The 72,089-nt window shown below is 36.4% G+C and overlaps 1 protein-coding gene and 1 long non-coding RNA gene across 3 annotated transcripts; both read left to right on the top strand.

Annotated features, from left to right (window-relative positions):
• The first annotated feature begins 32,054 nt into the window (after positions 1-32,054).
• On the top strand, positions 32,055-55,013 carry LOC130228969 (uncharacterized). Of its 2 annotated transcripts, none has more exons than XR_008837820.1 (4): positions 32,055-32,389; positions 45,387-45,541; positions 53,597-53,775; positions 54,845-55,013. It is a non-coding gene; the product is annotated as an uncharacterized LOC130228969 (long non-coding RNA). The 2 variants fall into 2 exon arrangements; XR_008837821.1 differs by lacking the exon at positions 32,055-32,389 and adding an exon at positions 44,919-44,980.
• A 1,783-nt stretch (positions 55,014-56,796) lies between these two features.
• On the top strand, positions 56,797-70,406 carry LOC130228968 (atos homolog protein B). Its single transcript, XM_056457495.1, has 7 exons — positions 56,797-58,055; positions 61,222-61,280; positions 61,360-61,459; positions 65,874-66,032; positions 68,292-68,360; positions 68,565-68,755; positions 69,322-70,406. The coding sequence occupies exons 1-7, from the start codon at positions 56,985-56,987 to the stop codon at positions 69,473-69,475; spliced, it is 1,803 nt and encodes a 600-aa protein (XP_056313470.1). The 5' UTR covers positions 56,797-56,984; the 3' UTR covers positions 69,476-70,406.
• The last annotated feature ends 1,683 nt before the right edge of the window (positions 70,407-72,089 follow it).

Below are 72,089 nucleotides of genomic sequence, written 5' to 3'. Positions count from 1 at the left end.
AGGGCATCCGCTGTGTAAAACATATGACGGATAAGTTGGTGGTTTATTCCGTTGTGGTGACCCCTAATGAATAAAGGGACTAAGCCGAAGGAAAATGAATGAATGAATGAATGAATGAATGAATGAATGAATGAATGAGTTGATATTAACAATTCACTTATTGAGTAAAACTGTATTGTAATTCAAGTTTTTGGTCATGATCAATGAATTGTCGCTTTAATAGCACGTTAGCAGCACTGCAAAAATAGACCTTCTGCTCATGTCCGGTGTGAAAGAGGCATAACCATGGCTGACTCTCAGAATCCTTTCAGAGGATTGGCAAAATTTTCTGCAACAATCTACAAATTGGGGATAATTTCTGGGACACACAAACCTGCCTGAAAAACCATCAAAGTCCTATTTAATATTTGTTATTACAAAAGGGTCAAAGATAAGAGACACTGAAGTGTGTGTCTATACATTGCGCTTTTATTTTACATTACATATGACTGTTTTTATATTTAAAAAATAACTACAGTGTTTCTGCACACAGAACACAGAGCATATTATAAACACAGTCATCCATTTTCCAAAGTAAAGTAATTTTGAGTGCAATTTTAAAGTCCTTCAGTGAATAGGTGGCTTGCATCAGGCCTAAATTTGAGTGAACATTTACAGAAATGCGTGACAAAAAAACAGCAGTACTCACAACATGAAGTCCTGTTCCCAGCAGGGCTGATCTCCTCGCACCGTGATGGTTGTGCTTTTAACATTCTGGACCTTCACCGTGACATACACATTAAACTTATCTGCAAAACAACAAGCAAACAGGTTAAAACAGCATCAGTTGGTTCAATCATTGACTCATTTTTACATTCCTCAAAACTTTATCTCCTCAACAACAGTACTACTCCATATTAACTTTTTGTTCAGGGGCTAACCAAATCCTTTACAGCAATAGAATACAGAACCCTTCAGCTCAGGAATCTGTATTGTAATGCATTGAATAGAGCAACTCGCGTGACATCACAGCAATCTGACAAGTATTGTAATGGAAAATTGAGATGTGACATCTTCCTCTAAGTGTGTGTGATAAATATTCATGGTTTTATGTAAATGCAATAGTTATTATGTGCCGCAACACAGACAGGTTGAAATAGGCTGTCAGAGGTCAAAACAAGCAGGCATAATTAAACCTAGATATAAAGTGCCACAAGAGCACCACGAGAGCAGCAAGTACAGAGAAACAAAAAAGACAAATGCAAGAGCTTCTATTATCTCTCCATAACCAGTTGTACAAAAGCACTTTTTCGAATAACAGATTTATTTTACTAATCTTCTAAACTTTAGACTGTGCAATGCTACCATGCTGTGACTTGAAAAGCCATTCCATGAAGATCCCTTTTAAAGTCCTTGTGAAATCAAAATTTACAATGTTTTTTTTTTTGTTTAAAGCCAATGACATAAAACTTCACTGTCACTCACAGTACCAAAGGCTGTCATGCTCAACAATTTTTTTCTGATCAAAACTACAATAAAAAGTAGTTTGAATAATAATAAAACAATTCTGCAAATATGTATATGTATATATGTATTTAATGTACTATATAATTCTTTTAAAATGATGTATTCCTCTTATTTATTATTTATAAATACTAAAATGATTTATTCTTTCTTTTGGAATGTGTTATGCTGATTAGCTAAATAAGTGTTAATTATCAATGTTGTAAATGATTGTCCTGTTTAATATTTAGTGAAACCTAAAATTTTATTTGCAAATACAAATTTAAAAGAAGTATATTTATTTAGTTACTCTTCATAAAGTTACATAAAAAAAAATGACTTACTGACTTAAGACTTTTTGGACTGTACATGATACATTGCAAAAAAAATTAAAATAAAAAAATAAATAAAATAAAATTATAATAATAATAATAATAATAATAATAATAATATGGGCCGCACAGTGGGGCAGTGGGTAGCACAATCGCTTCACAGCAAGAAGGTTCGAGTCCCGGTTGGGTCATTTCTGTGTGGTGTTTGCATGTTCTCCCTGTGTTTGCATGGGTTTCCTCCAGGTGCTCCAGTTTTCCCCACCTCCAAAGACATGCAGTACAGGTGAATTGAATACGCTAGTGTTGGGTTGTGGCTGGAAGGGCATCCGCTGCTAAAAAAATTTGCTGGATAAGTTGGCGGTTCATTCTGCTGTGGCAACCACTGATTAATAAAGGGATTTATCTGAAAAAAACTGAATGAATGAATGAAAAACAACAATAATAATAATAATAATAATAATAATATCTATCTTTTCATCAAGCTATCTAACTATCCATCTATCTACTGTATGTCTTTGAATGAATACATAATTATGCAATAAATATTAAAACCCTATGCACCTGGCTTCTTAGAACTGAGTATATTAATTTTGACCCAGGACTCGATGTACTGAGTTACACAATCTTATGACACCAAAGCGATTACCAGACTAAATCATACAGCAAGTCTCATTTCACAGGTGATATTTTTTTAATGGCAAAAAAATCAAAGAGAAAAAAAGAACTCAATGGAGACTGTGTAACGAATGTGGCAGATTACCATTCATCCGTCCACCAGAGGGAGCTCTCTCCCGAATATTGACTGGGTACTTCCTCGGTGGTACTTCCTGGTAGCCACCATATATAAGCACACTGTTTATGTCTGTTCTTTGCGAAGTATTGCCAGTTCCACTGCCTTACCAAGCGTTTTCCTACTGTTGTGTTTGCTATAGTGTTATGACCTTTTTGCCTGCTTTTTGACTACTGCTTTTTGGATTTTGGACTCTGCCTTGTTTGCTATTTTCGGACTGCCTCTTTGTTTGCTTGACTCAGCCTGGTTAGGATTACGATTCTGCCTTTGTTTGATGTTTGCTGTTTACTTAATAAACCTCCAGCGTTTGGATTCAATCAGCCTCCATGTCTTCACCTACGGCTCCCTCACAGAATACTTCGCCTAACATCAATCCAGCGGAGGTTTCTCAGATACAAGCAGCTTTCAACTATCAAAGCGAAGTTCTATCTGGATATCAGGAACAGCTGATGCATCTAAGGGATGCCAACGACCGTCTCACCCAGTACATCCATTCTCTCCCTGCTCCTCAAAGCTCACCGGTAAGACTGGCATTACCTGATAAATTTGATGGTTCACCAGAACTTTGTCGTGGCTTCATTCGTCAGTGTAAAGTCTTTTTCACTAGTCAGCCTGAAACATATACTCATGATACAAAGAAATGCGCTGTAATGATGTCCTTATTAACCGGACGAGCTTTAGACTGGGCATCAGCTGTTTGGGAGAATGATTTCCTTGTACAGTCTTCGTTTGACCATTTTATTTCCCAACTCAATGAAGTTTTTGGTTATCCTGAAGGAGGACAAGACATTTCTGAACAATTGCTAGATCTCAAACAAGGAAATCGCACTGCTGCAGATTATGCTATTGACTTCCGAACACTAGCTGCACAAAGCGGTTGGAATGATGTGGCTCTCAAGGCTGTATTCAAACGAGGACTGAATGCACAATTACAAGCTGAATTAGCATGCAAAGCAGTTGATTTGTCTTTTAATGAGTTAATCACTCTAGCCATTAAAATCGACAATTTGATGCGCAACACTCCGCGCTCACGCCGGGTTTTACCGATCAAGTCTGAACCTGCCATGACAAGTCATGATGCCCCTGAGCCTATGCAGATAGCATCTACCCGCCTTTCCTCAAATGAGAGAGAACGACGGCAGCGGGAAAATCTATGTTACTATTGTGGAGGTGAAAATCACCAAAATGCTACCTGCCCTCTCAAGACCAAGAAGAGCCATGTTCCTCAATATCATGTGAGTACCATTGAAGTTCCCCATCGCCGTAATTTTCTTTTGGAGTGCAGAATTGAACTTGATACTGCTGTTCAATATATTTCAGCATTAGTCGACTCAGGATCGGTGGTTAACATCATCAGTCAAGAACTCACGGACAAACTCAAGATTCCCACAACTCCCTGTGTCCCAGTAATCAACATAACAACGATAGACAATGGCCCTATCGGTTCTGGAATTACTGCTACCACTGCACCCATGTCTCTCCATATTGGACTGTTTCACAAAGAAACTATCACCTTCTATGTGGTCCCTTCATGCAAGTACCAAATGATATTGGGTCACCCTTGGTTGGCTGTTCATGATCCAGTCATTTCATGGACCCACGGTGAACTCACTCAGTGGTCAACTTATTGTATTAACAATTGCCTTACAAAAACGCTGTCATTTCCCTGCCTTTCCACCAGCATTGAAAGCTCTGAAACTGAAGCATGTCCGACTCTCCCAGCTATCTATCACCAATTTGCAGATGTCTTCAGCAAGTCCAAGGCCACACAACTTCCCCCTCATCGACCCGGTGACTGCGCTATTGAACTACTTCCTAACATGTCCCCTCCAAAGAGCAAAGTGTACCCTCTCTCTCGTCCTGAGACCCAAGCTATGGAAAATTACATAGAGGAGGCGCTAGCATCTGGTTTTATTCGACCCTCTACATCACCAGCAGCTGCTGGATTCTTCTTTGTAGAAAAGAAGGATGGTGGGCTCCGCCCTTGCATCGATTATCGGGGGCTAAACAGTGTCACAGTTAAGTACAGATATCCATTACCTTTAGTTCCATCTGCATTGGAACAGCTAAGAGAGGCACACATCTACTCCAAACTTGACCTCAGGAGTGCATATAACTTAATTCGAATCCGAGAAGGGGATGAGTGGAAAACAGCCTTCCTGACCACTAGGGGGCACTACGAATATCTTGTTATGCCGTATGGACTAGCTAACTCACCAGCGGTATTCCAATCATTTATTAATGAGATTTTCCATGATCTGTTGAATAAATGCGTCATCACCTATATTGATGACATCCTGATCTACTCTCCCAATCTGGATCAACACATCAAGGATGTCAAGACAGTCCTCACACGCCTACAACTTCATCAACTCTACGCCAAGCTTGAGAAATGCGAGTTCCACGTCTATAAAACATCGTTTCTGGGTTACATTGTTAGTCATAAGGGAGTGGAGATGGACAAATCGAAAATCCAAGCAGTCACAGAATGGCCTCTTCCAAAGACAGTAAAGGAACTCCAACGATTTCTTGGATTTGCCAACTTTTATCGCCGGTTCATTCGTAATTATAGTTCCATTGCCGCTCCCCTTACTTCCCTCCTTAAAGGCAAACCTGGTAAACTTGTGTGGAATCCATCCGCTGTTAAGGCTTTTGAAAACCTAAAAACTAGCTTTACCACAGCACCTATCCTAAAACATCCGGACCCTGAATTACCCTTTGTTGTAGAAGTGGATGCTTCTGACTGTGGAATAGGGGCCATACTCTCTCAACGACATGGCAGTCCTGGCAAATTACACCCATGTGCATTCTTCTCACGAAAACTGACAACAGCAGAAAGGAATTATGATGTGGGTAACAAAGAACTTCTTTCAATGAAGGCAGCATTGGAAGAGTGGCGCCACTGGCTCGAGGGAGCCGTCCACCCATTCCAGATCATTACTGATCATAAGAATCTGGAATATATCAAGGGAGCCAAAAGAATTAATCCCAGGCAGGCCCGTTGGTCATTGTTTTTTACACGCTTCAATTTCTCTGTCACTTACCGTCCAGGCAGTAAAAATCTCAAAGCAGATGCTCTCTCTCGCAGATATGAAACTGATTCAACCCATCAACCCAACGTTCCCATCCTTCCATCAACAGTAGTTATTGCTCAAATAAGTTGGGACCTCATGGAGGAAATACAACGAGCACAACAAAATGAACCAACCCCACCTGAATGCCCACCTAACCGTCAATATGTTCCTCTAACCCTCAGGAATCGCACTCTCCAATGGGTACATACCTCAATAGGCTCAGGACACCCAGGAATTCATCGAACCATGACTCTAGTAAGGAATGCATTCTGGTGGCCTTCCGTGAACAAGGATGTTACCAACTTTGTCAAATCTTGTACTATTTGTGCCCAAACCAAGACCCCTCGTGAACTTCCCACCGGCCTATTACAACCCCTTCCCATTCCACACCGTCCATGGTCGCATCTGTCTATTGACTTTATTACAGACTTGCCTCCATCCAATGGTTTCACGACTATTGTGGTTATTGTAGACAGATTCTCAAAAGCATGCAGATTGATTCCATTGAAAGGACTACCCACTGCCATGGAAACAGCAATAGAACTCTTTCAACATGTCTTCCGAACCTTTGGAATCCCGGAGGACATAGTATCTGACCGGGGTCCCCAATTCACATCAAAGGTGTGGAAAGCCTTTTGTAAACACCTGGACATTAATGTCAGTTTAACTTCGGGCTACCATCCAGAGTCAAATGGTCAAGTAGAAAGAGTCAATCAGGAAATTGGTCGTTACCTCAGGTCTTACTGCAGCAGAGAACAGAATAAATGGAGTGAATTCCTCCCTTGGGCGGAATATGCTCAGAATTCCCTCACCCACTCATCCACAGGTCTCACCCCTTTTCAGTGTGTATTAGGCTACCAACCTCCCATGTTCCCATGGTCAGGAGAACCTTCAATGGTGCCATCGGTGGATGACTGGATTAAGCGTAGTGAACAGGTGTGGGACAGCGCTCATGTGAGGCTTCAGAGAGCAATCCGTGCTCAGCGGATTCAAGCAGATCGCAGGAGACATCCCCACCCCAACTATCAACCTGGCCAGAGAGTCTGGCTTGCCACCCGAGATCTCCGTCTACGCCTACCATGCAGGAAGCTCACGCCAAGGTATGTTGGACCTTTTAAAATTCTTAAACGAATTAATGAAGTTACATACCGTTTAGAGCTTCCTGCTAACTATCGTATATCTCCTTCCTTTCATGTCTCCCTCCTGAAACCGGTCCACCCTGCATCTGACCCCGGCCCCTCGAGTCCTGAGCCTCCTCCACCTTTGGAGATTGATGGCACACCTGCTTACTCAGTTAATGAGATCCTAGACTCCCGCCGTAGAAGGGGACAGTTGCAATATCTGGTGGACTGGGAGGGCTATGGACCTGAGGAGAGATCTTGGGTGGTCTCCAAGGATATACTGGACCCGTCATTGATACAAGAATTTCACCAACAACATCCTGATCGCCCTGCACCACGTCCAAGGGGTAGACCTATGAGAAGAACACCAGGAGGTGTTCGTAGAGGGGGGGATTCTGTAACGAATGTGGCAGATTACCATTCATCCGTCCACCAGAGGGAGCTCTCTCCCGAATATTGACTGGGTACTTCCTCGGTGGTACTTCCTGGTAGCCACCATATATAAGCACACTGTTTATGTCTGTTCTTTGCGAAGTATTGCCAGTTCCACTGCCTTACCAAGCGTTTTCCTACTGTTGTGTTTGCTATAGTGTTATGACCTTTTTGCCTGCTTTTTGACTACTGCTTTTTGGATTTTGGACTCTGCCTTGTTTGCTATTTTCGGACTGCCTCTTTGTTTGCTTGACTCAGCCTGGTTAGGATTACGATTCTGCCTTTGTTTGATGTTTGCTGTTTACTTAATAAACCTCCAGCGTTTGGATTCAATCAGCCTCCATGTCTTCACCTACGGCTCCCTCACAGACTGTTATCAAAATTGAATTATTCTAAACTATATTTATTATAGACAAGGAAATCTTTTCCAGAATACGTTTTGTTTCCAGATAACGTAATTTCCATAAAACAATGTGTTAATGAGATTACTCTAAATTTAGTTCATAAATATCAGCATAGGCTGAACTTATGCTCATCTGCGGAAATTAATCAGCAGTAAATTGCTCAATGACATTTCTATTTACAGTGGCATTATTCATCCAACAAGACCGTTGGCCTGAGAAGCCCTCGCAGTAATGGAGCCTGCATTTTGTGCACTCTAACAAGAAGAATACTCTTAAAACATTCAGTTAAACCATCGGAATAAAAGGTGTCCACTGAACATCTCTTGAAAGGCTTTCTGTCCTTTACTCTTGATTTATTTCATCACAGTCCAGTGTCTAATGAATTCTGCAAAAAAGCACCAGAGAAAACGTATCCTTCATTGAAGAAAGTGACTCAATCTTCTCACCAAAGATTATCTGGCAGAGCTAAAAAAAAAAATAGTACAGTCTTGATCTTAACCATCCAATTCTCCTTGCCTAAACTTCCTCATTTCCACTCGTTCTCTTCACTCTCACAGCCCTAAGAGATCCCTAGCGGAAAGTAAAATACTGTATCTCTGTCTGTCAAATTCAATTACAGTATATCTCCAAGCCAGAAGTGAGATCACATTTTCTTTAAAAAGAATAGTTCACCGTAAACTGTATTTCTTTTACGCATGTACTCAGCATACATTTTTTTGAATACGTTTATGATGCATATACCTGCAAATATTGAAAACGATAACACAATATAAAATAAATAATATTTGAATAAATTAATTGACACATAAATTAAATTAATTTACACATTTACAAATGTATTAATAATTTGAATGAAATTGTATTTTAAAATGTATATTTGTATAAAATAAATCTGTTCATGTGTCAAAGATGTCCCATTATGATGCCTGCATCAAAGCACATTTCATGTATTTATATAAAAGCAACACACTGGTCCTTAACCTATTATACTATATTAAAATAAATAAAAGACTATAAGCAATCAAGCTAAATATATTTATATTATTTCAAATAAACAATAACTAGCTGACAAATGGGAAAAGTAAAACCTATTGATTTGAAGGATAGTGGGATAGTACAGTTATAATGGGTATATGACAGTAAAGTTTTTCTCAATTGTTTTGGCTCAATTCTCGATTGAAATATTTATTTTTCAAACCAATAAGTTTAGATCTCTGAACAATTGGCTTATTGTTCACATCAGATTGGCATTTCTTATTGATGAAAGCAAATTGCAAATGCTTTGGCACAAGTTTTGTAAACAGTAAGTACAATTATCTGTAGTGTGAACAAAAACTAATTGCATATGGCTTGTTGATCAAAACTAATCAGTCGATTTTCATTTAAACTGTCAAACTCTTTACAACTTCTCAATCACTCAAAACCATCCATTCAGTTATCAAACATTTGTATACACACGTTTACACCATAAATATCTGATATTGACATTGTTTGTAATGTCTGCTAAACTGGTAAATTACCTATAATTGCAATACAATTTTTATAATCTATTTAACCAATTATGTTTGGGAGCATATACATGTAGATTGTGTATAGCACGATTTTTTTTGAGAATGGAGAACAATCCTGAACTGAAGCAAACCTGCTTGTGGAAGAGCAATTTGAAGAGGTGTAATCTCCGGCAAGGCCAAAAAAGATAATTTTTTTATGGATGCTATTTATTTTGTAGTATTTTTTGTTTATTTGTGGTAACATAAGAAATATAAAACTTACAATACAGTAAATGGACTATTGACTTCTCATGATTGTCATGGTGAAAAAACAATTAATCATTTTGAGCAGTGTGCTCACACAATGACAAATACATTTGCATTGGCCAAATTTCTGACACAATAACTAGGTTTTGAAGCATGCATGAAATGATTTGAGTGAGTAACTATATTTTGGGTGACATGGTGGCACAGTGGGTAGCAATGTCACCTCACAGCAAGAAGGTCGCTGGTTTGAGCCTCGGCTGGGTCAGTTGGCATTTCTGTGTACAGTTTGCATGTTCTCCCCGTGTTGGCGTGCGTTTCATCCGGGTGCTCCGGTTTCCTCCACAAGTCCTGAGACATGCACTATAGGTAAATTGGGTAAGCTAAATTGTCCGTAGTGTATGTGTGTGAATGAGTGTGTATGGATGTTTCTACATAAAAAATATGCTACATAAAAAATATGCTGGATAAGTTGGCGGTTCGTTCCGCTTTGGCGACCCCTGATTAATAAAGGGACTAAGCAGAAAAAAAAATGAATAAATGAACTACATTTTACTGGGTGAGTAACTACATTTGTAACTACAAGTTCCAGCAAACCATTTTGACATTTGCACTCACAGTTTAGAGAATGTTAAGACTGCTTTGAAAAATGTGCCAGAGCAATTGAGAAAAACTGTGTGTGTATATATATATATATATATATATATATATATATATATATATATATATATATATATATATATATATATATATATATATATATATATATATATATATATATTCATTCATTTTCTTTTCGGCTTAGTCCCTATATTAATCTGGGGTCGCCACAGTGGAATGAACCGCCAACTTATCCAGCATTTGTTTTACGCAGCGGATGCCCTTCCAGCTGCAACCCATATCTGGGAAAATATATGGATGGATGGATGGATGGATGGATGGATGGATGGATGGATGGATGGATGGATAGATGGTTCATGAGATGGACCTTTATTACAAACAAAGATCAAGAGCAATTTATCAAATCAGGACAGATTTAGAAAAATGTATTATGACAAAATTTGACTTGTTCAAGCATTTAGCATGTAAAGACTTAAGCTATGAACAAATGCCTAAATGTTGTGGCGGGTGAAACTATTCAAACAGAAACCAGATTATTGCATTTTGATCAACATGACATAAGCAACTGAAAATGTAGGAAATAGCAGAGAATTCATAATCATTTGCATACATAAGCATAACAAGCATTTGCAACTTATTCAAAGAAATGAGAAACAGTTTTTTTGGTGTGCACATGTGACAATGATGTGAAGATTGAAGAGGTAATTTTAAGAATTCTAATCTGACAAATGTACCAAAGTGACTGAGAAACTGTAACAGTCATTTTTACTTTAGCCTTTAAATAAGCCATCAGATGGTTCCCTAATTAAAAAAAAAATAAATAAAATATATATATATATATATATATATATATATATATATACACATATATATATATATATATACATATATATATATATATACATATATATATATATATATATATATATATATATATATATATATATATATATATATATATATATATATATATATATATATATATGTGTATGATAAATAAAGTGTCACCCTGATTTAATTCTTAGTAATATTCTCTAACTTATAGGGGACAAAAATTATATCCATTTTAATGCTTAAAAACACTTTGTATTTTCTGTATTTTTTTCTTCCTGGTCAAATTGGAGCTACCTCCATCTGTATTCATTTTACTGTGCTATATCCTTACAACATATCAACATTCATTTTTATATTCTTCCTCTTTACTGTAGCATTTCGGAAGTAGTGTCTCAGACAACTGATAGATACAGTAGTGTCTTTGAGCAATAAAACTGTCCTCTGGGAGGGTATGCATACATTAGTCCTAATGTAATCCATGAGGGTCAAGTGTCTTGTTTGTCTATATAAGAACAAGACAGCTTTTCCCAAGACGTATCGCTAGTGTAATGAGAATTCCTCCAACTTCTCTCCCTCTGCAGACAGACTCCAAGACCCTCAGTGTAATCTCTGTCCCCATGGATTTGTCTTCATCCGAGAGCCAGCAGAAAGGGACAGTGCATTTGCAGACCCGCTTTTGATATGACCACCATAATGAAGAGCAGAATTGGGGCCGAATGAGAGAGAGATAGAGGGATAGAGCTGGAGAGGATAGAAAAAGTCGGTGAAGGACAATTGATTCTTTGCAAGAGCAAGGCTGGATTTCTCTCTCTCTCTCCGTGTGCGTGTGCGTGTGCGTGTGTGCGTGTGTGCGTGTGTGTGTTTAAAGGGTTAGAAGGGATTCATATGAAATGGTAGAGCAAATATTACTCAATCAAGTATCTTCTCATAACAATACATCCCTGACCTTCCCAAGTTAAGTACTACAAGGTACACAAAGTACAGAAAAAAAGCAATGGCTGGTTTAAAGTGCAATGTCTGACATAATTACATTCAGAAAAGAGATTTGTTTGTTTTTTCATGCTGGTGTCACCACTGCCTTGGTTATCGTGGTTGCACCAGCTCTGAGCAAGTTATATCCCATGTGGATAACTGCATAACCTATGGTGCTATTTCACTATATAGTAAGAATGGCTTAGAAATACTTGTCTTTTATCAGTTACATTGTACACTGTAGTCAAGTACTGCTGCAGATTGGCTGGGATAAAAGCAACACGGGTTCATTGGAAATACGTGCTTCAGTCTATATATTTTTTTAATTGTAAATACATACTTCAACATACGTTTGATTGCAGTCTCTAGGTAAAATTAACTCTACTGTGCAGTATGACGCCAAAAACTTTTCCTTTTCACACTAATGATATTTAAGCATATTATCGACGAATAAAAGATTGTTTTTGTCCAGGTTTTTGCACAACACCAAATTAATACCACTAAATATCTTAATGATGTCAATAGCCACTTTCACACAGTGATACTGGTAAATATTCAGAGACTTTCTGAAACAACTTTACCTGCAAATTAAAAAAGTATTTGTATTCATTATTTTTGTTGACGGTTTCTCTTTTATTTAAAACTTTAGCATTTATGCAGTTGCTTTCGTCTATTTTTTTCCACATTTGGCACTAAGAAGAAACATGGAAATGTTATCTGACTAACAAGGAGCAGCTAAATGTGTCTTTATGAATGCAATTATGAATGCATAATTTTTATTAGAATGTTCTTATTGGCCAGAGTAGATGTCCCACGTCAGCACGTTCTAAATGTGTACATGCTGTTTCCGCCAATTTTCCTTCTGCGTTCACACACTGCAGCATTCTAGGATATTACCAGTAATGTTACAACTTCTATTTCCCCAAAAATTCGGTTGGAATCAGCTTACCAGTCAATTTTCCTGAAAAGTCTGTACACTACCTGACAAAGGTCTTATCGTCAATCCCAGTAGTAAGAGCAACAAATAATAACATTACTTCTAGTTGATCATCACTTCTGATTGATTTCAGACGAATCGTCAGCTTAACTGCATCCCAATCATCACAAATACTGAAGAAGACCTCTTGGAACCCAAATGGATCTTACAGAGATCAGTCAAGTTTGGTGAAGGAAAATCGTAGTTTGGGGTTACATTTAGTATGGGGGCTTGCGAGAGATCTGCAGAGAGGATGGCAACATCAGCAGCCTGAGGTATCAAGACGTTTGAGCTGCCCATTACATTACAAACCATAGGAGAGGGCAAATTCCTTAGCAGGATAATGCTGCTTCTCATACTTCAGCCTCCACATCAAAGTTCCTGAAAGGAAGGAAGATTAAGATGCTTCTGGATTGGCCAGCCCAGTCACCAGACATGAACATTATTGAGCATGTCTGGGGTAAGATGAAGGAGGAGGCATTAAAAATGAATCCAAAGAGTCTTGATGAACTCTGGGAGTCCTGCAAGAACGCTTTCTTTGCCATTCCAGATGACTTCATTAATAAGTTATTTGAGTGATTGCAGACATAGGCAGAGCGTGTGTAAGGCTGGGGAAGGCTTAGCCTCCCCCTGGCCAGAGAACACGGTGATAGCAGCAAAGAAAAAACCTGCATTGAAAACATGTAACGGGTGTAAGGCGGAATATGAATGTAATTTAATGTTAATGATTAACAGAACACTTTAGTTATTGTAAGTTTGTCAATCAAATTCAAAGTCCCCCTCGGCACAATAATGGAACTGTCCAACTTTGCACTGATGAGCGCTGTTTTTGACTGGAGTTCGCAGCAGCTCTGAAAACGAAACAGAGAGTGCTGGCCAGCGGGCTTTTCTCATTTGCTTGTCAAGGACGTAAGAAATAAAATGACAAATGAGTATTACGGGAGAGGTATAATAATATATTATTCTAGTTTAACTGGTTTTCAGAATTAAATGAAATGCCTTATTTTGGTTGTTTCATTGTAACGTAGTATTCTAGCCTAGTGTAGTAATCTTGTTTTGCATTTTAATTCTGCTGTGTTTTCTACAGGGGTGATGGGAAGTCAAGATTTTAAATTATGTTTTCATTTGTACTTTGAATAATATGAATCTAGTTTAAACAAACAATTACTCACGCTAGCTAATGGCTACTGGATCACCTTTACTCAGCAATGGTTGCCTCTAACTTATAAGAGCCTATAAGTTTACCTCAGCCTGTGATAACGCAAATAAACAGCTAGTTTATGTTGTTATATTTTCATCGGTTTTTTTTGTTGTTTCTAGCTTAATAAAGAAAAATAAGTTCAGTATTCTAATCACAGTTTAAAAATGCTTATTTTTATATATTTATTGCTGAATTAAAAGTTCAGTTTTCGATTGGCCTTGTGGCAAAGTGAATGATTTCGGATTCTTCACACATTTTTGCAATTTATTTATTTTTGCAAAAGGGTTGGATATTCCAAAATGTCACTTGTTAAATCAATTAGTATATTACCAGAGATCATACATTTAAGAAACAAGCTATTATACACTTAGTTTAAGAGTCCACCCTATTTAGGTCCACTCATTTTAAAAGTTCTGGCCCCTGGCTGCATATCGAAAGTGACTATAATAATTGAATGAATAATTTAATGTGCGTGTTGAATATAAGACGTTTGTTGATAGGCGATGCTTTTGTGGAAACCTCTTCTTGGTCGGTCGCAAATCTTTTTAAATGCATTAAAGGGCAGCGCATATCTTAGCCTTACCCTGGAGTTTGTTCACACTCCGCCTATGATTGCAGAGATGTATGGATGCAGTCCACCAAGCTCATGGGAGTCATACACAATATTCATTTTTTTTCCTCTGCACCATGACTTTATATTCTATACTGTACATTATTTCTGTTAAGTGACAAGACTTTTGTCTAAACAAAGTCAGACCCTACTGTCCTAATTAAACAATTAAAAATCAAGGCATAATCATATTAAATTTGCGTACAATAAGCGTAATCTAGAGACCTTTGCCTTATAAGCCACTTCTGATACCAAATGATCAACTAGAAATCAAGTTATTATTTGTTCTTCCTAAAACTTTGTCAGGTAGTCTATGTGTGAAAAGGGATTCAGATTTGTAACCAGATACGTTTACATCACCCGTCTATACATCTTTTCTGATGTGGAAAGTTTGCTCAATAGCTCACTTTGTACGGTGTTGTGATGCATATCGCTCAGGTTCGAGTCATGAAGCACGGTTCCACAAAAGAGTTAAAAGCAATGTAAAATCATGGTTAAACTACGTAGCCATGATGCACTTCTCTCTTTTGTTTGTTTTTGATAACAGTCACTATTAGTTTACGGTTTACGTCAAATCGTTCTATAAAACAAGCCCTCCTTCTTATGGACATGTACATGAAGGATGTGTATATAACAAAACGTACCCCAAGTAACGAATTTTAAAATTGCAAAAATGTAGAAAGCGCTCTCTAGTTGATTCTTCATTTGAAATGGGCAACAAAACGTCCCCGGAGTAATGTATTATATGTTTTGCAAAAATATAAGCTGAGGCACAGATATCCCATGTACTTGGGTTGGATAAGAGACATATTGTTAGGTGTGTCACCTCTACTAATGTAAAAAATTCTGGGTTGCCCCATCAAGCTCCTGCTGGATCTATGGATATAATGAGACAGGGAGCTTGTGTAGATGAGACATGAGAAAATGCTGCTTTAAACTTTCTATTATTATTTAATTTGTAAGGTTTATAAGACTGTTTCCTTTTATACCCTGCTTTTGTATTTTTAGTCTGAAACAAACCAGGTATGATGATGTGTTGACTCAGTTAAGTGCTTCAAGTCTTCTTGCATCTTACATTTAACCTCACTAGTGCAGATTATAAATAAATGGACAGATATTCAGAGAAAAGAGAAACATCTCTACCTCCTCTACTGATTACAAACCATGTTAAGTTGCACACAACAGTTGTTTAAAATAATCCTACTGTGGCTGTTGCTGACTATTATTTGAATGTAGCAGGCTTCAGCTCAAATCTTTTTTTGCATGAAAGGAAAGATTCATCTTTAACTGTAGTTCATCCTATTGGCTCCAGAAGAACTGATACATGTTTGAAGGAAGATCAGCCGTCATTAATACAGAAATGAGGTGTGAATTGTGTGATTAATGATCTAATCTGGGCCTAGGTGAAGCAGATGAAGATCAAATATTCATATCATTCTGAATCTCTAATATATACACACTCACATATACGTGACTTTTTGCTTCCTCTCACTCAATAACGAATAACAAAAATGCCATGTTCACTAAAAGAAAACCCTTTCTTGCACCTAACACTAAACTCTGCCTTGCATTGTTACACTTCTATCAACTTCACAAGATTCCTTTCCTCTCTCTCTCTTTGTCCCAGAGTGCAAAGGGGCTCCCAGGGAAGCATAAGCTGATGAATATTTAATTTTTGATGACTTAGGAAAATAAATAAGTCATATTCAAACACGCCTGGACCTGCACCACTGACATTTAAGAGCTATTTGGAGATATTCACCCACATGTGATGATAAAAATAAGAATTTACACAATTACGCAAAAGAAGCAATACATCTTGCACTCAAACAATTAATAAAGTCCACATCAAACCACTCATCTCTTACCTAATTTTAAAAATTAACGTCTTAAGATTATTTACAACACATACATTTGATTAAAAAAAGGCTGCAAAACATCTATGATGTTACGTAAAATGTACATTTCCACTGACAATTGTATTCATCAAAGAATCCTGGAAAAAGTATTTAAGTTTTAAGTATTTTTTGCACCAGGGCAGCATGGTGGCTTAGTGGTTAGCACTGTCGCCTCAAGAAGGTCACTGGTTCGAGTCTCAGCTGGGTCAGTTGGCTTTTCTGTGTGAAATTTGCATGTTCTCCCCATGTTGGCATGGGTTTCCTCTCGGTTTTCTCCTCACAGTCCAAAGACATGCGGTATAGGTAAATTGAATAAGCTAAATTGACAGTAGTGTACTGTATGTGTGTGATTGTGTAAGTGTATGGGTGTTTCCCAGTTCTGGATTGCAGCTGGAAGGGCATCAGCAGAGTAAAACATATGCTGGATAAGTTCGCAGTTCATTCCGCTGTGGCGACGATCCCTGATAAATAAAGGGACTAAGCTGAAGAAAAATTAATAAATGACTATTTTTTGCACCAATTATAAATGTGTTATGTGAAGGACGCTTAAAACTGGAATTGAGGATCCAAATGTAAGTTTATTGTAAGAATGGTCATGCAGTAAACGGTCAACAGAGTCAAATCCAGAAAAGTGGTCAAATAACAGGTGAATGGTCAGTAAAGGCACCAAGCAACACAAACAAACAGAACAAAGCAAGGGTCAAACACGACAAGGCAAGGCAAAAGGAAATGCATCGTAATGTCACAAAAAAGTCAAACAAGACTCAGCAATAGGTGTGTGTGTGTCTGTGCTGCTTTTAAAGTCCATGCAATCAGTTCTAAAAGCTTCAGCTGTGCATGTAAGCAATCAGCACAAGACCGGAACAGGTGTGAGTGTGTGGTGCATGACAGGATTTGTAGTCCTGAGTAAAAGTGAATGATTCCCAGTGATCTACAAGTCTGTATTGCTGGTGATTGTGACAGAATGTTACTTATACAGCATATTGTAACGATTTATGAATGTAACCCTGAAAACTCATGTTGTTAAATAAGTAATGATGTTAAATTCAGCTTTGATAAATAGATTTTTCAATGAAGAAAACTGCTAGAAAATTTTGCATTGTAAAAATATTGAAGGATTTAATTATTTTACAATACTCGTGTTTTAAAGAGCATTTCAACTTTTTTCAAAACATTTTTCTAAGGTTTTGAAAAGTAGTGTCAATTTTGACACACTATACATTATACAGGCAGCAAAGAAAGAGAATACTACATATTTGCAGACCAAAAATTAATTGGTGTTTAGGGTAGGTTAGCAGCCCAGAAACAGTAATTTACACACCCTGTCTCAATAATAGGCCTCCTCATTTGATGCAATTAAGCATCACCAGCTGTTCAACTAAAGTGAGCCACTTTCACTTTTCAATAAGAATCCCTCTGCGCCACAGATAATAGAATCTTATTAGGAGTCAAACTGTATTTGATTCTGGCACAGTATTGGATTCTCTGCTGTGTGTGTGTGACACTCTGAGAAGAGGCTAAGAGGGCTTTTTCTGTTATAAGCAATAGATTAGATTTCTATGGGCTTCTCTGTCACTCAGACAGACCTCTGTTCATTTGGGAGTCAGACACAGACTGATGCTTCGCTGCTGCTGGAACTCTCTCTATCTCTGTCCCTCTCCCATTCACTCTACATGGGGTCAATCAAAAGTTCATGAATTATGCAGTTATGAGATGCTTCGTCGGGTAATGAAAACATGCCATATATGCATACATATATAATTATATAAAATGAATGGAGTGTGCATTTTCTTTTTTCTACCAGAGCAGTTCAAAAGATAAGTGGAAATATAATGATATACGGTGTCTAAAATTGTACAATGAATACTAGGTACTGTGTTATTGTTGAACATTTATTAGTTGCCACCATTAAAATCGTACACAGAATGAGCAAAAACATTGATCCCTTTAAATATGCTGTTGAGAGCTGCTAAAACTGAACTGACCCACCAAGACAAGTTCAAAACCCCCGAAGAAGTGGCATCTAGCTGAGAGATGGTTGAGAGCTGATGTGAGCAAAGATCAAACATTTTTGTCCAGTACATCCCACAGATTCTCAATTGAATTTATATCAGGGGAATTAGAAGGCCAGGACAACACCATGAACTCTTTGTTAGTTACCAGTGAACACCATTGTGGCAGACCACGTACACCCCTTCAGTCTTTAGATGGGCAGCATGTGTCCCATGTTTCCACATGAAAGACCACAGCCAGGGTTTTCCAACAGAACATTACCCAAAGCATCACACTCACTCCATCAGCCCATCATCTTCCCACAGTGCATCCTGGTGCCACCACCTCCCCATGTAAAAGGCATAACAAACATGGCCATCCATGATATTTACGAGAAAGAAGGACTCACTTGGTGAGGCAACCTTCTTGCAATGTATAGCCAGTGAACAATCTAGTTGCATTTTATTATTACAGTAAACTTGACTGATCCACAGTCCAATGCAAAGCTCTGTGCAAATCACCATATGTTGTGAGACATTCCTCTCATAACCATCAATAAAATTTGGTGTGACTTGTGTTGGCTTGGAATGGACAGGATACTCTTCGTTGCCTTTGAAGATCAATGAACCTTAAGTATCCAAAACAGTTTGTAGTATGCCTGTCCTCAGATCCCCTTACCTGATTTCACCAAGTAGGACATGTTCCTGCATTAACATCTATGTTGATCCTGGAATAACATTCCAATCAGCCAATCAGAATTAAGGGATGCGTTTACCGTTGATGTTAAGTTTAGTCTTACGGTTAGGTTTATGCATTTCTAAATGATTGTAATCCAACTATTATTGCCCTCTGATTTTGGGAATAATTTACAGTTATGGTTGGGTTTAGGGGTATGGAATAGGTATGGATTACATTATTTAACAAAAATGATGTTCCAGGATCAACTTAGATGTTAATTCAGGATCGCATTGTACTTGGCAAAATCATGACGTGTCCTCGGATCACTGATGCTAAATTCTCACCACTGCTGTCCAGAGCAAATCAATGGATGTTTACTGCATCCATTGCCTCACTGCAATTCACATTTCCCATGCTTTCAGATAGCACCATTTACAACAAAGGGGAAGTTCACTGAGAAGCTACACCGGCAGCTGTCATTATAACAGAATGACTATCTACATAAATACCACAAATTCAGACATACTACTTGTTTCAAATGCTGTCAAGGAGGCACATATTGAGGCAGGGACTGTCCTAAAAAAAATGTAAACATTTTTCCCCACTGGCAGACATGCCAAACTTGTGCCTTTGGTTGAGCTGAGGTTAATTTCAGCCTATTTAGTCTGCACAGACAAATAGATTGCAATTCTGTTTGATGCTACTGGCGGTGAAGAAATTACACACTTCACCTTTAAGGAATTAGGCAGATGGATGGAAGAATGGATGATTGAGAGTGGAGAAGAAACAGACATTCATTGTGTGGGTGGCACAGGGAGAATGAGACAAACCAGACAGTCAATAAGAATGGGAAAGTCAGACAAAGACAGAAACACCAAAAAACAATATAATTAGATTTTCAAACTAATTAATTGGTTAGACTGAAAGATACTCATGTACCCGCAAAGATTCAGATGCCATCTTTTCTTACTCTAAAAGACTTTTAGAATCCATAACATCATCTTCAATGCATTCAGCGAAACCAAACTTTATATATTCTAAATATTGGATAACGACTCATTCAGTACATTTTGCCTCATAAGTAGGCTCACACAAAATCTGCGCGCAGTCCGCGCACAGAATTTCGCAGATTTTCTGCAAATTTCTGCAGATTTTTAGCCCATCATTAATTCTGTTTATTTACTTGAGTAAATGTGTGTAAATTTATATTTATTCAGTTTTTTAATTAATTTCAGTAGTATTATTGACTAATATGAAAATGTTCATCTTTTAGTAGATATATTATATAAGAGACTTGCTTTGTTTACCAAATAAAGTGAATCTAATTGGATTTGCATTTTAAACATCAAATAAAAGTTTAAAAAAATAAATTTTTCACATATTAAGGTTTTAGTTATGATACTCCCAAAATAATTCCACAGAAATCCGCAGATTTTACCAAAATTCTCTGCAGAAATAGCAAAAAATATCTGCAGATTCCGTCTGGCCCTACTCATAAGCAATACAGTACAGAATGGCTAGGTACGTAAATTTTCCCTAGTACAGTGCTATAAACATCTCACCCATTCCTTCAAAATTTACATCAGACTGTATGGATTTATTGTATCCTAATTATTTTATCTATTATTGTAAACCAATTCAGAAATAACTAAATCACATACACTCACCTGCTGCTTTAATAGGTTCACCTTACTAGTATCGGGTTGGACCCCCGTTTGCCTTCAGAACTGCCTTAATCCTTCGTGGTATAGATTCAACAAGGTACTGAAAATATTCCTTAGAGATTTTGGTCCATTTTGACATGATAGCATCACACAGTTGCTGCAGATTTGTTGGCTGCACATCCATGATGCTAATCTCCCGTTCCAACACAACCTAAAGGTGCTCTATTGGATTGAGATCTGCTGACTGTGGAGGCCATTTGAGAACAGTGAACACATGTCATGTTCAAGAAACCAGTCTGAGATGATTTGTGCTTTATGACATGGCACATTATCCTGCTGGAGGTAGCCATCAGAAGATGGGTACACTGTGGTCATAAAGGAATAGACATAGTCAGCAACAATACTCAGGTAGGCTGTAGCATTGACACAATGCTTAATTGGTACTAATGGGCCCAAAGTGTGGTGAGAAAATATCCGCCCCACCATTACACCACCACCACCACCAGCCTGAACTGTTGATACAAAGCAGGGTGGATCCATGCTTTCATGTTGTTGATGCCAAATTCTGACCCTGCCATCCGAATGTCACAGCAGAAATTGAGAGTCATCAGACCAGGCAACATTTTTCCAATCCTCTATTGCCCTATTTTGGTCAGTCTGTGCAAATTGTAGCCTCAGTTTCGTGTTCTTAGCTGACAGCAGTGGCCCCCGGTGTTGTCTTCTGTGGCTTTAACCTATCCACATTTAAGGTTCCCTGTATTGTGCGTTCAGAGATGCTCTTCTGTATACCTTGTTTGTAATTAGTGGTTATTTGAGTTATAGTTGCCTTTCTATCGGCTGGAACCAGTCTGGCCATTCGCCTCTGGCATCAACAAGGCATTTGCGCCCACATAACTGACGCTCATTGGACATTTTCTCTTTTTCGGACCATTCTCTGTTAACCCTAGAGATGGTTGTGCATGAAAATCCCAGTAGATCAACAGTTTCTAAAATACTCAGAGTCCGTCTGGCGCAAACAACCATGCCACTCAAAGTCACTTAAATAACCTTTCTTCCCCATTCTGATGCTCGGTTTGAACTGCAGCAGATCATCTTGACAATGTCTACATGCCTAAATGCATTAACTTGCTGCCATTTGATTAGAAATTTGCGTTAACAAGCAGTTACAGGTGTACCTAATAGAGTGGCTGGTGAGTGTATGTAATTTTAAACGGTACTCTGACCAATAACAAAAAAAATGTATCAAAAATCTACCCTTTAATCTGATCAAAACAATAACCTAAAACTAAAAACTCAATGTATATTTTGATATAGATTGCTAAAGATACCAAGAGAACCTAATAGGGTAATTAACATGCACAATTGCACAAATATCTAATATGAACTCTTACTCATAAATAAATAATAAAAATAAGCCGTTTTGTATAGATTTCCTTTTGAGTTCTCTGTTAAAAGGATAGTTCATGCAGAAATGAAAATTCTGACATCATTTACTCATCCTCAACATTGTCAAGAAAAGAAGATATATTGAAAAATTTTGGAAACTGGTAGTAGAAAAATTTACCATAGTAAATTTTCCTACTATGGAAGTCAATGCTTACAGGTTTCCATCATTCTTCAAAATGTCTTCTTTTTTGTTTAATAGAACTAAAAAAATCTAACTGTAATAGAACAAGTAAAGGATGAGTAAATAATGACAGAACTCTCATTTTTGGGTGAACTATCCCTTTAAGCCTATTCAATCATTAAAATGCATACACTTGCATGTGTGTGTGTGTGTGTTTGCATTTCTCATGGGTAAAGGGTGTAATATGTGTTATAGTAGAATGAAAATCCCCAAACAGTCTAGTGCCTGCCTGCTGGCTAACAAGTAAACCAGTTCACTTTGTCTTTGTGGCAAACTGGGCCACAGCATGAGTCTGATTCAAGCACCTTATTTTAGCAGCAAACACTCAGCCAAATGTTTTGATTTTTCGTTCTGAGTCTACGGTAATTGTGGAGCCACAACTGTTTCATGTATGACGCAAACAGCCCATTACCTGGAGGTCCTTGTAGTTTGGCCTTTTTCACTGAAAAGAAAAGGAAAGAAAGACCATGTAAGTGAAAACGGCAAATAGCAAGAAAGTGAGATATTTTTGCAGTAATAAAAATAGATGATGAAAGCGACAAAATATAGACATGGACAAAAACAGCTCAATGGAGGATTTAACCACGTATTTCTACAGCAAGTTCAATCAAAGGACAGGGTCAAATCCCAACAACCAACCTGTTATTTGCTGGTGCATATAGCCAGTATGACTTTTTAACACTTTCCCAAGTGACTTCCATGGAGGCCTGCCTGAATTGTTAACATTCACAGTGCAACTGCATTTTAATTGCAGCTGTTCAACTGACAAAATACTCCAATATTTAAAGCAATATTTATCCAGTGGACACACATTTTGGAGGAAACTACCTAAAGCTCAATGGCACTTTTTCATTCATTCATTCATTTATTCATTTTCCTTGGGCGGAGGTCAAAGGTTGCCACAGCGGAATGTAAGGCTGCACGATTAATCGAAAAAAGATCACAATCTCAATTCGACCCTACACAAAATCTTAACTCAGCTTTTCTATGATTCAGCCAATTATATTTGCAAAGTCAGGAGAGAAGCATAAAGGCAGTCGCACAAGTCTTGACAGGAACATGAACACCTTCCAATGGCGTTAAAAGTGCCACATACTGTATATTTAAGGTATAATTCACCCAGAAATGTAATTTCTGTCTTCATGTAAGGATGTATTTGCGGCCACGAAATACGGCTACTTTAGTGAACAGAACCTGCACAGGCTGTGAATAACAAGTTGTAAATAACGTTCAGATTGTTGCACAGAGGGATCGTTTGAGAGCGCGCTGAAAGAATGGTTTGCATGTGTGTGTTTTTATCATAGTGACGGCAGCCATGAGCCGCACTTGGAAGTGAAAATGAAACTGGCTGCACATCATTTAAACGATCATAACGCATTTTACGGTTATGATTACGACAAGCATTTGATACGTTTTTTCTTTCATAGCTAACACAGTGTCATGCATGAAAATAAATGTTTTACAGTGTCAGTATAGCTACTCTAGCTTATATAATGTTGAATATAATGCAAGAAGAAATCTGATAATGACAAATGTCTGATTTTACCAGTGAAAACAAATGGTCTAATAATGCTGTCAGTGACAAATGACAAGCACATGTCTCAAACATAATAATTCAATTTTATGATTATGAATAGTTAAATTCTGATGTCATCATTTTAATGTGAATTAACAAACAGGACATATTGAAAGTCTGTTCACCATAATGACTGTACAAAATTTGGCATTTTAAGCAACAGTAGACCTACACATAGGCCTAATATTATTATTGTTGTTGTTTTACCATATCGTCACTTTAGAATTATAAGGTTCTATTTGACATTTTTATCAAAATTTAGTTATTGACATATTCTTATTAAATGACTAAACTTATTGTTTACATAAGTCTTACATCTTAGCTTTTTTTAAATGTGACTAAAATTCTGCTAAAGACAGAGTGAGAGAGTATAAATAACATTTAAGTTGTCAGAAAGTCCTTTACCAGAATAATAAGATGATGGCATGGAGTTTCTGCTGGATGTCCTCTCCGTGATGGAGTAACACATATCCTTTCTTATGTCTTTATGACTATTAATTAAGTTGAATGTTTAAGAGCCTAAATTACATGATAACCTTAGAGTCATCCCACTTCAGAGTAAAACCGGAATAACGTGTGTGATTGCTTTTTCGGTATGCCAAATGATTTGTTTCCTCGGGATCTACACAGCCAGGTCAGAAATCATGGAGACCTCTTGAGTGGACCAGAACTCTTGAATTTGTTTATGTGTGTGTGTGTGTGTGTGTGTGTGTGTGTGTGTGTGTGTGTGTGTGTGTGTGTGTGTGTGTGTGCGTGCGTGCGTGCGTGCGTGTGTAAAAAACGTAAAATAATATGGTCTTCATCATTATACAAATCATTTTTTAAGTAATATTTTATACCTTTATCTTTTAATCTTTAATAAACAATCTCATCCTGCGATGTGACTATTGTGGATACACACATTGCAATGCTCAAACGATAAATTGTTCAGCCCTACTATAGACATTATTTTTGCCTTTAGAAAAATATTATAGTATTGTCAAAATATAAAGCAATGTGAAAAAACCAGAGTGAATTACCACTCTAGTGGTAATGACGTAAATGTATTGACTATCACAATCCTTCAGTGCAAGATATTAGATTTTAGATAAGATTTTTGCGATATGGCAAAAATGATAATTATTTCCCATATTGAACGGTAATGATATATTTCGATATGAGTTGTTAATGCTACCAGATTTAAAAGAGTACCCTAACAATGACTGAAGCCACAAAAATTAGAGGGTCCATTAAATGGAATAACATTTTCGGCCAATAAATTTACGGTAGCGAAAATTCTGGACATTTCTAATATCAGCAAACATTTAGATTCGCATTGTTGCAAATTTCTGCTGTGTGATTGGCTCTCAGATCAATATAGAGTAAAAAAGTCCAGAGGATATCATTATTATTGATTCAATATAATATTGTTTATTGGCCCAGCCATAAAAAATATCCAGCAGGTTTGAATGCATTTTAGTCAAATACATGCTAGTCTTTTAAACATGCACACGTCACAGCAGCCGCTTACATGCAGACCTACACAGCACCAGATGGCTAGAGGATTACACCGCAGCTCTGTCCCTCCCCCCAACACCAGCATCATGCCATTTACATCAGTCTAACTTATCACTTTCCCCTCTAGCCCGCGGGTTTCCTCTGAGCATATGCTAAAACAAACTTACAAACATATATCCACAGAGTTCTCAACAAGTCACAGTAACACAAAACACTGAAAATATAATTTCACGACATTACCAGCGAGCTCTTTGCATACGCTTCCTTCAGCCTTTTAAAAAAAAAACTCTTAACTCTAAATCATGGCCTGAAGCCGAACGCTGAAAGAAAAGGCACAGCATAATGATCCGCTGTTACGTTCATGATGAGAGCAAATCTTATTTATTTTGTGCCTTTATCCCAGAATATCTCTCTATTCATCATCGAGATGTCAGTCTCTTTTGATTTTTCTGTACAAGCTCTTCTCTCTTATGACTGCTGACAGCATGACAGATCTGTGTGACACAAAAGACCTCACAGAACAGCAATTTACTCTAGTCCAATCAATTGTATTAGATTCATAAAAGGAGTAAACACCTATAGACAGTTCAAATATTGGTTCAATCCATTGGTTGTTGACTCCTATTTAGGATATTGGATTGCAATTTTGGTGGCCAGTGGCTCAGTGGTTATCGTCTCACAACAAGAAGGTCGCTGGTTCGAGTCCCGGCTGAGTCAGTTGTAATTTCTGTGTGGAGTTTGCATGTTCTCCCTGTGTTGGCATCAGTTTCCTCTGGGTGCTCAAAGACATGCACTATGGGTGAATTGGGTAAACTAAATTGGCCGTAGTGTATGAGTGTGAATGAGAGAGTGTATGAGTGATTCACAGAACTAGGTTATGGCTGAAAGGAAACATATGCTGGAATAATTGGCGGTTCATTCTGCTGTGGCGACCCCTGATAAATAAGGGACCAAACTTTCCAAACAAGTGGTTCTAATTGGATTTGCATTGTAAAGCATTGTTAAAAAGTTATGTTTTTATTTACTATACTGTCAAAAGCATTTTGCATAAATCCATAGCTTATGTACAAAATTCTATGCAGAAATAGCAAAAACAAAAAAAATCTGTACCTTCAGCAATCCAAGGGTTTTTGAAATACAACACATCTTTTTTTAAGCCAGATAGTTTAAAGCAGCATCTATATTAGTTAGGCCTCTCACAATTATCAATATATCGACTTTTCGCACAACACATGGACATGACCTCAATCCTTTTTGGAGATGCAATATATATCGTCCATACATAAAAACCAATTCTAGCAACATTTATCTGATTGTGTGTGAGCATTACATCTTTATCTCTATTGGAGATGTCAGTGTCAGTATAGTTAAATTTATTAGCTTACTATAAATTACTATAGTATATTTTCATGTGGGTGCCTGACAATTGAAAATAGATCTTGTAGCAGATATCGCCACCTCTGTTACTTTTTACCTTGCACATACAGTTATTATTTATTTGTTTAGGATATACATTTTAACACTGTGATTCCAATGCCTAATTATTAATTTCTTCAAACTACTATATATATTAAATATTAAATATTCTTAAGAATGAAATATGATGTGTTCTTTGGAAGAATGTTCGTGCATCTCGATGCCATTATATTGTCATTCTGGTATTATATAATGAGTGGCATAAAATGGTTTTGAAATGACAATAATATCATTTATCGCAATGTATTTTGGTGCAATATATCACACAACAAAAAATAGCTACCATGACAGGCCTAATATTAATAGCACAAACAATGTGTTGGAGAAATGTGATAAAATGGAATGCAATGTTTTACACATGAATTGCCCTTTAAGTCTGTGTGAACTTGAAATTTACAATCTACTGTACACAAAGAATGACATGTAATATTAAACAAAAAGCATAATATATAGTAACTTTACTACTATTCTCCAATCAAGATTTTTGCAGCCGATACTGAGAACTAATTCCTTTTAATGGTGATTGTCCAATACCAAGTATGATTCTGATGCTTCAAGCTTTATAATGCATAAAGTGCATTTTCCTTCTAAGTATGATACTTAAGTGGACATCTTGCCCTACCTAAGAGAATAAATTACATATGTTGCATATGCTTCCTTAAACACATCTCTTATAACCATTTAGTGTGGACATGTCATGGTCAGAAGCAGCCTTACAGAAAATAATTGATAAAACAAATACAAAAATGAGTAACAAAGCAATTTGGAAACATTGCAAATGATGGAAGAAGAATTCAACATGTTTTAAACAAGTTTGGAGCACATATTTGATGCATAAGAAGTTAAAATGCACATCTATGAATCCATTACTTCTTTACTAATAGGAAATAGGTCCATACGGTTTATTACAATAATTTCATTCATTCATTTTTTTTTCTGCTTAGTCCCTTTATTAAACAGCGGAATGAACCGCTAACTTATCCAGCACATTTTTTACGCAGTGGATGTCCTTCCAGCTGCAACCCATCCCTGAGAAACATCCATTCACACTCATACACTACGGACAATTTAGCTTATTCAAAACCCCACATGTCTTTGGACTGTGGGGGAAACTGAAGCACTACACATGCGAATGCAGGGAGAACATGCAAACTCCACACAGAAACGCCAACTGATCCAGCTGAGGTTCGAAGCAGCGACCTTCTTGCTCTGAGGTGACAACACTACCTACTACACCACTGCGTCACCCATTACAATAAGTTATATTATTAAATATTGAGGTAATTTTTTTCCCTAATATTTCAAGCCAAGATTTATTGAACTTGCAATATTGTTGAAAACACACAACATTAAGTTCTGATATGTAAAATTATATCAATTCTTAATCATAAGTCCTTTGTTTGTAAACTTGCAAACAAACAATTGCGATTGGTTCATAAGATTGGCCAGATTAGCGAGTACCGATCGAGTCATGAAATGTGTTTATCAGCCGATACCGATCTCTGGCCGATCTATCGGAGCATCCCTATTTCCCTAAACATTTTTATGTGAAACAGGAAGTCATATCCCAAACCTTGCAACCACTCCAAGGTTTTTTTTTTTTTGGACACAAAAACAATACTAAAAAGCAAAATCCAACTTATTGCCACTATCAAGTATATGTTCATTTTCACTGAATGGCAAAAGTTAGTTCTGCTTTAATTCAGTTATTTAAAAAAATACTAACTGAACATGGACTGGATCTTCTGTCAACAACAGATATAAAATATTAAGAGATTTATTCATTTATTCCTTCGGCTTAGTCCGTTTATTTATCAAGGGTCGCCACAGTGGAATGAACCGCCAACTTTAGGAGATTTATATAGATACAAATATTACAGTCGAGTCGACGTAGCTTTTCAAAACAAAAATCTATAAGAGCTCACAGGTTAAAGTAAAAACACCCACTATCCTGTCATATCCTGAAGGGAAATTGAATAATCCAGTGGGAATGCTTGATGTCATACAAAATCAAAGCGTACAGTGGGACAATCAGACAGGTGATCACAGCATATGTGGTGCCTTAACAGCGGGGAAAACCCGTTAAGCGCATTAAGAGAAGATGAGTCGCCTCAGATCCACAGTAACACACATACGAGTCAGAGATACATTTACGTGTTCATCGAAAGTTACACCCGTTCTTGTGTACAGAACAGGTGTATGTTATTATTATAACTTACACCTGTTACAGTTACCTGTTGCTCTAACCGCTTTCATACAGCTCAAATTACAGCATATTTCAAACCAGAAGCACGTAAACACAGACAAACAGGAAGACAATGTTACAAAAAGTAAATATTTCAAGGTCCCAAATACTTACCTCGCACACAAAGAAGAGACATTGCTGAGATTTTAAGTCCACACTGCACATTTATGACTTTATCACCTCCTCTGGCACTTTATTTCCTCCCCTTTCGAAAGGATATTTGAAGTTGCGAACAAATATCGTAGTTTATTGAATTCATCATCATAATAGACAAGAGTGAAGTAGCGACTGTGTTCGCAACGCGCCAGGAGAACTGTGTTCTGCGTCCCCATGGTGTTAGTGACATGAGAAGGAACCAATCAACTTCATCAAACGGAGAGCGTGGGCGGGACTACAAGATGATGCGACGGATAACGTTTTTTACCCGCACAGGTAAAGCCCTCTTTAGCCTACATATTTGACAACATCTGCCTCATCATATTCCTTTAAAACAAACAAACCCTGCTATTTTGTGGATAAATAGACCTATTAATATTTGCAACATATTAAAGATTAATATTTAACATGTATTTTAGACAATGACAATTTTTGCAGAAAAATGGCTTACCACAAAGGTTTTACAGCTTTAAAATTTCTGATTTAAATGTTGCACCTTTATTTTACTAAATTTAACAGTCTGTGTGTGCAGCCTGTTGAACTAACGAAATGATTTATGTCTGATGTTTCTGTGGTATTCTTGCGCCATCTAGCGTTTAACACGTGCTGCTTCATAATAAACTTTTTTTTTTAAATATTTACATTCACATTTGTTTCCAAGTAGCCGTGAAACTGCACACTCTGCTAACTCGATTTGAATAAACGCTTTATACTAAACACTCAGTAGTATACGGATTCCAAATACCTGTGCAAAGATTTGGTTATAAGGACGAAACCCTGCAAAAACAATAAGTAAATAAACACACAAATATATAAATGAATAAATAAATACATCCATTAATCTTTACATAAATAAAAAAATTAAATAAACATGCAAATAAATAAATGTATATATAAAATCCACATAAATAAATATATAAATATGCTAATGAGAGGGTGTCTGTCAATCATCAGAGGCCAATCAAAAAAATCAACTGCAAAATTTTTCTAACGATCAACCAATGATGGCATAAAGACTGCCTTTTGATTGATGATTGACAGACTCCCTCTCATTAGCATGTTGACCTGAGGTAAAGTAAACACACGACTACGTGAACAATGGTTTGAAATTGGGGAAAAAAATAAACTTTCAGTTTAGCATTTTCTTATCCTCCCAACATTTGAGTAATTTATTCAATTATTTATCTGCCCGCACTATTAATTTAAATGTTTATTTAGGCAGGAATTTGTGGATTTTAAATATACATTTATTTATTTGCATAATTATTTATTTATTTATTTGCCTATTTATTTATTTATTTGCATATTTATTTATTTGCATATTTATTTATGTGTTGTTGCTCAGTTGATAATGATAACTAAATGATGATAATATATTTATTTATGCAGGCATTTGTGAATTTTATATACATGTATTTATTTATTTATTTATTTATTTGCATATTTATTTATTTATTGTTTTATTTATGCAGGAATTTATGGATTTTTTTACTCATTTATTTATATATTTGCGTATTTATTTATTTTTTATTGTTTTTGCAGGTTTTGTCCTCCATACAATTCAGGATGAAATGTTATTATAAAAGTATTTAAAGAAACTTAGTCTCTAGTTCTGACCTTTTTTATTCACATGGCTTATAATATGTTCCACAGATTTTAATAATATTAATAATAATGGGGAAAAGTAAACATGTTACTTCCTATTTTATTATTCCCTTCTAAACTGCTTCTAACATGCTGGTCTGCTGCTTGTTGTTGGTGCTCAGTTGAATAATAATAATAATAATAATAATAATAATAATAATAATAATAATAATAATAATAGTAATAATAATAATAATAATAATAATAATAATAATAATGAGGTAAAGCAAATATTCTATAATATACATTCATTTTCTTTTCGGCTTAGTCCCTTTATTAATCTGGGGTCGCCCCAGCTGAATGAACCACCTATCCTATAATATATTATATTACTGCTTTCTGAACTGCTTCTAACATGCTAATTTGCTGCTTGTTGTTGGTGCTCAGTTGATAATGATAAATGAATAATGATGCAATGTTGTTTAAATATTTTTGAGCACTAGGGTCAGTTATGCATCACGAGAATGAATTACATTTTAAAAGAAAACATTTTTTGTGTTGTTTCATAACAGGTTTTACTGCATTTTACGCACTTAAATTATGCCTTGCTAAGATTTAAACATTAATTAAACATTTAAAAATAGTAATGTATGCCTGATTGTAAGTACTGTTCGTAAAAGCGTTAATACTTTACTTGTTTAAATTGATCAATTATTACTAAACATTATATATATTACCAGTGCGCCGATACATAACCCTATTTTTGCTCTGTCGTTATCAACGTTTCTCCACCAAAAGCGGAGTAAAAGGAACAAATAGCACGTGTACATGGGCGTGGCTTGAGAAGTCGTTGCATTTCACGGAACCAATAGGAATGTCTTTCGCCGTAATATATTACTGTTATTCAAATATATTCAAATATAGCTTAAGTAGCCCATTGTTATTGGCTTTCGAAAGAGAAAGCGACCAATCGCTTAAATGACAGCCCTTCAGCTGTTCAAACGTCCCGCCCCCTAGTTATTTTTCAGCAAATCCCGGAAGTATTGTTTTTAAAGGGACAGAATAATTTCATGGGCGACGGCTTTGGACCAAGAGCTAAGCAGAAAATAGCAAAGGCCCGTTGGCAGAGGTGCCTATAGGACGTGGAAAGGAGAAGAAAGCTAATCAAAATAGCTTTGTCAGCATTTGGAAAGCGGAATCTTGTATCCTCATCGGCCAGATAAACATTCGTCACACTGTGGGATTTCAACGCAGACAGTTTGACGTCGATTACGTTGAAGATCTCCAGATCCTGTCTAAAATAGGATCAAACTCTTCCTCCAGATATGATGGCAATGTCAGTTTGCTGACTGCTGCAGCCGTTGTCATTGTCATCGTTGTATGTTTGCTGTGGGTGAGTTCTCTTTGTGCTGCCATTCTCCTTTAGTTCACTCTCATTTCACCATTTATTTATAGATCAGTCTCATTTCACCATAAGCGTAGGATCTGAGACGAATCCGTAATATTTAAATCACCTCAGCAACCTCACTAATCAATCACGTGTATATAAGCTACCTTATTTATCTGAACTCTAATATAAACCTCAGATTAAGGGATGAGATGATCCCCAGTCTGATCAAAAGGCGCCCTGGGTCTTTTCCATCTATTGTATTTGAAATGATCTCACGTGTGTTTGATAATGGCAGATTAATCACAGTCTGCACACACAATGCATACAGGCTGCTGTATGTTCATGCGCAGGGGGGCGTTTCTGCTTTGTCTGATTCATGCTATTTCATCCACTGAAGGCAACTTTCATCAGTGCATAAGCATGCATTTCTCACTTCAGTGCTTGCTGTGTCTTTTAGTTTGGGTTCTTTTGTTCCTTTATGATTTATTACATTCTTTGTGCTTGAGGTGTGCATGATTGCGTTACATCCCTGGCCATGGGCCGTTATGAATCATTCCTGCATGGTTTAGTGGTGTAGTTTATTTTAAAATGTTGCCCTGTGCTTCATCTAAGCATTGCAGGGAAATCATGCTGTCCTTGTAGCCTAATTAGCATCAATAATGCCAGTATTTCATGGAGAGACAGGCAGGCTACAGTAATAGAGTTTTGACAGTGGGTGGGTGGGTTTGCACACACAGGTTGCAGAATATGTAAGAGGCATCCATCCTGCTCATTACTGATGCCAGACAGGACGTCAATGGAAAGCACAATGGAGCTCTGCAGAGCTATAACCATTGTCCACAAAAAAAAAAAAATGAGCAGAGAATCAGCAGTGACCCATAGTGGGATCTTTCAGGCTCAAATGTCCCGAAAGAGCTGCAGGTAGAATGTGCCCTTTATCATCAGTTTGAATTCTGAATATTAAGAGGTCTTTAATGCCCTTGCTGTGTGCGACCTCTTTCTGTGTGGCCTTCAGCAGAAGTATGTATTACATCACTGGGTTAGGGGAGGAAATGTTGCAGCAAATCCGAAGATGAGCATGTCAAGCTGGTGCAGGAAGCAATTGCGTGTTAGAGATGGTTATTGGGTGTGAGGAGGCTTAGTATGCAGCGTTAAGGCCTGATGTTACTCCCTTTCTGCAAGCGATATGTGTAAATGTTGAATGAGGGGTTTCAGTTCAACATTGTGAAATGCGACGGGCTGCTTTTATCTTGATGAGAATGAGGGAGTTTATATTAGCATTCACTGTAAGAAAATGCTGGATTCCACTCAATACCTTCATGTTGTCCCAACACAAATTGATTAAGTTAACTTAATTTGTACAAATTTAAGTGGATTGAACACAAAACAATTTAGTTGTCCCAAAAAAACTTTAAGAATTGTGTTGATTCGGCTCATTTTAAAGAAGTAGTTTGAAAAAGCAGCAAGCGTCTTTATTTTAGTGCTGTTGGGCTAGTGTTTCTTGAGTTTTTATTTGTATTTTTGGGGGCTTTTTTAATTAGATCTTTGTTCCAGTTTAAAAAGTTCAAAATATATTTGACATAGGCAAGCATTGCTTTGATTATTATTCAGAATCAATGGAAAACAATCAGTTGATTTTCTTTAGCAAATCAACTGTGTTTAGAAGTGGCTAATGGCTTTTAATAAGTCTATGATGTGAACATCACACACATTGAGGATAAAATGGTCCTGATAAGATTGCATTTTCAAAGTTGTTGTCACAGTGGTTTTGTTTCCAGGGTTACCATTAAAGACAACACACACACATGCAACTATTCAACCAATCAGATCACAAATTTGAAACCACTGAAACGTTTGTGAGTATGACGACTGAGATGAAGATTAGAAACTACCTAGCAACCACATAACAACATTTTTTTTGTTGTTAACTAAAAATACTAACTTGCTTACTCCCAGGGCCATTTATATCGAAGTTGATATTTAGCCGCACCATATTTGGTGTTTCGTAACATCTGGTTTGTTTGTTTGTTTTTTTTATGAGGTGGGTTGTTAGCCCAACGCTCAACCCAGGATGGGGTCTGTTCTTCGTACCTCGCTTAAGTGATCTAAGATGATTTGACAGATTGTAGATCTTTTAATCTTGATAACTGATCTCTGGCTAATTTGGTTCTTCAAACAAGTTTGCGAATCAGATTGAAATCATGATCAGCAATGCAACGATTAGCTGATGGCACAGCAGCGTAATGACATCATCTGATTAATATTTAATTATCCATGTGAGCTAAATGACATAAAATTCATAGTAAACAGTTTGTTAAATATGATGCGCATTAACTTTACACATTTGTTGCGGGCTGCAGGCTTTACACTTTCATGTGTCAGGAGTATTTAGCAATTTATTTCGTTTTACATTTCAGATCGGATTTTCTAATAGTAACCTAGGCCAATTTTCATTTCTTAATCAGAGTAAGGAATTTTAATTAATTTTGCATTAAAAAAGCATTTTGATATCTGTAAAGGCGTCTGCAACTTTTGCAAAGCATCAAATCACCGTCATATTAGCTGTCAAAACATGTGCATGACTGCATAATTTATTATTCCTTATTCCTAAAACAAACAAACAAACAAAAAACTGTTGAATATTGTGCATGTCTATTATCTTACACAAAATGTACTAAAGCTGGATCGGTACCTTTGAATAGTGCGCATTTGTATCTAAAAAAAAACATATTAATAAAAGCCCTCTTTACTCCCCTTGGGGATAACCACCTCGTTTTTGTACTTTTATTTACTAAATTTTATTTATATATATTTTTAAACTTGTATGTATATAAACATAAATATTATTAATTATTTAATATTAAATATTATTTATTATTACAAATTAAAAATGTGTGTGTGTGCGTGTGTGTGTGTGTACACACACATTTATAATTTATAATAATAAATAATATTTAATATTAAATAATTAATCATATTTATGTTTGTTAATTTACTATTTTACTTTTTTCCCAAGTGTACTTCTTACTGCTGTAAGAAAATATCAGCATTCGTTTCATACTTTCAGTATTGCCTTTGCTTGAATTGACCCGATCTAATCCTGTAAAATAAGCCTGCTCTCAAACAAGTTTGAGCAACCAAAACTGTTGCAACAACTCTCAGATCAGTTTTGAAGAACGAAAAGATCCTGGATCATGTCAAATCATTAATAACCAAATCCAGCTAATTGAGTAATCCACGTACGAAGAACGGACCCCAGGACATACACATACTGTACACTACAGACACTTTAGCTTACCCAGTTCACCTATAGCACATGTCTTTGGACTGTGAGGGGAAACCGGAACACCCAGAGGAAACCCACACGAATACGGGGAGAATATGCACACAGGTTTGCCAACTGACCCAGCCGGGGCTCGAACCAGTGACCCTCTTGTTTTGAGGCAAAAGCGATACTCACTGTGCCACCGTGCCGCCCACTAACTGAAAATAAAAAATACAACTAAAACAAATTGTTAAAATAAAATGTAAACATTAGATAACTTTTACCACCAACTTTTACCAACTTTTAACCAAGTGTTGGCTTGTTGCCTTGGCAAGAAGCTGAAATCATAACATGTACATTGACATTAACACTTAAAAGTAGAAAGCATATATAAATATAAAAATGATTAATGAAATGAAAATCTAGAACTTTAAAAAAATATTATAAATCTTAAACTTTTCTTAAAATATTATAAAGGCATGCAAATCATACTAATTGAACAGTATTACACTAATACCTATCAGAACACCTTTAGTAAACCTGACAATTTGGATAACCTTAGTCAGTACTTCATTCTCTGCATTTGTATCTTTGTGTGCACATTTGATTTGCTTTCACCTCTACAGAAATGCAGTGCACCTTGACATCTTTAAATAACCATGAAGATTCCATGGATGGTTATCCATTATACTCAAACCCACTCTACTGGTTGCTTGCCTGGACCTTTCTCTAAGATCCATTAGAGGTTTAGATAAGGATTTCAATAATAGAAACCTGTCCCAGATCATTATCACAGGTTATAGTGTGTGTGTGCTTGTGCAGGCATGTGTTTATACATGAGTGAGTGTGCACACATGTGATAGAAGCAAACCAGCTCCTAACCTGCTTAAGCCGTTTATCATTTATTTAAATACAGCTTGCCTCTTAAACCAGCAGAATTAGCATGGTAGCCATAGGGTGAAGCTCTGGTGTGTTACGAAACTAAACATGTATACTGTAATACACACTTGTACATTGTTTTTTTTTTTATAATAAACTAGATTTAACTAAACTGAAGTATTACGGGGATCGTTCACCCCAAATAAAAACGTGTGCTCACAATTTATACATTTTTCAAAACTTTTATTTCTTCTGTTGAAGACAAAAGAAGATATTTGGGCAAATGTTAGAAACCGGTAACCATTGACTTCCATACTAGGAAAACAAATACCATGGTAGTCAGTGGTTACAGGTTTCTAGCATATTTCAAAATGACCTCTTCTGTGTTCAACAGAAGAAAGAAACTTAGTTTTTAAAGTAAATGATAAGGGGGTGACACAATGGCGCAGTGGGTAGTGCTGTCACCTCACAACAAGAAGGTAGCTGGTTGAGCCCTGGCTGGGTCCGTTGGCATTTGTGTGGAGTTTGCATGTTCGCGCAGGTTTCCTCTTGGTACTTTCCACAGACATGTGCTGTGGTTGAATTGGGTAAACTAAATTGTCCGTAGTGTATGTGTGTATGTCCTCCATGTTGAGGGTTGAGCGTTGGGCTAACAACCTACCTCATAAAAAACAAGATGTTACAAAACACCAACATTGTGCGGCAAAATATCAACTCTGATGTAAGTAAGTAAATAAGTGATGACAGAATTTTTAAATTTTGGGTGAACTATCCCTTTAACGCTTCACATTGATAGAAAATGCTGAAGTTCTGCTGGATTGACACATAATGGGCTATTTTTAACTAAGCTTACACTGTATTTCTATAGCATTTATGCTAGGTTAATTGCAGGTTGGCAAGAGTTTGAATTTATGTGTTTGTCTTTGTACTGGAATAACACATTTTATGTTTTCATCATCTTTCTTCCTCCTCATCCAAACAAAAAGAATGGGATCAGTGCTCAGTAAATAAACTTTTTGAAATTCAGCCTGAAATAGGAAGAAAATCCAATTTATTTTTAACTCAAGACACGATGAGATTGTTTATAGAAGATGCCGCATTGGACACATGAGACTAACACATGAACATTTACATAAAGGAGAAGAACCACCAAAATGTCAAAATTGCAAAAGAAACCAAACTGTTAAACATATTTTTGTGAAATGCCCTATTTTTAATGTTATCAGACAACAATTTTTATCTTGATAGATGTAACCTCGCCTGTCCTACGCCACCCAACCCACTCCAAGCTGGTATCGAACCGGCGTCCTTCCGCATGGGAGTCGGATGCTCTACCAAAGAGGCTAAAGACCATGGCCTCTACCATCTGTCGCTAGAGCAACTTCAGGTGAGGTCAGAGGAGTGAGGTTTACCTGCACAGCACTTACTAGCTGGCCTCCGTTACACTCACCCCCCTTCACGGCACCAATGTAACCCCGCCGGTCCTACGCCACCCAATCCGTTCCGAGCTGGTATCGAACCCGCGACCTTCCGCATGGGAGTCGGGTGCTCTACCAAGGAGGCTAAAAAATACCATCTAGCATATGTCGCTAGAGCACCTTTAGAGGTCAGAGGAGTGAGGTGTACCTGCACAGCGCTTACTAGCTGGCCTCCGTTACATAGACTTTAAATAAAATATTTTTAAATGTGAATTCTTCTAAAATTGTTTAAAAAATTATCAAAAGTAAACTTTAAAAAACTTTTAGTTTTTTTTCTTATATATTATCATTATTATTATTATTTATGTGTTTTACTTTGTGTATTATTTATTGCTGTTGGTGACTTTTAATTGTTAGAATATTTTTATAACTATAGAAAAGTGGTATTTAGAAAATGTAGTAAACTTGATCAGTTTTTTTTTTTGCCATGACGTAGCCAAAGAAGCTGAAATGGCAATAAACTCAAAATTCTCTCTCCTCATCCAAGCTCCCACTTTCTCTACCATTATCTTTCATTTCACCTTTGCCCTCAAATCCGCCCTGCTCCATCTATCTCTCTTTCTCTCATTATGTCCTTACTCTGTTACAGAGAAGTAAATTTGTCACCCAGCACCCCCACCTTGGAGAGCGTGTTACCAAGGGCATGTTAGTTACCGTCCTCATTCATCAGTGTCAGCTGCTAATCTCTACAGAGGGACTAGCCTTAATATCCAGCGTCAGCTATGTTTTTGTTATTGCAGCGACGTATACAGACTCCCAAAGCTGATTGCTCATTAAGGACCTCATAGTGTTTCATTACCTCATGTTAGGTAGTATCATTTTATTGATCTATTTATAGTGTGCATACTTTGGAGTATATCTTGTTATAGAGATATGTATCTGGGACACATCATTCAAGGATTATTCTAGTGCTGGATCTAAGCTCTAAATGGCTGTTGCTAGAAAGTTCTGGAGAAAATTCAGTCTCTTTGCAGCAAAAAAAAAAAAACGAAAAAGAATTGATGTGGGTAAGTTTTTAAAGTAAGTAGACTGAAGGTGTGACTAGCAAAAATAACATCCTGTGTATTTACATCACCAGTACAGAAAGCGAAGGATTGCACCTTTTGTGTGTTCTCACTTGGCTCACTGAAGTTGAAAACAGGAAGTTGAGCAGCTGACTATAATAGCAGCAGTCTGGTGGGACTTCAGTTCTGGTTCGTTTGAGCTGTTATTTGAATAGCATGCAATAGACTTTTTTAGTTTCAAATTTATAACAACAACCACTACTTTAACCGCCGCTCTAAGTACATACTTGATGTAGTCATGACTCCTAACCACGCTCACACTATTGTCAGTCAAACAGTAAGGAAATTATATTGAGTTAACATGGTAGGTGTCAATGTGCAGTATGCTAATAATGCTAAGGATCCTTTTGTTGTTTGTTGTTGTTGTTGTTGTTGTTGTTGTTATTATTATTACTATTATTATTACTATTATTTAATTTTAATTTTAATTATTATTATTATTATTATTATTATTATTATTGTTTCTATTATTATTATTTCTATTATTATTTCTATTATTATTATTATTATTATTACTATTACTATTATTATTATTATTATTATTATTATTATTATTATTATTAAAAAGTTTGGTAACTGATGGATTTATTTTATTTATTTATTTAGTTCTTGGTCATAGGGCTGAATTTATTAGATGACATACAGCAGACGTTTATGTTTGAATTATTACTAGTATTATTTACTCATATTTATTATTATTACTCATTCATTCGTTTTCTTTTCGGCTTAGTCTCTTTATTATTCTGAGGTTGCCACAGCGGAATGAACTGCCAACTTATCCAGCATATGTTTTACGTAGCGGATGCCCTTCCAGCTGCAACCCAACACTGGGAAACACCCATACACTCACACTCATACATTCACACACATGCACTACGGACAATTTAGCTTATCCAATCCACCTATAGCACATGTCTTTGGACTTGTGGGGTAAACCGGAGCACCTGGAGAAAACCCACGCAAACACGGGAGAACTTGCAAACTCCACTGAGAAATGCCAACTGACCCAGCCGAGGCTCGAACAAGCGACCTTCTTGCTTTGAGGCGATTGTGCTACCCACTGCGCCACAGTGATGCCTATTATTATTATTATCATTATTATTATTATTATTATTATTATTATTATTATTATTATTATTATTATTATTATTATTATTATTATTATTATTATTTAATTGTACTGCTTTCTTTTTAACATATTTCAATTGTAACACATTTTCACATTTTATGTATAGGCAGAGTTGAATCCTTTATATTTCATTTTAATTTGCTGATCGGGTCGTTATGACACATTTCTTATCTTTATTTATTTATTTATTGTTTGTTTGTTTGTTTGTTTGTTTGTTTATAATAATTGTACATATGCAGATATTCAATAATTAGTTATGTTGTAATAATGAACATGCACAATATAAATATTGTAGGATTTCATCACACCACCAAATGCTTGTAGACTTAGTAGACCTACGGAATCTGCATGCGCAGATCTATTTATTTACTTGGGTAAATGTGTGTAAATTTATGTTTATTCAGTTTGTAATTAATTTCAGTAAAAATATTGACTAATATGAAAATGTTCATGTGATTTATTTACAATATAATGTTAAATATAATTTAAAACGGTAAAACAGTAAAAAAATCTATTTAAAACAGTACATGTTTTCTGTCTTTTAGTCGATATATTAAATGAGAGACTTGCCTTGTTTATCAAAAAAAGTGGATCTAATTGGATTTGAATTGACACTAAACATTAAATAAAGGTATTAATTATTTTATTTCGTACGTTAAGCTTTTAGTTATGATGCTCCCAAAATCCTTCCACATAAATCCGCAGATTATTATTATTATTTTTTTTTTTACAAAATCCTCCGCAGAAATAGCAACAAATGTTCGTAGATTCTTTGTGGGCCTACTTATAAGCTGTTTAGTTTCAAACATTAACATCTTTCAATGTTAATCCGGCCTATGACAAGCTGAAATATTGATACAAAACAATTTTTTGTTAACATAAAATGTTCCATTTATTAACATTCATTTAACTAAACTCACAATGAAAACTTTTTTTTTTATTTAAACAGAACATGTGTGTATGTATAATAAAGTATATATATATATTTAAAATAAAGTTATACACTCAGTATATTTTGTTTATTATTCCTGTTGAAGTAATCTTGTTTGCAGTTTAGGGCAAAATCATAATAATACCGTATAATGTGATAAAAGCTTCAGCTATTACTTGCAAGAAACTGTCATAAGCTTAGTATACATGTTTAAAAAAATGAAATATTGTGTGACATCATGCATATCTTTACATTTAACTTATGATTTATTTAAACTCGCAAGCACCAAAATTTCTACCGAAAATAAAGTTGTTTGTGTCAAATTTGACAGCTTGACTCAAAATGGATACAAACACACTCTCCAAACATGGTGAAAGGGAAGGGTTAGAATGTAGCTGTGAGCTTTAACAGTCCCTCATGGACCAGTTGATCCCAGCTACAGCTCAGAATAGCTGCAGGGAAAAGTATTTTGAAGGAGAATAAAAAGCTGGTTTTGCTGTTGCAGCTGAGCATAGCCTTCCCTGCTAGCGTGTTTAGCCACCATCATGCACCAAAAATCTATGGTGGATGACCACTGAACGAGTGTAAACATATTAATGTATCTTTTGTGCACTTCTGAATGTGTGTGTGTTTGTGTGTATTGTTTTGCTTCACTCTGTATATAAATTCTCAGAGAGCAGCTGAGGGTTGGCTCATGTCTCAAGCCACGCCCCCAGGCATTCCTTATATGGCCGTGAGCTCTTAAAGGAGAAGTGCTGAATGTTTTCAATTTCAATCTCCTAAGCACACCAGCTAGGGCAAGACAACAAAACTCTTCTGTGATCCTGGTGTAATGCTGCTATGATTTTTTTTTTCTCTTAGCAAAAGAAACTCTCAACACAAGCTCTTCGCATAAACCACCTCCCCCTCAGCCCCCCTCAGTGCATCTAAAGAGATGAAATTAATCTGTGCTGCATGTGCTAATGCTCGCATTTAAGTGCTTGCAGAATTACCTCTCCTTATTTGGAAGATGTGCACGCATTTGAAAGAGGTCTGTGGCATGTTGCCTTGCAGACGCGCTTGCACAAATGCACACACATACACACACCCATCCTTTCACACCCATCAGAATCTGTGTTTCTGTCGAAGGGCAGATAACACACATTCATGCAGAGACGTATCCGCTCAGCTGTGCACTTCCCCTTTGTGCTCTTTTTTTTTTAATTTATTTAAATACAGGATATTACCATGCTCATATGTGTTTGTATTATTGCAGAACGTTAGTGGTTGTTGTATAATTATGACAGGTCATCACTCGACTCTGCAGGACTAATTTTATTTGTTAAAAAGTAATTATAATTTTTTTTTCTATTTTAATATAATTGTAAATTGTATTTCAGTCTTGCACTCTTCAGTTCCAATGATATATATTTATTATATAGATCAGAGGTGTCCAAACTTTTTCATATATAGGGCCCAAACGCAAACTTGATTTAGGGCTGTGAGGTGAAAAAAAAAAAAATGATGTATATATATCTATATCTATATATATATATATATATATATATATATATATATATATATATATATATATATATATATATATATATACCAAACCGTATATATTAAATTTGCCATGGGTAATTTTCTAATTTATTCTGTAATATTTAAAATTAACTGCAGTATCATTTTTGACATTTTATAATGAACTTATTACAGTAAAACATAAACAATCCTATTTATAACGCGTTCAATGCTGAATACATGAGTCAAGCTAACTTTGATTTGCTCAGATGTCTTGTGCATCTGTCAAGTAACACTATTTACATTTTAAAAGTCTTGATTCATTTACAGCATTTAATTGAATCTTTTAATTTCAGTTGTCTCTTTTGTAGCTTAGTAATAAAGCAAAGAAGCAAAAGGTTATGTTAAATTCGAAATGACGATCACTGTCAAAGGCATGCACCCCAACCACCTCCCCATCGTTCTCCCTCTCTTTTCTGATAGGATGGCGGAAGGTTACCATGGGTCAACTTTGGCCCACAGGCCCTACTTTAGGCATCTCTGATATAAGTAATATATAATTAAAATATATATGAAGATTATTTTACCTTCTAAATTAAAGGTGCAGTATGTAAGTTTGACACCTAGTGGTTGAACTAGGTATTTTATTCCTTGATCAAAACAAACGCAAGCGCAGGTTGCCAGATTGAGGAGCAAGTCTGACTTAAGTCATGTTCTAAATTAAAGCAACAGCATCTGATAGAAGGAATGTTTTGTATATTAAAAGGGGTTTTTGTTCTAACCAACATCTCGAATTGATATTTAAAACGGCTTCTATTTCTTGCAGCTGAACAACAGGATAAACTGTGATGACCTCAGGTACACCTCATGTGCTTTATTCAGTGTTAAAGGCTAACAGTGTGAGTTTGAATGCCATTTTACATGACATTTATTGCCATTCTACTGAAAGTAGCAGCAGATAGTTCACCTCAGATATTGAAAATAAAATAAACTGTTTTTATTTTAAGAAATTGAACTTTAGAACTGTGAAATAATGCAAATCCAACACATATCAGTGCTTCAGCGTGTACATTTCATAATGTTAAAGTTTAATATGTATCCATTAGATTATAAACCTTACCATTTCGTGAGTGAGTGTACTATTCTGTACTTCTGAATGGCTGTATTTATATTTCTGTCATGTTTTGTCTGGTGCAAACAGCCAAATTGCTTATCACTGCAAATCTCGTCACGTAACGTGTTGTTAGGGCACTGAATTACAATATAACCTGCTCATCTAATGTTTACACTGGTAATATTTATATTATTTGCTAATTAATAACCTAATGTAGAACTCTGAATCTGCGTGTCATTTCAGAGTCTGCTACTGTCCAAAGGGGGTCACATTTTGATCACAAATGCATGCTTTTTAGAGCCTTTCTGAATGAATGAATGAATGAATGAATGAATGAATGAATGAATGAATGAAATACGTGGTTTTCCACCAAGGCAACCCGGGGTGCTGAAATTTAATTGGCTAACCTGGCATTGGGCAGGTTAAAAGAACCGAAACAAAGACAGCGTTTCGGTACAGAAAACACATTTTCAAAGCAGATTATCTGACTTCAGCATTGGTTTTCAGATAAACAAGAATGTTCACTAAGTTTAAGAATGTTTCTTAAATATCTGCAAACATATTATGGTATTTTAATGCTTTAGAAGAGTACAAAACTTACATACAGCACCTTTAAGTTTTATGAACTTTATAAACTGAAAGGCCACATTTTAAATATTTGTACTTTTTAAAAGTTCACTTGTTACACTGAATGACTGTTTTAATTAACCAAACTGCATCTAAAAAGCTGTTTTGATCTGAGAGAGAAAGAAAACAACTTTTCCCACATTTTCATACAGACTTTTAATCAGCTCAATTCATCCTTTCTTAATAAACAAGATGAAATACTGACACCGAAAGCTTCCAACTCATCACCAAAAGTCTAAATCTATTCACTGGCATATTTGCGACCAAAGTAACACATTCGGGTTGCTCTGGAATGCCTCTATTAGACAAGAACACACATACACAAGTCAAGCTGGCACTAATGCACACAATAACTCACTGAAGCTCAGAGGGAATCCATCGCCTCTGCAAAACAAGCAGAACAGGTGGGCGGGACTTTTGAGGTTTCCCTTCACCTTAGCGCCTATCAGGACAGCCGCTACGGCATCCGATCCCCCTCCCTCCAGCCAATCAGACGCCTTGCTCTTACTTGAGTTGTGTGCTGACTGAGCAAGCGAGCACGCCTTCAGTAACCAGCTGAGAGGAAGCAGACTCAAAGGCAGAGAGAGAGAGAGAGAGACAAGTGGTGAGAAATTTAGCAAGAAAGAGAGATAGAGAGAAGGGGGGGGGGGGGGTTAAAGGCGGTATACCAAAGCTGCTTGTATTGTGTTGAAGTTATTTGAAGGGGGAAAAGATGTGTGGTGGGGTGGGGAGTTTGAAGCGAAAAGCGGTGGTGTTTGGGGGGGTTACAGAGTTTATATGCATGTGCCAAAGGGAGCCTGAGAGAGGTTTTGTGTGTGAGTTATTGAAAGAGGGAGAGTGAGGGGGAGTTTTGGGAGGGTGGAAAGAGAGATTCACAGTTGGGCATACCAGAATAGCTGTGCAGAGAGAGCATAAACAGCGAGATGTGTTTTTGCAGACTGCTTGAACAAGAAACCCTGATTGGACTTAAGTCTTGTGTGTTTTCTCTCTCTCGTTCTCACTCGTCTCAGGGGAGGAACAGAAAGAAAGGCCTTCACTCCCTCATTCCATGCAAGTAACCTTTCAACTCCACACAGTCTTGAAGCAACAACAAGCAGGACTTTAGTGCACCGGCAGAGAGGACGGAGAAACAGACGAGGAGGAAAGGGCAGGAGTTCCTAGAGAGGTGAGTCAGGAGGTTAACATGAATTCTGTTATTTGTTTATGGGTGGTTGACATTATATGTCAAGCAATGACCGTGGTATGACATGGCATGCTTCTAAACGGCTTGTATTATATTCAGTGGTGTAAAGTAACAAATTACAAATACTCAAACTACTGTAATTGAGTAGGTTTTCTCAGAAATTGTAATTTACGAAGTAGTTTTAAATAGGTGTACTTTTATTTTCCCTTGAGTACATTTTTAGTGCTGTATTGGTACTTTTAATCCACTACTTGTCTTCAACCTGCTGTCACTAATTTTTCTTGTCTACAGTGATGGAAAGAGTACTGAAAAATCATACTTAAGTAAAAGTACCATTACTTGCTTAAAATTGTGGTGCATGTATCTGTTGTAAATATTAGTCTAAGTACAGTACATGTAAAAAGTAGCCCTTTCAAAAATACTCAAGAGTAGTGAGTATTGATTATTACACTGTAAAAAGCTGATGCATTTGTATGTAATTTGTGAAAATGTGTAAACGTAACACTCTGTAGTGCATTTAGTTATTGTCCAGCAGGAATACAGTGTCATAAGACATTAATATTAGGTTAGATTTAGATCGTGATGTCAGGTGACCAAAATTTAACGTAGCCAGCGTCTAAGGACAACATTAACACAACCTAAAATCAACCAAATATCAACGTCATGTGACGTTGTTATTGGTGATCAAAATAATGTTGCCCTTAGATGCTGGCTAGACATTAAATTTTGGTCACCTGAGATCATGACTTAAAACTAACCTAATATTAACGTCTTATACGTCATAAATGCACTACAGAACGTCACGTTTAAACACATTCACAAATTACATGAAAATGCATTAGCTTTTTACAATGTAATACCCACTACTCTTGAGTACTTTTAAAAGGTCTATTTACAACAGATAATTTTACTCTACTTGCGCTACATTTTTAAGCGAGTAATGGTACTTTTACTTCAGTATGTACTTTTTACACCATTGATTATATTTTAATTTTGTTCATTGAATGACTATATTTTTGAATGTCTTTACTTTTAAAAGTTTATGTCCAACCATAAGATGTTTAAATAAACTAGCTACAAGCTGTTAAAATGTTAGAAACAAGTTAAAGCACAGTAAGTTATGCGCTTTCCTTTATGTGTTAGAAAAAAGTTTGTTAATTAGTCTGTGACATTTTTCTCAGAAGTGGCATAATTAAACTTTAGTGTAATGTTTCTTCGTCTAAAACTATTTGTAACTTTTTTTTATAATTTTTTTTCTCAGGTTGTTCCAAACTTTAATGAGTTTCTAAATTTTGTTCAACACAAAATAAGATATTTTGAAGAAAGCTGGAAACCTGTAACCATTGACTTTCAACAATGGTTGCCCACTATTTTTCAAAATGACTTATTTTGTGTTTAACAGAAGAAACTCTTATGTGGAAGACCACTATAAACATGCCAGATTACTGATTTGTATAATCATGTAGGTATGAATTTATTTGAATTATTTTTACAATTGATAATTTCTATCTGCAAATGTATACAAATACTGTAAAGGTTTTTTTTCTGATGTAATTTTATTTGAATTTACCTTGTTAGTTCATTTATTTTGCCGGCAAGTGTTATTTAGGGAAAAAAATGCAACGTTGGTTGTACAAAATGTTTTGTTAAAACTTGAAAAAAAAATAAAATAAAATAAAATATATATATATATATATATATATATATATATATATATATATATATATATATATATATATATATATATATATAGGAACTTTGCACTTTTAAAAGTCTTTTGTCATGCCAATTGACTACTTAATTTAACTTTATCTACAAGCTGATTAAGTTGGTGGGAAAGATATATAAACGTTTTAAAATTTGTATTATTCTGAACCAAGAAATTTGGAAACACTTTATTTTGATGGTCCATTTGAGTATTAGTAGACTGTCTGCTTAATATCTGTTGACACTGCTCCTTCAACAGACATTTAACTGACTATAAGAAACTTTGCAAGTACATGTCAATTTACATTAACCCTAACCCTAATCTCAACTTGACGGTCAACTTATAATCTAATGAGAATTAGTCGGCATGTAGATGCAATGTAACTTAAATTTAAAAAACGGACCATCAAAATAAACTGTGACCAAAAATTCAGTTTTATGCAGTTATATGAATTGATAGACTTTATTGAATGTTGCTGCAATTGTGAATAACCGTATAAATAGCCCTAAATAAACTGAAGGTAATGGTAAAACGGTTATGCACACCAAGAATTCTTAATTCATGTGCTTTTTTTAAGCTAAAACGTTTATTTTGATGTACATGTAATCTATCAACCACACACTGATAACCATGGGTGGTTAGAAATGGAAAAAGATAGTAGTTTAAAAGAAAAAAACCCAGCTGTCTCACTCTTTTTCTCCCTCTCTCTCTCTCTTTCTCGTCATATCTGTCAGTGCACAAATGAATCAATGACATCATGACCCTTGCCGCATGCAGAGATAATATTTCAGTTCTTGGCTTTGCAAACTGACAGGCTTTTAGCTGCAGAGAGATAAGCTTAGTCAGAGGTGTGCTTGTGAGTGTTTACCCTGTCCCTGCTGCAGTTTAGAATGACTTTTTGTGACTTCCTCAGTTGTAAAAACCAGGTGTTTTTTTTTCCAAACCCTCAAGGGCTTATCACATCATCACAGTAGGCTTAGGGGTAGAGGTCTAAACTCACGCCCATGAGATGTTCTTTCTCGCTTACTTAACATTACCTGCATGGTAAGAATGCATTCATTGTCTTTTGCTATTTGAGTTACAACACCTGTTGGGTATAAGCGTGTCGTATGTACGCCTTAAATATGTCACAACATTCTTGTGTGGGACGTGAGCAGCTGTATTTCCAGCTTAAGCTCATTGGAAATATGTGCTTCAATCTGCATTTTTGCGAAACATAACATATGTTGCTCAAAGTATGCTTTGTTGCACGTTTCCGATGACAAATCCACTAGAGGGCGCTGTCTACATTTTTGCAAATCTGAAATGCGTTACTTGCATAAATTTTGTTCTCTATTCTAGATATACATCCTTCTTAAGGTACATTCACACCAAACGCAGATGAAGCATCAATTGCGAGTGATTTACATGTCAAGTCAAGACGTGATTAGACATCCTGCTGCGTTTTCACTTGAATTATGTTTCGGGTGTTTGACGCTCTTAACGTGATTCACGCAAATTGCTTGAGTTGAAAAATCAGAACTTTGTCGGACAATCACACTGCGTTATCCGATCAGGAGCTTGCTCTAGTATGGGCGTGATTATGATGTAACACCTGTAGTTGGTGTCCTGAATGGGAAATCCTCCTGCCGACATGGGACAACAGCTCATCGAACTGGGACCGGCTCAGTTAGAAGTACCACTGAAAGCAGCTCTGAAGGACCCATACATGGCACTGAATGAATCTATGCCATTTATCTACTCTGGTAAAGCTAATCTCTCAATAAAATCCATATTAGCCATTTAGAAACAAAACTGGAGCCACCGGACAGACAGACATCCTTCCTATGACGCAAATTTGTGTTTATTGTGAAGTGAACTTTGCGCACAAATGAAGTGTATTTAACGTGCGAATGAAGCAAGTAAACTCAAAATGTTCAAGCGTCTAATTACGTGTGAATAGTGCAATCTATACGCACAAGCTGCGTCTTTTGTACAAATCACCTAGTGAACCACTGATTATTGCCTAAACATAAGAGAAAAGTTCACTGTGTCCATATAGTTTCACCATTATTTTAAATTACTTGGATTTGTTTTGTGAAATCATACTTCACTCAAAGCAGAGCACTCTGCATCACAAGTACAACACCGTAGAAAGTGAGTTACCAAGCAAATTGACAATGTTAGAAAAGTTGTCCGTATGGAAATTGACAGGTGAGGAAAACGTATTCAATTACAAATCATCGACACCGTTAAGGTGTTTTGTGGTATTAATGTCTTGTTGTGCATGTTATATTTGTGCATATAATGTTCCTGTATATATATCGTTAGTGTGAAAAGGAATACTTGTTAGCATCATACTTAGCTTACCTTACCTTAGCGTTTATATTACCTAGAATCTGCAGTCAAACATTATGTCCGTTTTGTGGTTTCTCAGACATGTAAGCTGAAGTTTCAAATGAGTCTGTGTGGTGTTTTTCATTGGAGTGGGCGGAGCTTAGTTTCTTATGGTACGCTTTGCCTGCTGTGACTCTGATTGGTTTAATTTCTCCACAGCATGATGGGTAATGTAGTTTTCCTGTCAGAATTCTCTTATTAAGCATTATTGTTTAAAACAAGTAGATTTTATATCTATGAATGGGTTCAACACATGCATAACAACAGAAAATAATGAGTTTTTATTCTGGAATCAAGCTGTTGAGCTTATTATTATTATTTTTTTTTGTTTTGGTTCATCGCTTACATAAGTCCACGGTGCCTGTGGCTTTATCGGGAGAATTACCTGTTAATATAGCTTGGGTTTAAGTAGTAGTATTACCAGAATGTTGTTTGAGCTCCAATATAAATTCTGACGGTTTGGCCAGGGGTTGAACTTTTTCTTTTTAGTGTTGTTGTATTGTTCTTCAATTTTAGCCATTGGAATGCGTAAAAGGAAATGGTTTTGGTTTATTCAATAACCATCAGCTGCAATTTCATAATCATCATAAACACAGCTACACATTCAAGAATTCCAGCAGCAACTAAATACAAACACAGATGTCTTCAATTGCAGTGTAATTATATTAAAGAAATGTGTTCCTTAATATCCCCTTAATTTTCCCCTAATTCATCTTAGGGAGCTTTTCGTGGCTAAGTTTCACAGTTGGGGGTATTAAGGCAGTATTTTCTGTAAAGCTGCTTTGAAAGCTGCTGTACAAACTAAACCAACTTTCACTTATTCATTTACCTAACTAATTTCTTACTGACTTCTTTCACCTAAACAATACCCAGAAAGAAAACTCTTGAAATGGCTTGGTTTGTAGCATCTCTGTTTTCTTTTGCTCCTCATTAAATACTCTCAGGTGGAATGAACAGTCTTTGTTTAGTTTTTTGTCCTAACTTTTTTACAGGTACAGTTGATAATCTGAACTCTCAATGTGTTATTAGTTTGTTAATATAATCTTGACAACATTTCATTTAAATTATTCTGATTAAAGTATTCTGATTAGTAGATTGTGTGAGGCAGCCATATAAAGAGATGTCAAGGGGTAGGAACATGCTGATGAAATCATGCGGTCTCTAACAGCAATACATATTAATGACTGGTAAGATAAGTATGTGTAAGAAAACCTAAACTATTGGATTGCACAGCTGAAGAGTATAGTTGTATGTAATGCTCTATTTAGTAATATCACTAAAAAATAAACGCATTATGCCTCTCATCACACCCTTGTTGCGTTTCGCTGGTTTGCGTGTATCTGTGAGTATGTCCTGTCAGCTGTATTTGACCTGAGGTTCAGGGATCTATTCATGCTGAGCCTGAAAGATTCACAGCAGTGCTCTTAGGGTCTTGCATCATGTGTAACAGCCCACCATATGCTTGACAGTCATAGAGCCAACTGTGAAAAGAAGTTCGTTTTGACTTTTTTTATAGAATCAAGATTTCTCTAAACCTCCAAGATGCTGAAAACACCATGAGCATCATGTGTTTAAGTATGTGTAGTAAACAATATAAGAATGTGGAACATGCGATCCTGCTTTTGATATATTAATCCAACATTCCATGACATTCCACATTGTACAGCTAATTCCATTTTTATGACTGTATTCCACAGTTATTTCCACATTCTCTGGTCTGTGGAATGCATATAAAGACCCAATAAAGATCTTCTCTCTCACTGTTATTTAAATTTAATCTATCATCATTATTATTATTAATAAATTTTGTTTTTATTATACCAAAATATGAAATAATTGAGTTTTAAATTAGTTTTGTGTATGACAGGCTCTGAAATGTTACAGATGGTGTTTTGGGGTCTTCTCTATCTATGTCTGGATGCTTTGAATGTTATTTTAGATCTTATGTCAGTGTGAGGTCTTCCCCAGGAACTGTTTGTCAAAGCAATGCTTAAAATATCCTGAAGCGCATGCCATGTGTGCACATTTAAGTCTAGATTTTGCAGTTATATTGTGTGTTTTCCCAAAAGCAATAATATTTCTGTCTTCATTTCTTTCTCTCAATGTGTCTCTCTATTGTTTGGTTAACTTTCGGCAATTTGTTAACACTCTGACACTCCGATCTAGACAAAGTGAGATGATCTAAAATGCAGTTCTCTTAAAGATAGAAAAAATGAAGAAAGATGGAAAAATTACTGGTAGTTTTCTGCTGGAGTAATATATCCTTTATAGACATTTCCTTTAACGCTAAATCTCAGAACCGATAAATACGGAAAATTTCTTCGCAGGACACTGTGCCCTATTTTTAAAGAGTGTAAGCTCGTCCCTTGAGAGGCCACTGAATACTTCATTCAAGCAGTGTAATGCAAATGCTTCACTTAGAAAGTCCAGATCTTCAACATTTGTCTGTTCATATTTTAAGTTTTTAGTTTTTAAAGAAATGTGTACTTCTATTCAACTAGGATCAGAACAGAATCCATCATCATCTGTACAAAATTATTGTTCGGTATTTTAAAAATTCTATGTAATCATTGTCTTTTTAAGTGCAGAGGATTTGCCAGTCTTTTCCCCCCATTGATTTAATGTATGCATCCTTCAGATTAACAGCTGACAACAGTGTAACCTTCAAGATATATGACCACAGGATGACAGTGTAAATAATGGCCTACATGTTAAGTATACAAAAGAAAGTCTTAACGGTAAGCTAGCTCATGAGGATGAAAAAATGACACCATTTTGGTGAACAATCTCTTTAATTCCAACCACTTGACCCAAATCTTTTTTTTTTGTATTGTTATTTAAAGAATTTAATAAGGCAAGACAAAATATAAATTGAGACTATATTCCAAACTGCAGTAAATAATCATCACTTATTTTTTTCCTTTATTTTACATACAGATTTTAAGTACAAATGTCATTGTTTATACAGAGATCCTTTTTTGTAACCCCCCTTCAACAAACCCTAAATACACTGCTTAGTGTATTGACAGCAATGATAATAAAACTAGTAAAGACAGGAAAGAAAAAAATTATAAAAATAGAAAAAACAGCAAAATTGTATAAACTAAGATAGATCAAAATAATAATAAATTAATTCATTAATTGATTAATTAATTTAAATAAATAAATAAATAAATATTATTTTACTTTATTTATTTACTTATTTATTTTAATGTGTTTATTTTTTATTTAAATAAATAAATAAATAAATAAATAAATAAATAAATAAATAAATAAATAGACAACAATAATGGGTGATACAATCAGGGATAGTGCAATCTTACATCTCACAACGGTAGGCTAGCATAGACTAAGCATGAGGGTCTGGAAAGAAAAGGAAATTGGGAAATTACAGTTACATACAAGATAAGTCACATTATCATCATTTATTATATGTTTTTCCATAAGCTATGCTCAGATCTGCACCAGTTGGTATGTTAGAGCTTGTTCCTGTTTTTGTCTTTTAATGAGCCGGACTGCTCGTTCTCTGATGCAAGACAGTACAAAGGTTCTGTTGTGTGTCTCCCTGTTTTGTCTGCCAGTCTTGATCCCAAACAGGCCTGAGCTCTAGAGACAGAGAGCCAGTCAGAAACATGCATTACACGGTCTGTTCCAGCATGTGTCCCAATCAAATGCCATAAACGAGTGTAGCGAGTCATATGATTGCTCTTTGTGTCTGTTCCCTGTTTGACCGATTTATTGACCAGTAGAACAATGGCTTATTAAAGGGCTGTTAGATGTCTGATCAGTTTGAGCGTTGACATCTTGCCTCATCAGCCCATGTGCTGACACAGCAGTTTACCAGATAACTTGATTTTTGAATCTGTTTACAGAGAATGATTCAGATCATGTGCAGGTTGAACTGTGTGGCATAGTTACTGATTTGTTGCCAATTAACCTCTGTTTTCTTATAGGCTGTGTCTCTGGAATGCCTGGCTCAGGATGCAGCCGCTGAGCAGTACACTCCTTTCAGGAGCCAAGGGGAGGCGTGATTGGCTACTAGCCTCTACTGGGTGGAGCTGTAGGAGGGATATTACCTATTCATTGGCACTTTCTGCGAGGCCCCTCCCACCTCACTGACGCTCTGCCCTTGGTAAGTAAACAACTATAGCCTTGTTCAGACTTTGCATATCCGTACTGGAATAATATTTAGCAAGTATAAAGGACAATAAAAATCATATTTAATTGTTCTAAGAGTAATTCAAGTTACATTCAGCTGTGGTTTGGAATTCTGTTCAGATCACAATCTAAAACATTAACTATACTGATTTAGGAGAGATGGTCATTGTAGAAAGTCATTGTTATATCACAACTGATAGATTGGTTTGTACAGTGTGGACACTTAAATTATTTAAATCAGATTCTGAGCAAATACAAAAGAAAGGTCGATTGGGGATGTGCCGATAATGATAATTCCAGTCAGGTAAACTAGTTTTAGACTGACTGTGTTAATGTGCTCTATATTGCTCTATATAACACTGTTTATATGTTGGAGGCTGATAATAATTCTGACTTCAACTGTGTATATATGCGTGTATGTATGTGTATATATATTTACACACATACATGCATACAGTTTAAGTCAGAATTATTAGCCCCCCTGTTTATTTTTTCCCCCAATTTCTGTTTAACAGAGAGAAGATTTTTTTTCAACACATTTCTAAACATAATAGTTTTAATAACTCATTTCTAATAACTGATTTATTTTATCTTTGTCATGATGATAGTAAATAATATTTGACTAGATGTTTTTCAAGACACTTGTATATGCATGCATTTATGCATGTACTGTATATATAAAACTGATTATTTTGTTTTCTTTGCGTACTGTATATGGATTTCTTTAGTTGTTACCAACATCCAGTTAAAATTAAAGTCAACCTCACCTTTAGAAATGTTTTCTGCGAAAAATGGTGACGTGTTCAATACTTATTTCCCTCATATATGTGCATATATCTTTGTTTTCCTATTCATTCTTAAATTGTAATTTGTTAAAAAAAACAAAACAAACAAACCAAAAAACAGTCAGTTGAGCGTGGAAAAGAAATAATTGTGTTAGTGCAACATTTTGAATTATTGTATTTTTTCTAAGTGTTTGTAATGTTTCTACTATATCATGTCTCTTGATTGCCTGACATCTTTTCTTATTTCTCTTTCATCAGGCCCCTGTTATCTGCCTGTGTTTCTGGGAATGCTGTTGTTGCATCAGGGGGGCAGGGTTGGAGATGGCCGAACTCAGGGGCTGAGGTCAGGGTCAAAATTCAAGGGTCAACACAACTCAGAAGCTGCAGGGGTGGATGTGGATGGGCCTGTAGCCAAGCTGCAGGCACCAACAGGCACGTAAATTAGCAAAAATGTCCTGGCCTGCACACACTATTTAAATGCATTCATAATCGTGTTGTCTGTACTAATTTATAGCAGTGATGCTTTCTCACTGCAGAATATTCAACACCACAGCATGAAAAATGTAGCTGGCTGCAAGTTTAGTTTGTATTGAATGTGCGTGAGATATAAATATTGTCTTCCAGGAAATAAGAGCAAGAAACCTACTTTTGTTTTAGTGTCCAGCGCAAGCTGATTTAGAAATAACCCAGCAAGCTTTTTTGTTTTTAAATGATGTCTAATAGATGTCTATTAGACATCTAAACATTGTCGTCTTGGCTAAAACAAGACTAAATTTGGGCTCTCAGTGAAAATCTAATAGACGTCTAAGAATAGGCCAAAACTAGACTAGTCATCAAATAAACAGAAATGAATGACTACACATATAAAGTCTGTCTAATTGACCACTATAGTTTTAGGCTATTCTTAGACAACTATTAGATTTTCACTGACCGCCCAAGTCTATCCTTGTTTCCAAGCTGTCTACATTTAGATGTCTATTAAACACAAAAATGTTTGCTGAAATAAACTGTTTTTCTTCTACCTTATCAAAATGTATATCACAACTCATGTCTGATTGCCCAATGAAAGACTCGTATGAGGCTGTACTTTTTAGTGAATCAAAAACTGTGACAAATGAGGGGTTTTTTTTGGGAGGATTAATGTTAGTGAATCATAAACATACTGTGCAAGGTTTAAGTAAGCTTTGCCGAGCCGTTTTAAGGTGGCCCTAGATGGGTGGGTCTTTGTCTGCTTGTAATTTAGTGTAAAGAAGCTATGCCGTATTAAATGGTTTGTGTAAATGCAATTTTTTGAAGGATTATGCCGCTTCAGGTTTGGTTTCCGTGCCGCCTTTGCTGTGTAAAGATGCCTTTAGTCTGGTTCCTGAATGAATTCACAATTTTTTTTGTCAAATAAGTTTTATTTGGTCATTGAATAGACTTACAATAATCACAAATTCCAAGATTAGTTTTCTGATATGCATAAGCTTACAAAAACAAAACAACAAGAACAAACACCCAAAGCCCTGCTTGTAAGTATATAATACAGTGATAATCAAAACAACTTTGTTACAATACATTGCTTTTGGGGAAAATAATTCCCTATGAAGTGACAGAAGAAAGGGCCCCAAATCTTTTGAAATTGTCCAATGTTACCTTTTAAAAGATATCTGGTTCATTCCAAGTGCAGAGTAGATATCAATTCTTCAAGCCATAGTTTAGCAGTTGGAGGATAAACAACTCACTAATTCGAATCAGCCTCTGAGAAGTTACTGAATAAAAGACCATCTTACATAAGTGCGTTATACATGAAAAAGCAAACAGCCAGACAAGTGTAGTCTGGTTTAAAGGCATAGTTTATCCAAAAATCTAAATTTACACTCACACAAATAGTTTCTTTATTCTGTTGATCGCAAAAAAAAACATATTTTGAAGAAAGCTGGAAACGTATAACCATTGACTTCTATAGTAGGAAACACAAATACAATGGAAGTCAACGGTTAAATGTTTCCAGCTTTTTTTTCATTAAAATATATATTTTTGCGTTAAAGGTTTATAAAGGTTTGTAACAAATGAAGGGTGAGAAAATGATGATGGAATTTTCAGTGTTGGATGAACTATCCATTTAACTAACATGTGCTGGATCAGAGTAGACTGAATCTGTCATGTTATGTCCGTGTAATGTCTTCAGATTTCTAATGCTTGTATACCTGTTTGCTTTCTTTCAGCAGCTGTGTGCACTCCACAACTGACCCCTAGAAACTAGAGCCGTCCATCTATGAGACGGGAAGCTTATTTTCACTTTCACAGCCTTGTTGCACTTGTTCAGACATTCTAGAACTCTCTAGAGCTTGTGTCTTTATTCTTTAACGCTGCACAACTTCCCTTAAAACAATCACCCAGCACAAGCAAAGTCACTATGCGTCACATCCACGTGGAACTGGTTCGTAAAGAGCCAGCCGTTGAGCTTCCAGCCCAGGATGGGGATCTACCTCTGCCTAGCACTCAGAGCGAGAGCCCTGAACCTGGAATACGGCGAGTAGTTCCTAGAACTTTTAGAGACGAAGAGATAAGGCTCCAGAAGGTCTACCAGTTGTCCATACTCTCCCAAAGAGGTGGTTTTGGGGAAAACCAAGAGACTCTGCGGCCTGTCAGATTAGGCATGAAGCGTAGTCTTGAGGGAACATCGGCCCCTGTCGCCCACAAGCGTGTTTTCCAACAGAATGAGGATGACGGTGATGAGTCTGATGGAGAGGTGCTTTGCGGGTCTGGGGTGGAACCACTTTTTTCCAACTCGTTCCTTGAGCACAGAGACTCAGAAATCCCTAGATCACCTCCACTTTCCCCACTGATTCCTGGTCGCCGCCCAGCCCAGCACAACCACAACAGACCCATCCCAGATGCCTTTACTCCGCTGTCACCAAAATCTCCCCCTATGGTGGACCCCCCAGTCCCTCACTCCACCTGGGGCCACTGTGAGAGGAGTCCTCCCACTCTTACTCCCAGGACAGAGGCCTCCACAGCAGGAAATGCCCCTGATGGCTCTAGTGAAAGGCCACAGGACGAAGGCCATAACTCTGTGGATATCAAGGGCACATTGTGTGCCACTGAGAGCAGTTGGGCACCTGTCCCGTTTTCAACACCAGCTGAAGCTGTCAAATGGGGTGCAACTTTTGAATCTTCTCCTCCACCATCAGAGACAAGGACCTCCTCCTCCTGCTCTAACGGACTGAGCTCTCTGGAGAAAACACCAGTGGAAGCAAACGGACTGATAGCAGGATCATCCAATTCCTGTCCAGTAAAGAAAAGACTTCTCTCCTCCAGTGATACAGGAGAGTCCTGCTCAGAGGATGAAGGTCCATCTACATCAAAACGCAGTCGGCTGGCACTGTTAGCACCAGGGCTCGGACTAGCATCCTGTCGCAGCACTGATGCCAAGGGTGCGCCCTTTTGGAACCATCTACTACCCTCTGCAAGAGAGCAGACCAAGGTGAGATGCAAATGAAGGAAAACTAAAACTGAATGCCCTTTCACATGACTCTACAATGTAGCCAGGAGATATAAACATTTTAATAATCCTTTTTACTCTCATTTTGAACATTAATGACGAGGTTCTCCATTTACTATATGCTTTCACATAATTATCCACCATACTGAGATCTCTTCTCCAATAACCTTTTGGGTCACTTTTTATTTTGATGGTCTGTTTGTTGAATTAAGTTACATTGCATCTACATGCCAACTAATTCTCATTAGATTGTAAGTAGACTGCTAGGTTGGGGTTAGGGTTAGTGTAAGTTGACATGTACTTGAAAAGTATCTTATAGTCGGGTAAATGTCTGTTGAAGGAGCAGTATCAACACTTATTAAGCAGACAGTCTACTAATACTCAAATGGACCATCAAAATAAAAAGCCTTACCACCTTTGGTCTTCTTTTTGGTATCATGTCACATGAAGTATTTTTCTTTTACACTTGTAATATACAGTCAATTGTAATATACAGTACTGCAACATTCAGATAAAACTGGCACATTTAGAGAGTCGTGCTGAATGTTATTTATGTGAAATGGCCTTAAAGTTGCAATGCTAATGTTAAGCCTGATAGCACTAAAAGCCTACGTCCTACCCTGCTAATCAGCATCCAAACTCATGTCTCTTGAGCGCAAGAATCTACACTAAACCAGTGGTCCCTAACCTTTTTATCACCGCAGACCGGTCAACGCTTGATAGTTTTACCGCAGCTCTGGGGTGTTAGGTGGGTTCTATGTAGACTGCTAGGTGACCATCAACCCTTTTCTCAGAGGATGACAAAACATTGCTTATTTATGGAGAATATTAAAAAGCACTGCAGTGTTTGAGTCTTCAGCAGTTGATCTTCTTTCATAGACTTGCTGGATTTACCTGATTTGTTGACAATTGGGATGCGGATCCATTCCTTGGTAGTTTGGGGGTCCTTCACTGGCCTTTTCCTCCTTAGAAAGAAACTTTCCAAAGATGTCTGTTTTTGCTAGCATGTGGGTTAAATTTTTGCGCTCAATTGACCGAGATATAACCGAGAGAATACGGTCATTTTTCAAAATAAAAGATTTTCAAGATAAAAGGTCGCTCAAACTCAAATAATAAATAAAATGGAAATAACTGAGTTCTTGGTACCTATTGGTCCGGGGGTTGGGGACCACTGCACTAGACAACATCACTACAATACGTTACATTATTAATAAAAATAATTATAGTGCATTTTAGTCATTTCAATACGAAACTTAAAATAAGAAAGTTGATGTTAGTCTGTCATTCCTTGTCTGAACTGCATTCATGAATGGTCTGATGATGTAATCTTTTGTGTGCGAACACGGTGCACAAAGGTATTCAATTACATATAATGTTCGGACTGAACATTGTGAACTTTTTTTTTTTTTTTTGGTCCTAATCCTTCCACAGAATATATAAATACATTTGGACCACTTAATTTAATTATTGCTATCAGAATGGCTTTTAACCAGTGTAACTAAAATTGATACTGAAGATCTGAATCATCTGAAGACCATCATATTGCACCTTTACTTTAATGGAGAATAAACATGTCAGATGTTTCCACATTGTGAATAATGACAGCAGGGGAGTGCTAATAAGAAGGTGCTGATTAGTTTAAGGAGAAACTATTTCTAGGTAACGTACAAGTGTGAAGGGGGCAGGAATAATTTACTGTACTACCTATTACTGACAGAGTCATGATGAAAGCTGAATAGTCAGATGGAAGAAAAGACAAAATTGGAGTGACAGAGAGATTTTAGAATATGTATGCTTAATTTTGTATTGCAGTACAATAAGCATTGGGACTCCAGAACAAAGCCCATTGACAGAGCCATTGTTGAAGAGGTGAGACCTCCCTCACCTGACCTAACACATACACGCTTACAGGTTCTGGCCAAATTCAGTTCCAGAATGAGTGAATTTGGGGTGAGAGGGGTTACACGGTCTATAGAAGCTCATATACTGTCACTTTCATCATGCCGGTGTCAGTACTTGAGGGTTGAGCTCAGGATTGAAGAGAGACCAAGAAGTAAAGAGAAAGTGAAGGATAGAGAAATGAGCATAGAAACGGGCCAACAGAAAGACAACCGTAAAGAAAACATTTTTAAAATAGAAAAATATAGACATGAATACACTGAAATAAAAGTTCAGATTAGGTAAATATGCTACAGTTTGATGCAGAGTTGATGGATAAGTTCAGCTGATATTTAATGGCTGCTATCAGAATGATACTATGGACAACTATGATACTGAAGCCACATCTTCATCTGTAAGTACATAAAATTGTATTTAAAGAGATATTTGAAGTTTGAAAATCTCCTGTTGTCTTTTGCTTAAGTTCAAATTGTTCAACATTCTAAATTTCTGATGTTATTAACTAGAATCTTTTAGATTTTCTGCCATTGTTAAATTACGTCTTTGCTGGTTAATATATTTTGGCATTGTTGGCAGCCTGTTTTTATAGGATCATAAAATGGACACTGTCAATGAGATATGTACTGATGTAAGTCTTTTTATTTATTTGATGTAAAATGTTGTATAGTATATAGGTGACCATCGTCAAGCAGTTGTACATGACCATCCTGTTACTCAGTCAGAGACCTATAAGTACTTGGGCATTTACATTGACAGTACCTTTACATGGAAATCACACATAGAGTGGGTTTGTTCTCTTATGGTGTTATTTTATAAAGCTGTTCTTGAAAGCATTGTAAGATATGGTATCACAGTGTAGTTTGGCAACCTGTCTGTACAGTGTAAATCTAAGTTGATGCATCTCTTAAAGACAGAATGGAAAATTGTGATTAATATTTTAATCCTCAAGTTTAATGAGAATTGCGTCCTTAATCAGGTTGTAAGAATTCTGAATGATCCAACTCATTTTTTGTTTCCACATTATGAACTGCTTCCCTCTAGTAGGAGATATAGAGTTCCTAAGTGTAGGTTGAACGGATTTAAGAAATCCTTTAATTAGCATTATAATTAATGTAACTACTGTATTTTTTATTGTTTGTTTTTATGAAATATCTGCAGCAATATGATGTTGCCCATAACAAATTTCCTGTCAAAGACAATAAAGTTTACTACTACTAAAAATGCTTTCAAAAAATCTCTTTCTTTTCAGACTTCTACAGACTGTTCACGATCAGGGAGAAGGCTCAAAGTTGGGACTCGACTCAAAGCGTAAGTTCAGTCAGTCATCTCAAAACAAGTTCTATTATATTGTATTGATATTAAAATGTGTGTATGTTTGTTTTTTCAGACGACAGTTGCGCAGTGGACGCCGAACAGAAACCAGTCGCCCCTGCAGTTCATTCTCCTCTTTATCCTCCATTAGCAGACCTCTTCTTGGCAACTTTGAGGTATGTGAAGTAAATAAAATGCTAAAATAATATGGGTTAAGTTGCCATTTTCTATATTTTTGCCATTAAACCCAGTAAGTCCATGGTAGAAAAACTATTTTCTATCAAAATTAAGTATAGTTTATAGTATAGTTAAGTAAAATTTAATATATTCAGACAAGGGCTGTACAATATATCGTTTTAGCATCGATATAGCAAAGTGATCATTCACAATAGTCACATCACAGGATATACAATGTTGAGTCTATTATATTTAAAAAAAATTTAGCCTGTGACTGTATTGTGTTTTTAATTTACAAAAATCAGTCCTGTGATTCCTGTCCAATCAAATCGCACATAGAACTAAAGAGATAAATCGCATCATAATGAACTACCTCAAGACATGTGCGATTTTTATAATTGCAGCAAACTGTTTGGAAGCATTAAAGTGTCCAAGAAGATATCCAATATCTTTACACGCATTGACCCAGAGACCCAATGTTTAGATGCATGTCACTGATGAGAAGATGACGGATGCTTACTGCATGATGACCGAAATAGCCTTAAACACCCAGGAGGCACAAGACCTCAACATAATGTCTGATTGAAGTTTCACCCCAATGTCGTGGGGACGTAGCATTTTGTTTGGAAATGGACGTGTTGATGTCAGAACCCAACGTCAGGCCGATGTCAAGGTCCAATGTCCAACCTAAAATCCACCAAATATCCATATATCTAATGACGTTACCAATATTTGTGGACGTTACCAATATGACGTCTATCAGACTTTGGGTTTTGGCTGCCATAGCTGACAAATAAATGTCAGTATTTGTTATTAATATGACGTTGGTTTAAGATGTTGGCTCGACGTTGGATTTTGGCCACTTTCCAACACAACCTAAAATCAACCAAATATCAACATCATTTGACGTCGTTATTGGACATCAAAATAATATTGTCCTTAGACGCTGGCTAAAGACATTGACCTTTGGTCACCTGACATCGAACTAAATCGAACCTAATATTAACATCTTATGATGTTGTGTGTCTGTTGAGCAATATTTAAGGCACCACAGAATGTTACGTTTACACACATCCACTGTAAATGCATCATCTTTTTACAGCGTAATACTCAATACTCACTACTCTTGAGTACTTTTGAAAGGGCTACTTTTTACTCATACTTTGAGTAATATTTACAACAGATACTTTTACTTGAGTATGATTTTTCAGTACTCTGTCTACCACTGGCATTCAAGCATAAGAAATTGTACCATTTGTAACTTTCAAAATGATTAATTTTGATGAATTATTTTTATTATAACCTGAATACTGTTAAGCCCCCGTCAGATCACACACATTTTTCTTGATGTAGGGTGTCGTGGGAAGTTGTAAACGACAAATAGGCATCGTATCACAAGATTCAATCGTTTTTTATTGTGTAATGTGGCATAGTTCATGACAAACAATACCATGTCTGTGACACCTCATGACACGACTTTTCCTTTTCTCTGTCACACAGGGCAAATTCAGGTGAGGGAGTGTTTAATAAGCAACCCTGGCAGGAAAATGCACATTTAGAAATATCAAAGAATCAAAGAAAATATCTTAATATTAAAAAGGAATCAAGAGTTTGATCCTTTCCATGTTGTAAAGAATGCCCTTAAATAGTATAGTTATTGGCTGTCTGTAAGCATCAGTGTTTATTGAGATTGAAATAAGATTAAACAAAATTGAAATTGAGATTATAAATATTGTTGTAGCAACACTTGTGACTGCTTTAGGAAATAACGCTCGTCGTAGATGTCACGGGATGACTGATCGTGAAGGAGCATGTAGTCTTGCATGTTCGTGACCCACAACAAGTCAAGATTTTATCAAGAAAAAAAATCGCATAATCTGACATGGTGACGTTCACAACCAACAATAAAAATCGTGTAATCTGACCGGGGCTTTAGACTCTGAAAAACATAAAACACTGTTCATTTCCATTTGCATCTTTATTGTATTATTCTATGCTTGTAGATGGTTTATTATATTGAATGCAGATGCCCTTCTCTACAGAATCAACCCGATCAGTCTTAAATGGTTAATTCTTTCTAAATAGAGATATTCAAGTCATCTGGTGAAATTGTATTTATATCAGAATATATATTGCAGACTAACATAATATTGCAATGTTTGATTTGTCCAATATCATGCAGCCCTAATTCAGATAATTCTAGAACAATATATTGATTTAGTTTGTAGTTTGTTTGCATCTTCTAGCATTAAAGTCTACGCGAAATCTGAATTATATATATCTATATACAGTTGAAGTCAGAATTATTAGCCCCCCTTTCAATTTGTTTTTATTTTTTTTATATTTCCCAAATGATGTTTAACAGAACAAGGACATTTTCACAGTATGTCTGATAATATTTTTTCTTCTGGAGAAAGTCTTAGTTGTTTTATTTCGGCTAGAATAAAAGCAGTTTTTGATTTTTTTAAACACCATTTTAAGGTCAAAATTATTGGCCCCTTTAGGCAATTTTTTTTTTCGATAGTCTACAGAACAAACCATCATTACACAATAACTTGCCTAATTACTCTAATCTGCCTAGTTAACCTAATTAGCCTAGTTAAGCCTAGTTAATTAGCTGTCATAAGCTAGTTAAGCCTAGTTATACAGCTTAAATGTCACTTTAAGCTGTATAGAAGTGTCTTGAAAAATATCTAGCAAAAAAATAGTTTACTGTCATCATGGGAAACATAAAATAAATCTGTTTATAGAAATGAGTTATTAAAACTATTATGTTTAGAAATGTGTTGAAAAAATCTTCTCTCCGTTAAACAGAAATTGTGAGAAAAAAAAAACAGGGGGGCTAATAATTCAGGGTGGCTAATAATTCTGACTTCAACTGTATACATAAATATATATTTTGTTTGCTCACGTTGTTATTCTCAAAGATAATAATTAGTCCGTGCAAGTTAATCCACTGAGAAAAATGTGTTTGTTTTAGGTAATCTTTAATCAAAATCTGAGCATTTGCCTCCAAATTTGGAGTAATGTCCTTCTGTTTACATCAACCTGAGAGCTTCCATAGCATCTATAGACCTTTTTCTTAGAACGCAAAATTACCCATTATGCTTTGCATGTAAGCATAAGGAGGATGCTAAGAACTTCCGGTCGGCAGCTTGATGCGTATAAACCAGGGGTGTCCAACTCTGTCCTGGAGGACCGATGTCCAGGAGAGTTTAGCTCCAACCCTAATCAAACACACCTGAACCAGCTAATCAAGCTCTTACTAGATATACTAGAAACTTCGTGGCAGGTGTGTTGAAGCAAGTTGGAGACTCTCCAGGACCGAGTCCTCCAGGGCCGAGTTTGGACACCCCTGGTATAAACAGTCACATTCAGACAGCTTTGAAACTATAGTTTTAATTTATTTTACTTGTTTTTAACGTCAGACAGCATATTGTGCCATTTAAATGGACCATCGACATCGCTGAGGTGATCAATTTCTCTTTTTTCAAATATATAACCAAGCCAAACAAATGTAATTCACCAAAATGTTTGAGACACACACACACACACACACACACACACACACACACACACACACACACACACGTACTGTCCCACTAACACATTGATTGAAAGCGTGGCAAAAAGTGAAAATAAAATGGCATTTTGAAATGACAGAAAAACATATACCGTGGTAAATACTACACAATATAAACTAAATAAATGAAACATAAACTACTCCCAAAAGTATCAGTAACATACTTTTATTTTTTGGTAATTGCATGGCTTCGTTACATATCTGTTAAGTTTCATGTTAGTAATATGCATTTGAAGCACAGTATAACAGCTGACAGGTTGAGAACACTGACGCTATATTTTAGCATCTGATCTCACGGCAGACACTGAATTAGGAGAACGTTTTTCTCTCATGCTTGAACCGCATCTAACAGAACTAAAATGGCTTTACCACACACCTTTCAAAATCAAAGTTGTGGATCAGAAAAAAAAACTCTGTAATCCATTCAAAACGGTTTTGACAACCATTTACGGATCAAGATTTACCAATAGTAAACGCTGTAAACGGAAGTTCTAAGCATCCTACCAGAAGACGATGATCGCTATGGCACCTTCCATGCTGCAACAAAGAAAAAGGTCTATATATTAATACCCTCTCCTACCGCTAGTTTTAAATGAGTGAATGATGCGCAAAAGAAAGCCCCGCCCCCTACTCAATATTCTGTTGGAAGTACATAAACATACTGAAATAAAAGTCTCGGAAACTTTGGGTTCATGCTGACTTTAAGCACGTTTTTGTGTAGGAACTTTATTCTGTTTAATTCTTGGTCATTTAGTGTATGATATCCAATGTTTTAAAAGTCTGTGTAGTGTTTTCAAACCCTAGTGACTAACGTTTTGATGCATCTGAAGGAGTCAATTCTGAAGGGTCGTTTTACTCCATCTGGACGGATTGAGGGCTTTACAGCAGAGATCGGGGCCAGCGGCTCCTATTGCCCACAGCATGCCACTTTACCTGTGCAAGTGACTTATTATGACACCTCAGAGCACAGTGCCCCTTCTCCCTTCCTGGTATGTACCTGCTGCCTGTGTTTATAAATTCATTCAGCTTAATATAGTAGATTGTTTTTCTCTCTAACTTTTTTTGACCTTTTATTTTTTATTATTTGAACAATTTTAACATGCACAGACAAATACATAAACAAGTACAATAAAATAAATACAGAACAGAACAAACAGGTCACCAGAGATGTCATATACAGCTTTGACATTATTCTCGCACAATAATGTTGTTTTATTATACACTACCTAACAAAAGTCTTGTCGCCTATCCAAGTTTTAGGAACAACAAATAATAACTTGATATCTAATTGATCATTTGGTATCAGAAGTGGCTTATATGAAAGTAAAATTTGATCATGCAAGACTCCCAGAGTTCATCAAGATTCTTTGGATTCATCTTCAATGCCTCCTCTTTCATCTTACCCCAGACATGCTTAATAATGTTCATATCTGGTGACTGGGCTGGCCAATGCTGGAGCACCTTGACCTTCTTTGCTTTCAGGGATTTTGATGTGGAGGCTGAAGTATGAAAAGGAGCGCTATCCTGCTGAAGAATTTGCCCTCTCTTGTGGTTTGTAATGTAATGGGTGGCACAAATCTCTTGATGCCTCAGGCTCTGCAGATCTCTTGCACAGAACAAGCCCCCATACTTAATGTAACCCCAAATCATGATTTTTCTTGACTGATTTCTGTGAGAAATGAGAACTGGGATCGACGGCAAGACTTTTGTCAGGGAGAGTAGTTATAAAGTTACACTCTTTATAGGGCTTACAATCCCATTGGTCTCCTCTCCTTTAAAAATAAATGTGTGAAAGAAGTATAATGAATAGGACCACCAGCAGAAAAGGGGGGAGGGAATATATGTTACATCAAATTTAAGTCTACAATGCTCAGTAAATACCACACATTTGTACATTGTTTCCCCAATTTTATTTTCATAAGTTTCCTAATTTTGTTTTTAGAGGTCTCTTTTTAATAAGTGGAAATCTATTCAAGGTTCAAAATGCTTTCAAAGATCCAGTCTCTCTAATCTCCACCATTTTAAAAGCTTGCTCTCCTTTGATTGGCTGAATGGACCACGATTAGTCTACTGCATCAGAAATAAAAGTCCATTAACGTAAGACGTTTGGCCATAGGAAAAATGGTCGTACCCATCTGAGCCTGATTTCTCTTGAGGTTTTTTATCCTTCACTTTTGCCAATGGGTGAAGTTTTTTTCCTCGCCGCTATCGCCACTGGTTTGCATGGTTCGAGACTTGTAGAGCTGCTCATTAATGGATTGCTCTTCAGTGTTTGGACTGTCAGCAGTAAATGTAAAATCATACTGAACTGAACTGAACTGAACTTAAACCCTGAAAACTGATGATCTATGTGAAGCTGCTTTGACACAATCTAGATTGTAAAAGCGCTATAGAAATAAAGATGAATCTAATCGAATTACAATAGCCAGAAACAATTTCAGTTCATAACTTGTAGAATGTATTTGCACAGTTATTCTAACATGGTTTCACGCTTATAATATCAGTTCAAGCCAGAGTGCTCATTGTTTGGATTTGCTTTTGCAGCACAGAAAACATTGTCATCTTGATATGTCGACAACAACCAGAATGTTTCAGGCCTCAACTACAGTCTTTGAAGTTGAAATGAGACGTTATTTTGCACTTGCAGGGTAGATCGCTGCCATTTTGCAAAAGTTTGCAGTATATTTGTGCAGGAAGTAAAGTTGGCATTATTCATTATTTGTTTCAGGCAGAATCAGTTCTTTGTTTTGGGAGACAGTATCTCCATTTATCATGCAATTGATCTTTGAAACGTTTCAGGCCTTATATAATCACTAAACAGCTAGATTACACACAAAATGTAAAAAAGAGATGTTTTAAAATGTTTATGTTATGTCACTACTGAATTTCTTTTACTTTTTTGAATGAAGTGCATGTATTCCTCATCTCTGGCATATACATTTTATAAAACATTACATTTTAATGTTAGTTAATGAATTTACTAGCATAAACAAACAATGAACAATTCATTTATTATGCTATTTATTCATCTTTGTTAACCCTAGTTAATGAAAATACAGTTGTTTCTTGTTAGCTTATGTTAACTCTGAGTGCTCTGAGTAAATCAATAAATGCTGTACAAACATTGTTTATTGTTTGCTCCTGTTAGTGAATACAATAACTAGCATTAATGTGTCCCATGTTGTAAAGTGTTACCTAAATTTTATATTGTAATATGCATAACTGTCATATTTATGTTCCATGTTTAGGGAGTGATCTTGTTAGAACCACTTGGAAAAAAAGGATACAGCGTACCCAAAGCAGGGACCATTCAAGTGGTGGGCTTTCTTTCTATTTCTGTTTATACTGTACACAATAGTCAACAAATTGTTTCAAAATTGTGCTAAGACAAGAATGGGTGTTCAACCTTGGTGAAAGGTGACGATTCACTTCAAATGTTGACTATATATACATTTTTAAATGTGCACATTTGAGTTTAACATAAATTGTTGTAACTTTTTCAAATCGTTGTTTTTTTGCAGACCTTATTTAACCCCAATAAGACTGTGGTTAAAATGTTTTTGGTGACGTATAATTTTGGCGACATGCCCGTTAATCACATGACCTTCTTGCGCCATCGCATCTTCCTGGTGCCTGTGGAGGAGACGGAGCCGTCAGAGGAAGGTGCCTTGTCTGACAGGAAGAAGATTCTCTGTTACTTGATACACCTCAGGTAAACATTCACATGATGCACACTACTGTTAAAGGTCCTGTGAAATTAAAATAAAAAAAATTTAGATGTTAGTATCAGTATGTTAACTTTAAGGATATCTATAATCTAGTGTGCTCCAAAATAGTGACACAATTCATATTAGAAGTGACAAACCTGATATAAGCATCCAAAGCTTGTAGTTTGTTACTTTTACCTAAATGGATAAACAATTTTTTTCACGTCACCTCATGCTTCATCAAATCTTGCTTTTCATTTGATGCATTTGAGCTCAACCCCTCTCACTGGCAGAGTTGTGAGAAAACAGAACACTACTAGCTGTTTTTTTTAAAGGGGAGAAGCTACTCTGCCCCGCCTTCTCTTAATTTTTCCATTGAGATTACGTCAAAATTTGAATAAAAAATGCACATTTCAAAGCACTTCACAGAACCTTTTAAACTATCAGCACAGGGATGGTTTTATTAAATTGAAAATGCAGTAAAAAATAATCTGTGAAATATTATTACTATTGGGTTATATGCAGAAGCATAATAAACTTGTTTTTCCCTTCCTCTGTTTGCATATCTCAGATTCCAGAGTTCCAAATCTGGAAAAATCTACTTGCACAATGATATCCGGCTGCTATTCTCCCGCAAGTCCATCGAGGTGGACACTGGGATTCCTTACGAGCTGAAATCTTTCACCGAGGTGCCAAGAAACCCCAAATACTCCCCCAGAGTGTGAGATTGCAATGCCCTGCTGCAGCGAGGTGGAAGACTGCATTAATAAAGATGGCAAAAAAAAAAAAAGACCCCCGTACACTTGAACACAGACACACTTGCACTCATACATGTATACGCAGACAGATGTATGTACATACACACTGATATCACACCCTCTCAAAGGGCAAACTCTAGAACTAAGTGTGTAACATGCATGCCTTGTGACTAATTTGAGTTTTTCCTTTAGTGCCGTTAAACAGTTAAGCTTTGCCCTTCACTCTGCCTGCACCCGCCCACTGTGGACATGTCGCAGACTTGCCCGCCAACCCGATCCATTCTAAAATGTTGGTGACCATCGGTAAATACAGACTTCCTCCTTTATAGAGGACTGATTGGATGTACAAAGAAGAGATGAATGAGAACAACAGAAAAGTATGGAGAGACTACGGCGATTGGGTGGACCCCAACTTGTTAGAGGAGAAAAGAAAGTTCCGGAATGAAAGGCACCGGTGGGATGGAGGACTGAATATACATCCATTCAGTATCTGCATTGTGTTAACCTCAGCATGGGTTGTTAAGAGAAGAATAGCTCAGTATCTTTGGACTTTTTCTTTTTTTTTTTTTTTGTGGAAAAGGCAGTTTGGAGGACATTGCTGTTTCTACTTCTTTCAAACAGCCCAACACTCGAGCAGAAAACAAACTGTAGTATTTATGTTCGCAAATGTCTTAAAAAAAGAAAGCAATATGCTGCACAAATAGGGTGATTTTCATTTTGTGGAGGTAGTAGGTGCCCTCTCTGCTAGGATTGAGGGAAATGATTGCCAAGCGAGTGGGGATGAAGAAAGAAAGCAAAATAGGGAGGGAATGGGAGGGTATTTGGGGTATTTAAAATCAGAAAATGTTGTTTATGTATATTTTAAAAATCGATTAAACTCTGCGACTTGCGGGTGAAACCAGCGTTTGACTGTGATTTGCCAAGGGATACTTGGAAAAAAAGCCTTTCCTACCTAGATTTTTTGGTCTTGTTTTTAGTCCAAATATCTAAAGATTCTCAAATCAAGAAGCATTTTCTAGACAAGCAAAAAAATATTGTCTCGTTTTAAGTTTGTCAAAATTAAGTGAGTTTTTTTCTTTAAAACAAGCGAAGACCCCACTCCAATGTTTGTACTGCACAATTCCCCTTACTGTAAAACACATTTTACTGGACTGTCCTGCTTTCGATGATTCCAGAAGGCTTTTTTAAATTAAATTGACTCTATTAAAGACGTTGAAATTTTTTTAATATAATTTTGTTTAATAAAACAACAATTTAAAAAATATTTGAAAAAAAGAGACACATTATCTTTGCTCCTAAAGAGCCCCCCGCCCCGCTGCACCATTTTCTTTTCAGCTTAATCCCTTTATTAATCTGGGGTCGCCACAGTGGAATGATTTGCCAACTAATCCAGCATATCATATTTCAAAGTGAAAACGATTATTTTACTATTTAGGAATATCTCGATAATTGGACCAGAAACAAGACCAAAACTTATATGCCAAGATTTGCTCCTGTATGTTTTGTCTATGATCAATAAAATCCATTCACTTACTACATGCTAAAGAAATAAGCTGGGGGAAATGCTCCTGGTGCCAAGAGGGCTCAACCACAGCCTCCTCAGAGATTTGTGGACACAAACAGTAGCTTTTTGAGTCCTGGCATGAAGAATTTCTGCTTGGCTGCTGCTATAATGGAGTCCACTATTATGAAAATAAACATTTTGTCCCACTTAAAGATGCTTTAGTTGATTGGCGTTAAACAATATGATTCAGAAACCAGTTGTGCCAGATTATTTGAACTGTAGCATGTTTAGTATCCACTCCTTGACAAAAGTCTTGTCGCCTATCCAAGTTTTAAGAACAACAAATAATAACTTGACTTCTAGTTGATCATTTGGTATCAGAAGTGGCTTATATGAAAGGCAAAGGCCTCTAGATTATGCTTATTTTACCAAAATAAAATATGATCATGCCTTGATTTTTAATGATTTAATTAGGACAGTAAGCTCTGACTTTGCTTAGACAAAAGTCTTGTCACTTAACAGAAATAATGTACAGTATACGATTTAAAGTCATGGCACAGTGGAAAAAGAATTAAAACATTGTATGACTCCCATGAGCTTGGACGACTGCATCAATACATCTCTGCAATGACTCAAAAAAACATACTAATAAAGTCATCTGGAATGACAAAGAAAGTGGTCATGCAAGACTCCCAGAGTCCATCAAGACTCTTTGGATTCGTCTTCAATGCCGCCTCCTCCATCTTATCCCATGCATGCTCAATAATGTTCAGGTTTGGTGACTGGGCTGGCCAATCCTGGAGCACCTTAACCGTCCTTGCTTTCAGGAACTTCGATGTGGAGGCTGAAGTATGAGGAGCGCTATCCTGCTGAAGAATTTGCCCTCTCCTGTGGTTTGTAATGTATTGGGCAGCACAAACGTCTTGATACCTCAGGCTGTTGATGTTGCCATTCGCTCTGCAGATCTCTCACATGCCCCTATACTGAATGTAACCCCAAACCATGATTTTTCCTTCACCAAACTTGACTGATTTATGTAAGAATCTTGGTTCCATGTAGGTTTCAGTAAGTCTTCTG

The sequence above is a fragment of the Danio aesculapii genome, chromosome 5 (genome assembly GCF_903798145.1).
Source record: "Danio aesculapii chromosome 5, fDanAes4.1, whole genome shotgun sequence".
In the NCBI taxonomy this organism is placed as follows: Eukaryota; Metazoa; Chordata; class Actinopteri; order Cypriniformes; family Danionidae; genus Danio; species Danio aesculapii.
This window is presented reverse-complemented; position numbering and strand designations above follow the sequence as displayed.

Coding starts and splice junctions, on each gene's coding strand:
- LOC130228968 (XM_056457495.1), top strand. CDS start 56,985: ATGCGTCACATCCACGTGGAACTGGTTCGTAAAGAGCCAGCCGTTGAG. Junction 61,460..65,873: donor CTCTTCTTGGCAACTTTGAG/GTATGTGAAGTA, acceptor ATGCATCTGAAG/GAGTCAATTCTGAAGGGTCG. Junction 68,361..68,564: donor AAGCAGGGACCATTCAAGTG/GTGGGCTTTCTT, acceptor GTTTTTTTGCAG/ACCTTATTTAACCCCAATAA.